The 72089-nt window shown below is 35.6% G+C and overlaps 3 protein-coding genes across 3 annotated transcripts; 2 read left to right on the forward strand and 1 right to left on the reverse strand.

The window, feature by feature from the left end:
• The first annotated feature begins 22373 nt into the window (after nt 1-22373).
• On the forward strand, nt 22374-24754 carry LOC111877353 (cycloeucalenol cycloisomerase). Its single transcript, XM_023873874.3, has 8 exons — nt 22374-22522; nt 22629-22780; nt 23250-23333; nt 23494-23535; nt 23618-23728; nt 23946-24137; nt 24210-24307; nt 24422-24754. Exons 1-8 carry the CDS (start codon nt 22477-22479, stop codon nt 24609-24611), a joined length of 915 nt encoding a protein of 304 aa, XP_023729642.1. The 5' UTR covers nt 22374-22476; the 3' UTR covers nt 24612-24754.
• A 1674-nt stretch (nt 24755-26428) lies between these two features.
• On the reverse strand, nt 26429-30372 carry LOC111877354 (conserved oligomeric Golgi complex subunit 2). Its single transcript, XM_023873875.3, has 11 exons — nt 29755-30372; nt 29342-29548; nt 28897-29233; nt 28658-28819; nt 28470-28569; nt 28016-28243; nt 27832-27928; nt 27351-27551; nt 27154-27258; nt 26828-27088; nt 26429-26724 (listed from the first exon to the last, which is right to left on the reverse strand). Exons 1-11 carry the CDS (start codon nt 30241-30243, stop codon nt 26611-26613), a joined length of 2301 nt encoding a protein of 766 aa, XP_023729643.1. The 5' UTR covers nt 30244-30372; the 3' UTR covers nt 26429-26610.
• Nucleotides 30373-68461: 38089 nt separating this feature from the next.
• On the forward strand, nt 68462-68920 carry LOC111877339 (uncharacterized). The gene has a single exon (XM_023873860.1). It carries the CDS (start codon nt 68462-68464, stop codon nt 68918-68920), a length of 459 nt encoding a protein of 152 aa, XP_023729628.1.
• The last annotated feature ends 3169 nt before the right edge of the window (nt 68921-72089 follow it).

Below are 72089 nucleotides of genomic sequence, written 5' to 3' on the forward strand. Positions count from 1 at the left end.
TTTGGAGGTGGATTCCCCCCATGGTTATCTCCTACAGTATGAGTAGTGTTTGGGATATTATAAGTAGGTGAAGATGGTGGAGTGGTATTTTTGGGTGAGGATGGTTGAGATGAGAGTGATAGGTTTTCTGTTTTGGATGCGAACACACTTGAGAGGGGTATGTCCTCCCAAATGTTGATTACTGGAGGGTTAGATGATGAAGAACTCTCAGAACGCGGTCGCCTCTTACGAAGCTTGGCTTGCTTCCTTAACTTCTTTGCAGTCTTCTCTATCTCCGAGTCAATTGGCAATGGTGTACATATACGGAAAGATCTAGGCATAAACAATTAGTAACATCGTGTCCTCGACAACGGCGCCAATTTGTTAGGCGTGTCAAACCCAACAAATAATAGGGGTACGATATACTCCAAAATAACACTACTATATTGCACTAAAAGGTAGTACAAGGTATGTAGGGTCGATCCACAAAGACACGAGACAATTAGTCCACTACCTCTTTGTGTAAGGTACTTGTTCACAAACAATCTGAAAGGGGGGGGGTGAATGTAGTAGTTAGAAAAAACAAATTAAAAACATAAATAATCAACTAAATAAGTGAATTATATTCAGATTTTGTAAGGACTGCAACTATATGCAAGACAAATTAGCAATGTGATTCCATGGATGACAAGATATTTGTTTAATTCTATCTAAGTTGGTACTTGAAAGTATTAACAAGCAACAATTGTCTTCCAAAAAGCTCCCAAAATCACCTCCTAGAACTCCCCAAAAAGGATCCCCCTTCTTCTGGAACCGGTTACATCATTTTAGAAAGGAGAAAACTGATTTAAACTGGAGACCACGTTTACACGGCCCGTGTAAACTATAACTAACCATTTACACGGCTGTGTAAATACAAAAAGTAGATGCTCAAATCATCCAGGTCTTCAAAGTTCGATGCTCAAGAGTATACGCTTACACGGCCCATGTAAACTCAAGGCTTACATTTACACGGCCGTGTAAATCTCTGAAAAGCTGAAATCTTCATTTCTTTGCTAACTTCCTCCTCGATGCTCCAATAGTCCCGAAACTTCATCTAAATCTTTTATTCATCACCTCAATTAAGATCCTACCTTCAAAAGTTCCTGAAATATTACAAAAGTGTGTGAATGGAATTGCATCATGAAAAATCCCGAAAAAATATGCAACATCCATGAGTTTAAACCTAAATGCAATGCATTTAATAGAGTAAAACTACAAAAATGGATGCATGAAATGCACCTAACACAACATAATACAACATTAGAAACAAGAGAATGCACATAATCATGGTGTGATTAAGACATATACATATAGAAGAATATAGCATATTCAAACGGTGAAACGCTCGGTTTTTGTATAAGTCAATTTTGTGCATAGGTTAAATTTATTTTGACTTTTGGGATTTTGCCTCTCCTCGGCATGGTGGTTGTGGCGCCACGACGTGGTGTTGCCTCATCACCACATCGTGATGGTCATTTAATGGTCACGACGCGGTGCCATAATGCACACAAACCCCTAGGTTTTGGGCCTTAAGCCCTATTTAAAGGATGTAAGGCTAGATTTTCGTCCACCTTTGACCTCCATCATTACAGAGAACCCCTACCTAAACCCTAATATTATTTCTTTTGCATTTTACGCCATTCTTGAGTTGTTTCACACCTTAAAGGAAAGAAGAAATCCTAAGGGTGAGTGAGGGGGCAAGGAAGCATCAAAGCAAGTTCATCACAACCTTTTGGACCTTTCTCTAGACTCTTATAAGTCTTCAAAGCAAGATCTTTGTTAGAGGTCTTAAATGAGGTCTTAACGGGAAGAATGAAGTGTTAGGAGTCACTCATGACATGCAAGGGCATAAAGTTGCCAACTTTATGCCCGGGGACATCTTAATGGACTCATATCTAAATTTTGACGTTGAAATCTCAAGTATTAAGCACTTAATGGTCGCCTGATGCATGTCCTGCTTGTACGCCGTGCGTAATATTATGTACGCAGTGTGTACAACTTTAGGGTCTAGTACATTGAGCATACTGGAGTGGTACGCAGGGCGTACACACTCCAGTTGGGTTTGGGCTTTGTGTGGGCTTGCAAGCTTATGAGCTTCATTCAGTTTTGGGCCTTGTCCCATTTAGATTTTTGGGTTGATACTCCGATTTGGGTCGTAGTTATTTTAGGTTGGGCCTTATCGGGCTATGTGGTCTATTAGTGGCTTTTATCTTGGATTTAAGGCCCATTAGCAAAGGGAAGAGTTTTGGGCCACTATGGAAGGACTTAGGCTTAGGTGTTTATACTCTTTGATTAGGTTGTGTTATAATCCTAATTTAGGGTTAATTGTATCATTGTTCAGTATGTGGTTTCGGACTGTTAGGCGAGCAGCTTTTGTGTTCAACAAATTGAGGTGAGTCTTCTCACTACACTCATGGGTCGAAGGCACCAAGGTCAGTCTATTAATTGATATGATATGATTAGTAATGGAGTATATAATTGTTTGCTATTTAATCTATATATGGACTTATGTGAAGACCATGGGAGGAGTCCATGGTACTAAACAAGACCATAGGAGGAGCCCATGGCTCGGGGATACAAGACCATGGGGGTAGCCCATGGCATTCCAAATGAAGACCATGGAGGGAGTCCATGGAAAACTTATATGTATGTGTGCATGGCATTATGTGATTATATGATTCGTGTGTTTTGGGAAACTCACTAAGCGTGTGCTTACAGTTTTGTTGAATGTTTCAGGTACCTCTGGTTCTTAGGGCAAGGGCTCGACTTGATGGTGCGGCGTGCATTCTCCAGTATTTCAACATTTAGTTTTGATACTCTGATCTTTTAAAACACTATGGTCATGTAATGGGATTTTTGGAAACAATTGTGGTTGGTATTTATAATTATAAAAGTTAAATTTTTTTATAATATTTGGGTTGTTACATTGAGTCTGGAATCACACGGGTGCTCGTCTAATTTGCTCAAACCAGGGCTCTAATACCAACTTGTGACATCCCCAAAATTCAAGGCAAAATTTTCATTTTTATTTATTTAAAATATATGTCTTACAAAAAACATTACATTAATACCAACTTGATGCTTCAATGCAGATACAGTAATGCATGAGCCTTTTCTACGGTCAGATGAGCAACCTGTAAAGCAGTTATTCAACAACTGTGAGTCGAGGCTTAGTGAATTCCCTCAAAATATTACATACCACAACATATATACAATGCATAAACATAATGGCCGTCAGCATAAAGCTGGTTCACCCCATTTTTCCTACAGCATATAGTTGGTCCGTATCTTGGCCTTTAGCATAAAGCTAGTCCGCCCGAGTCTATTGGTCTTCAGCACGAAGCTGGACCGCCCTCAACTCCCACATAATATATTAACACATATTCTAACAACAATATTCAACATTACAGACAACTATTCAGCCTAATTGTTTAAGTGTATACTACAAGAAACTATATCCTAAGATACAATGGATACATATTGGAGTATACAATATAATGAGATGAACTCACCTGGATAGTTACTCAAGGGATAAACAGTTAACCGGGCACTTCGACTAACGAGCAGTACTCCAACGAGGATCTACCTATATTACTATAGTTTATCAGTTTATATGGGAAACTGTAATGTTTGCTAGACCTATCACTAATCCCAATGAATACTGATAGCTTAATCAAATAAGGACCAACCAGGTCGGACAGTTGGGAGGCAGGACCATTTCGGCGTATAGCCTTTCTGAAATCCAACAACCAAGTCAACGTGACCATTCTAGACACCTCTCTCGTAAATAGATCAGTCGGTATTGTGATAGGGATTACTGATAAATCTTATTTACACATTTATAATAACAAATATGAATAGAAATATAAGTTACATTTAAGAGCCTAGTAAGCGTAGCTTAACTTACAAAGAGTTTCTAGCGAAAACTAGAATTTGCGCTGGCAGAACATTGATACCAGGGGATTTTATTAGCTAAGCCAAGATGCCCAGAGCCTCGCTAATGCTAAAATAGTTGGAAATCTCAAAGGAAATACTCAGAAATTGAATTTATAAGTTGAGAGAGAGATTAGGAGAAATGTATGGGAGAAATGAGGGCTGAAAGGCCTTTTATAGGAGGATTATTGGGGTGTACGACGTGCAAATGGGTGCACGTCGTGCATTTTAAGGCGATGTCTCCCCGATTTTTTTTGTGTCACGTGTCAGCCTCCCTGTGGTCCATGTTTTCACCTTCTACAAGCGTGTCACACATCTGGCATCGCGTGTAAAACGCAAATTTTGTAAATTCTGTAACTTCTCCATACAAGCTCTGTTTCCGACGTTCTTTGTATCTATAGAAAGCTATCAACGAGATCTACAACTTTCCTTTAGGCTCCTTCGGTTAATTCTAACTTTATTTTTCATCCTTGTCTTTATATGATTAAATGATTTTGTTAAAATCATAACTGTCTCGTATGGACTCCATTTTTTGCATTCTTTTTACTCAAAATTCCTATCTTAAAGAGTACTACGATTTTCCTTCTGGTGACTGTAACGTCCGCATTTCCAGGCTAGGCATTATCATTGATGTAATAGTCTAGGTTAACCCTTGTAACTCTTTTTGGAGTATTAATGATGAAATATTTGAGTATTATGTGAATTATGTGTTTATTTTCTTAATTATTATAATTTGATGAATTAAGAATAAAATAAGCGTCAAATTCGAAGAGTGGGATAAGCCCGATATCGTTGCATAAAGATGTAGTGGTCGAAACAAGGATTCCGAAGATATAAAGAATGCCGAAATCCGAGTTATAATGAAGAAGTTATGACCTGTCAAAGTTTCGCGACAGAACCGACAACGCTGAATGACGTAAAAAGTGAAATTTATGTTAGAGCGATATTTAGCCTTAGTGATCTAAACGAAAGTCGTAGAGTTCGTTAAACCGAGAGCGTGCATAAAAAGAACTCCCAAATCTGACTTCGTATGAAAAAGTTATGATTTTTCTAAGTTTCGACTTAGCAGTATGCAGCCCGAATACTCGATTTGAGACCAAGCGGTTTTTAGCCGAAACAATCTAAACGAGAATCGAATATCTCATTAATTGTAGTGAAACGATGAAAAGATAGGCGAAAACGGACGTCGGATAAAGAAATTATGAATTTATAACGGAGTTTTCCTGTCCCGGCCTACTAAAAATAAATAATAAAAATAAATTCAAAATTAGCCGACGGAGTCTAAACGAAAGTTGTAGAGCGTATTCTCACCTACGCGGGGATATAAAGAACGTCGAAAACGAAGTCCGTATGAGGAAGATATGAATTTTTGAAGTTTATTAAATATTTTCGGTATTTAATTTAAATAAAAAATACCGATATTATCCGCGGGGGGGGGGGGGGGGGGGGGGGGGGGAGAGTCCCCATTACGCCCAGCATAATGTGATTTACGTCCAGCGTAATTTGGGTTTCCAGCCCCTATAAAAGGATGTCGAGGGCAGCCGAGTTCTTTGCTCATTTCTTCCCTTTCTCTCGCGTTTTTGCATCGTTTTTCGTGCAAGAATTATCCCGAAGCCCTGATATCATTCCCGAGCCCCGAAGCAAGTCCCGAAGATCCCGATAAGTGCAATTCCCGAGCCGAAGCTCTGCCCGCTAGGAGTCCGGTTTTTGTGAAGATCTTCCAGATCTACCGAATAATACTACTTCTACAAGCCGTAGTGCTGTCCGATCGTCTTATGATCAAGTGAGTGTGTAGTTACTTTCTTCTAACGCATAATTATGAAGTATTTTATACAAAATACGTGTTATGTGTATATTTTGTTGTTATATGTGTGAATGTATATTCACTTTCTTTTAGCTCATATATATGATTTATTCTCTATGAAATACATGTTATGTGTATGTGTCTCATATGTTGTTTGGAATATATATTGAATGAGAATGCTATATAGGTTTAAACTATGTATAAAAATATATATTTTTATCTACTAATATGTTGGGTGGAACATGGGTAGATAGTTGATGTGTGATAAACAAATGAGATGCCTCGTTGTTGTTGCTGATTCAGTCATCTAGCGAAGTTTAGATGACGACCACAAACTTTTCTAGACAGTCCTGTGGAACGCTAGCAGGTTCGCCACCTGTAGGTATTAATGAACTTGGGTGTTCATTCACTGTACTCCATCCCCCTCATGGTTGCCTTATTTGACTTATATTGCTGAGGAACCCCCGAAGCATGTGTTGTCGCCCCGATGAAATATTCTTAGACTAGGTCCCTTGTGTTAGTTGTTTTAGGGACATAAAGTGAGAATAACGGGAATGGGTAATTGGGTTATTGTTGGTTAATGAAAATAAAGTTAATTACTTATTGTGGGTTGAAAACCCTATATGCTCACCAGGCTACCAAGCCTGACCCACTCAGTTTTATTTGTATTACAGGAAGTGGCGCAAGGGCATAAGATGGATGAATCATCAAGTTGTTTTGTTTACAAGTTTGTATATGTATATATTTGTTGAACGACTTGTAATGTTATCGTTTATGCTTTATGGTCTGTATCGGAACATGACATCCTGAGTTTTGATTATATAATGAAAATACATTTCTTGATGAAATGCTTTGGTAAATATTATCTTATCATACTTTGTTTTTTGGAACAAATTCTGCAACTCTTTCAAATCAAAAGGATTTACTCTGAAATTATTTTAAAAGCATAAATGAAAATCGGTCTTTTCTGGCCGAGATTTTGGGGATGTCACAGTTGGTATCAGAGCATTAATTTAAGCGAACTAGGAATTTGTAGGATTTCTAGACTTAAACTTAAAATGCTAAGTGAAATTTTGAGATGTGTGTCTGTTATGTTTTAGACACGAGCACTAGTTTATTTTAGGAAAGTTGCCTAAAATGCTTTTATGTGCTAAATGTTATGTGACATCCCCAAAATCACGGCCAGAAAAGACCGATTTTGTTTATGCTTTATAAAAATCCGAGTACTTTATTTCATAAAAAGGTTGCGGAATTTGTTCCCAGAAAAACATGGTAAATACGTTATCAAAACATTTTCGTAGAAACGTATTTATTTCATTTTAAAACGTTTGGGATGTCATCGTTAATACAGAAACTTAAGCATAAACAGGTCTTACAATTATTTACACTAGTGATCTACATCTCTTTAAATCTCTCAGTGTAATGTCACTTCATATCGTCACCTGTGATATAAATAAACTGAGTGGGTCAGGTTGGGAAACCTGGTGAGTACATAGGGTTTTCAACCCACAATAATATAATTATTACGTTCAATCATCAAACAATTAACCCAATTACCCATCCCCATTATCTTCTTTACTCTTAAGGATTTAACCTAAGAGTCACCTATCATGCATTCGTTTATTCCGAAGTCCCTCACTTCCAGGGCTATAGGACTGACACTAAATCCATAGCTGCCAATGTTCGTTCGTAGAGCACTAATTCCATAGTTGCTATATCTTACTCGTCGAGTATTAAATCCATAGCTACCAGTGTTCAATAGGTACTAAGTTCATAGCTACCAATTCCTAACAGGTACTAAATCCATAGCTACCAGCGTCCAACTAATTGGTACTAAGTCCATAGCTACCAATTCCTAACATGTACTAAATCCATAGCTACCAACGTCTAACAGGTACTAAGTCCATAGCTACCGGTGTTTGTCCCATAGTTACTAAGTCTATAGCTGCCAATGTATACTCACGTCATCTTCTATCTCTCATCATTCATCTACCCATCTCATACCCAACATATTCGTATATATAAAATACGTATACAGTTTAAATCCTTTAAAACATGTATAAAACGTTCATCCAACATAGACAGCAAGTATTCAGATAATATGCACACATAGCACGTAGTTTATATAAAATACTTCATATCTATGTGTAAGATGAAAGGGACCATGCACTCACCTGAGTAGGTGGTGACTCAGCACTCGGACATCGTTTCGATACTCTCAAAACGATATTCCTTCGATAAAACCTAGTACCAATACCACTAGGGTTTAGTCTAACGATAACCGCGACAAATTAATTAGTCTGACTATTATTAGGCGTTAATAACGCTCAATATAACTCATAATAATAGCCCAAATAATTATTTTAAGGACCTAATAACATTTCTATAATTATTTGAAAGCTATATTAAAAATTGCGTAAGCGTAGCACACTTACAGCGAATTTTATCGAAAACCGGAACTTAATTGGAGCAGCGTTTCGAAACCGAAAAACTCCTTTTTCTCGGGACTCCGAGAGCCTCGGGGCTTCCCTCGGGAGCTAGGGGGGTTTTCCTAGGGTTTAGGGGGGTTTGGGGGTTAGTGAGAGAAAGTAGAGAGAGAAACTTATGGTGGAAGGTGTGAGAAATCCGAGAGGCTTCACCTCCCTTTTATAGACCGCAGCCTCGGAGTACGTTGGGCGTACTGAGGACCTTACGTGGGGCGTAGCTTCGGATCAGCGATCATCATCGGACGGCTGGGAAAGCGCCACGTCAGCGAATTCGTATAAGATCTCGCAAAATCGAGTACAAACTTTAAAAATTCGTAACTTTCGCGTACGAGCTCCGTTTTCGACGTTCTTTATATCCACGCGAAGGTGGGAACGTACTCTACAACTTTTGTTTAGACTCCGTTGGCTAATTTTGGCTCGATTTTAAATTTTATATTATTAACGGGCCGGGACAGGATTGGTCTGTTAAATCCTCATAACTTCTTCATCCGACATCCGTTTTCGCCCATCTTTTTCTCGTTATGCTACTTTTAACGAGACCTTCGATTCTCGTTTAGGTCGTGTCGGCTAAAAATCACTCGATCTACTATTCGAATTTCGGGCTGTACACTGCTAATCCGAAACTTCGAAAAATCATAACTTCTTCATACGAAGTCAGATTTGGGCGTTCTTTTTATCGATGTTCTTAGTTTAATATATTCTACGACTTTCGTTTAGATCGCTAAGGCTAAATCTCGCTTTATCGTAAATTCACTATTTACGCTTCCCGGTGTCGTGCCGGTTCCGTCGCGAAACTTCGACGGGTCATAACTTCTTCGTTATAACTCGGATTTTGGCGTTCTTTATATGTACGGAAACCTTGTGACATACTCTACAACTTGGTTAAGATTATTTATTCTAAATAATCTTTTGTCGAAAAGTCATTTTCGACCCCTATTGCCTCTAATTTGACTAGCCCGGATTTGCGGGCGTTACAATTATCTCCCCCTTAGGATGATTACGTCCTGGAATCATCAACGAAACAGGGTCGTCTAATGACTCCATACGTCATTTCTTCATCCTAGGTAATAATTATAACTTCTACATTCCTTCAAGTCTATCTCTTAGACTCATTGACTGTAAGCAATGCTCGATCGTGCACCTGCTCTCTACCTCAGGCTAGACTCCCAATTATGACCTTCAAGTCACAATCTCAATCCTTACTGGACACGAACTTGAGATGATTTCTTTTATTACTACTATGGATCGATGTGTCATATTCTAATGACCTATCATCGTATGTTGCAACACTTAGACTTAGGTATCTTAGAATCAATTTCTAAAACAAGCTATGCCTTCCTTCATGTTCTAATGTGATATAATCACACTTTAACATTTGGTATTTCTAGCTACCAACTTCTTTAACAACGAGCACGATATTTCTATTGGTCGTTTTGATTTCAATCGTTTGGTTTAAGTCGGACGCTACATCGACCTTGATTTTCTAAACCACATAGCACACTTAGCATAGTCGGACTCAATTCGATATGACCACTAGGGTCGGAATATCAACAATCTTCTTAGTCATTACCGAAACGATGGTAACAACACACTTGAATAAAACGAAATCAATTACTAGTTTCTTGGTAACCTTGTGACTTTCCCTGATCCAAGTGTGAGTCCTGTGTTTCCGGTAGTATAGGCCTCTACTACCATTCACACCTACTCATACTCGTCCCAAGTATTGTCTCGCAGTTTCCCAAGTCACCATGCAACAAATCACACAATCATTCAACAAAACGAAGGTTTTATATTAATTCTTGAAATGATTACATAGGTGTTCAAGTTCACCCTAGACTATGCCTCTACTAGGCTACATCGTATGAAACTATGACTACTGCATAATCCGATCTTCGGGTAAGAAGTCCTCATTCTTGATTCCTCGCATGGTTCTCTGCTTCGTCAAGGATCATGTGAAATGCCCTTGGCCTTGGCGGCGTTTCTGGTCTTGCTGCTTTATTTTTCCTTGGGCAGTCTCTGGACATGTGCCCCTTGCCTCCACATCCATAGCATACTTTATCATCATGTGTGCAGTCTTTGGAATAGTGACCAGTCCTCCCACACTTGTAACAAGTCACTTCTTCGTTGCACTTTCCACCATGCTTCTTCTTGCATTTATCACACCATCTTGCTTCACCTCCATCTGCTCCTCCAAGCTTTGAGAACTTTCTTTCCTTATTCGACCTCGAAGATCCTTCAAACTTCCGCTTCTCTCCTGCCTTATCTTTTTCTAGACCCTTTTCTCTTATTTGGGCCTCTACGTTCTTAGCTGCTCTAACAGTTGCTTTCAAGGTAGTTGCCATTTTGACCATTGGGCCAAAGTCAGTGGGCAGTCCGTTAGCAAACCTATCAATCTTGGAGAGTTCAGTAGGCACCAAGTAGGGTAATAGCTTCATCCTCTCGGTGAATGCGGTGGCATACTCATCAACACTCATCTTCCCTTTCTTCAGGTTCTGAAACTCGTTGTTTAGGTCTATCAGATCTATCTCCGACCAATACTGCATTTTCAACTGTTCCAAAAACTCTTCCCACGACATCCTTAAGGCTTCTCCTCGTGGCATCGTATCTGCCAATAGCTTCCACCAGCTCAAGACTCCAGTTTTTAGTTGTCTTACTGCGAAGACAGTCTTCTGTTTCTCGTTACAGCTGCAGCTCTCAAACACCATCTCCATCTCAGAGATCCAATCCATAATCTCAACCGGCTTTGGGCTTCCTGAGAGGCTTGGCGGTTTCGCACCCAAGAAATTCTTGTACATCCGCCCATCCTTGTTGTTTCTCCCTTCTAGGCCATCCCTTTGCTCACCTTGAGTCCCTACTTGACTCACTTGGCGGTTGTAGTTCCCTTCCTCTGATTGCTCGGGAACTGGCTCCGTCGGTTCAACACGTACGGTAGGTTCGTCCCTATTTTCATGGAGCATCTGTCTCATTTCTTCCCTTTGTTCAACTAGCATAGCCCGAATCATGGCTTGAACTCCAGCCATGGTGACTGGCTCAGGCGCAACTTCTTCTGCAACAGGTATTTGCTGAACCACTGGGGGTTGATTCCTATTCCCATTTGCAATCCCAGCTCCACTACGGGTTCTTGCCATTTTGATCTATACACCGAATAAGGTGAATCTAGATCTTAATTTAGGATTGACGTCTTAAATCATCCTTATCACCCCGAAACGTTTACATGCTAGTTCTAATATCGTAGTCGTACGTTTAGAATCCTAAACACATAAGGTATCCAGATCCGGTCGGCAACAGACCATAGATCCGAACAATTAACAACATATCATGTATAAAGCATTTAGCACATAAAAACAATTTAGGCATTATTCCTAAAATAAGCTAGTGCTCACACCTCACAATCATCGCTTAGCATTCTAAGTTTAAGTCTAGAAATAAATCCATATTCCTAGTTCGCTTAAACTAATGCTCTGATACCAACTGTGACATCCCCAAAATCACGGCCAGAAAAGACCGATTTTGTTTATGCTTTATAAAAATCAGAGTACTTCATTTCATAAAAAGGTTGCGGAATTTGTTCCCAGAAAGACATGGTAAATACGTTATCAAAACATTTTCGTAGAAACGTATTTATTTCATTTTAAAACGTTTGGGATGTCATCGTTAATACAGAAACATAAGCATAAACAGAACTTACAATTATTTACACTAGTGATCTACATCTCTTTAAATCTCTCAGTGTAATGTCACTTCATATCGTCACCTGTGATATAAATAAACTGAGTGGGTCAGGTTGGGAAACCTGGTGAGTACATAGGGTTTTCAACCCACAATAATATAATTATTACGTTCAATCATCAAACAATTAACCCAATTACTCATCCCCATTATCTTCTTTACTCTTAAGGATTTAACCTAAGAGTCACCTATCATGCATTCGTTTATTCCGAAGTCCCTTACTTCCAGGGCTATTAGGACTGACACTAAATCCATAGCTGTCAATGTTCGTTCGTAGAGCACTAATTCCATAGCTGCTATATCTTACTCGTCGGGTACTAAATCCATAGCTACCAGTGTTCAATAGGTACTAAGTCCATAGCTACCAATTCCTAATAGGTACTAAATCCATAGCTACCAGCGTCCAACTAATAGGTACTAAGTCCATAGCTACCAATTCCTAACAGGTACTAAATCCATAGCTACCAACGTCTAACAGGTACTAAGTCCATAGCTACCGGTGTTTGTCCCATAGGTACTAAGTCTATAGTTGCCAATGTATACTCACGTCATCTTCTATCTCTCATCATTCATCTACCCATCTCATACCCAACATAATCGTATATATAAAATACGTATACAGTTTAAATCCTTTGAAACATGTATAAAACGTTCATCCAACATAGACAGCAAGTATTCAGATAATATGCACACATAGCATGTAGTTTATATAAAATACTTCATATCTATGTGTAAGATGAAAGGGACCATGCACTCACTTGAGTAGGTGGTGACTCAGCACTCGGACAGCGCTTCGATACTCTCAAAACGATATTCCTTCGATAAAACCTAGTACCAATACCACTAGGGTTTAGTCTAACGATAACCGCGACAAATTAATTAGTCTGACTATTATTAGGCGTTAATAACGCTCAATATAACTCATAATAATAGCCCAAATAATTATTTTAAGGACCTAATAACATTTCTATAATTATTTGAAAGCTATATTAAAAATTGCGTAAGCGTAGCACACTTACAACGAATTTTATCGAAAACCGGAACTTAATTGGAGCAGCGTTTCGAAACCGAAAAACTCCTTTTTCTCGGGACTCCGGGAGCCTCGGGGCTTCCCTCGGGAGCTAGGGGGTTTTCCTAGGGTTTAGGGGGGTTTGGGGGTTAGTGAGAGAAAGTAGAGAGAGAAACTTATGGTGGAAGGTGTGAGAAATCCGAGAGGATTCACCTCCCTTTTATAGACCGCAGCCTCAGAGTACGCTGGGCGTACCGAGGACCTTACGCGGGGCGTAGCTTCGGATCAGACCTCCAGGTGGCGAAGGCTCGGTGGTGCGGCGTGGCTTCGTTTAATCATAACTTCTTCATACGAAGTCAGATTTGGGCGTTCTTTTTATCGATGTTCTTAGTTTAACATATTCTACGACTTTCGTTTAGATCGCTAAGGCTAAATCTCGCTTTATTGTAAATTCACTATTTACGCTTTCCGGTGCCGTGCCGGTTCCATCGCGAAACTTCGACGGGTCATAACTTCTTCGTTATAACTCGGATTTCGGCGTTCTTTATATGTACGGAAACCTTGTGACATACTCTACAACTTGGTTAAGATTATTTATTCTAAATAATCTTTTGTCGAAAAGTCGTTTTCGACCCCTATTGCCTCTAATTTGACTAGCCCGGATTTGCGGGCGTTACATGTTATTAGTTGTCATATATGATATTATTTGTTCGGATCTATGGTCTGTTGCTGACCGGATCTGGAAACCTTATGTGTGTAGGATTCTAAGTGTACGTCTACGAATTTAGAACTAGCATGTAAACGTTTCGGAGTGAAAAGGATGATTTGAATGTCTATCGAAATAGAGATCTAAATTCACCTAATTTGGTGTATAGATCGAAAGGGAAAACACACAAAGTTGATTGGGAAACAACAACCCGCATTCTGAGCCACAAATGATTGGGAGTGCACTAGAACTAACAGCTGCACCTGAGCCAATCACGATGGCGGGAGTATATGCAATGGTGCGAATGATGTTGGATCATCAGATGGAAGAAACAAGGCGTTTACTTCAACAAAGTAAGGACGAACTTACTGTGCCAGTACGCCAGACACCTATTCTTGAGATAATTATCGGGGTTGCTAATTTAGTCGAAGAAGTGATCAACGGTAGTATCGCCAACAAGGTTGAAGTTGGCAAGAAGAGGAAATTTGAGGGGTCTTCAAAGTCTGACAATAACAACATGTTCTCAAGGTATGGAGGAGTATGTGAAGCGACACGATGCGATAAGTATGGAAGAAAGCACAACGGGAGATGCCCTAAGGAAGTAACCTGCTTTAAATGCGGGAAGATTGGTCACTATGCCCACGAATGCCCAACCGAGGAAGAAGTTTGCTTTAAGTGTAGTAATGAGGGACACTACAAGAAAGAATGCCCTATGAGAGTTACAAAGCCAAGTGTACCGCTAAAGAACTATGAGAGATGTGACGAAGATGTGACTTGTTACAAATGTGGAAAGACAGGGCATTACGCCAACAAGTGTGTATCCAAAAAGAGGGTGTGCTATGAATGTCGGGGAGAAGGGCATTTATCTAGGGACTGTCCGAAGAAGAATGAGGGAGCAAAACCAAATGCACTGCCACAGCCAAAGGCAGAAGCATTTTAAATGATCCTTGACGAAACAGATGACAAAGCGAGGAATCAAGAATAAAGACTTCGTATCAAGGTATAGCTAGTATCAGGAAGTGTAGCCTATTAAAGGCATAGTATAGGGTGAACTTGAACTTTTGTGTAATAGTTTCAAGAATTAATATAAACCCTGGTTTTGTTATCTGATGTGTTGAATGACACCTATCGAAGGATAACGTAAGAGTGGTATCTTGCCTTTAGAATATGTCTGATAAAATAACGGAAAGTTTAGATGAGTACGATACGTCTGAAGTACACCTGCGATTGGCAGGATGATGGAACGATGGGTGTAACTCTTGAAGTTGTCCCATCGTCTGGAATTTCCATCACCAACCGAGTTGAAGTAGAATTGATGATTGAAGATATGCATGGAAGAAATCCTAGTAGAGTCTGGGAAAATTTTTAAGATTAATTGGACACATTAGTATGTGTTAAATTGTTTTGTGATTTTAGGACTTGGGGACTGCGAGACAATACTTGGGACGAGTATGAGTAGGTGTGAATAGTAGTAGAGATCTATACTACTGGAAGCACAAGACTCACGCTTGGATCAGGGAAAGTCACAAGGTTACCAAGAAGCTAGTAATTGGTCTCGTTTTATTCAAGTATGTCGTTACCATTGTTTCGGTGATGACTAAGGAGATTATTGTTATTCCGACCCTAGTGGTCATGTCAAATTGAGTCCAACTACGATGAGTTTTTTAAGTAGTTCAGAGAACCAAGTTCGATGTAACATTTGACCTAAGTCAGAAGATTGAAATCAATGTGATCGATAGCATCACGCTTGTTGTTAAGGAAGTTTGTAGCTAGAAATGCTACATGCAAAAAAATGTGATTATTTCACATTAGAATATGCAGGAAGGTATATTCCATTCTGGAATTTGACTCTAAGAGACTTGAGTCTAAACGTTGCATCACACGATGATAGGTCATTAGAACATGACCCATCGATATGTTATAATAGATAAGCGAAAGTACTTATCCTAAGAAGAAGAAGAAGGAGTCCTCAATAAGGATTTATTTTGTAACTTGGAGGTTACGAATGAAAGTCCAATTCTTGGGTCACGTGGTCAACCAAGAAGGGATAATGGTTAATCCTGCGAAAATCAAAGTTGTGATGAAGTGGGAACAACCGAAAAGTCCCACGGAGATCCGAAGCTTTTTAGGATTTGTTGGATATTACCGAAGGTTTATCCAAGGCTTTTCTTCGATTGCTACTCCATTAATAGCTTTGACCCACAAAGGAGCTACTTATACTTGGAGTGAGAAGCATAAGGAAGCATTCGAGAAGCTAAAGAAGAAGCTATATGAAGCAACGATTCTTTCTTTACCCGACGGAGTCGAAGACTTCGCTGTTTATAGCGATGCGTCTGGTGTTGGATTGGGTTGTGTTTTGACCCAAAGAGAAAAGGTGATCGCATATGCATCTCGACAGTTGAAGGAGCATGAAAAGAACTACCCTACTCAAGATTTGGAGCTGGCAGCGGTAGTTTTCGCTCTAAAAATATGGAGGCATTACCTCTATGAAACTTTTCACTGATCATAAGAGTCTCCAATATCTCTTTGATCAGAAAGAGTTAAATATGAGGCAAAAACTATGGTTAGAGTTACTCAAGGACTACGACTGTGAGATACTTTACCATCCCGGTAAAGCTAATGTTGTCGTTGATGCTCTTAGTTGGAAATTCAATGTTGAGAGAAAAAGGCCAAGAGCGTTGAGAATTGAAGTTATCTCAACAATTGTGGAGAGTATAAAGAAAGCTCAAGAGGAAGCTTATGAGAAGAATGACCAAAAGGGAGAACGTTTAGGCAAGACGTGGTGTTTGGTACAAACGGTCATGGACTGAAGGTATTCCAAGATCGTATTTGGGTACCTAAGTCCAGAGGAATTAGAGATCTTCTGATGGAAGAAGCTCACAAAACCATGTACTCAATTCATCCTGGCAGCACTAAAATGTATAGGGACCTGAAACCCTACTACCGGTGGCCAACGATAAAGCTTGATGTTGCAAAGTATGTGGCCGAGTGTGTGACTTGTGTGTGAGTCAAGACACAACATCAGAAACCATATGGGAGTTTAGAACCTTTACCTGTACCTATGGGTAAATGGGAAGACATTGCCATGGATTTTGTCACTAAACTGCCCAGAACAAAGAACGGTCACGGCATGATATGGGTGGTCGTTGATCGCTTCACTAAGAGTGCGCATTTCATAGCAGCCAATGAGAAATGGTCTATGGATAAGCTCGTGAATTCTTATGTGAAGGAAATTGTGAGGCTTCACGGTGTTCCGTTAACGATTGTATCGGATCGTGATAGTCGTTTCACCTCGAGATTTTGGACAAGTCTACAAGAGGAAATGGGTACCAAGTTGTGTTTAAGTACAGCTTACCATCCACAGACTGATGGTCAGAATGAAAGAGCAATACAAACACTTGAAGATATGCTGAGAGCATGTACCCTATAATTCCTAGATAATTGGGATGAGCATTTACCTTTGGTAGAATTTTCCTACAATAATAGTTTCCACTCGAGCATAAAGATGGCACCTTATCAAGCTTTATACGGACAGAAGTGTCGTACGCCGTCTTGTTGGCTTGAGGCCGGAGAAAAGCAGTTTATGGGACCCGAGATGGTACATCAGACTGCTGAGAAGTTGAAAGTGATCAGGGAAAGAATGTTAGCAGCTCGAGATCGTCAAAAGAGTTATGCTGACAAGAAGCAAAGACCGATGACTTTTGAAGTTGTGGATTTGGTTTTACTTAAAGTCTCACCGTGGAAGGGACTTATAAGATTTGGTAAAAGGGGAAAGTTGAGTCCAAGGTTTATTGGACCGTTTAAATTTCTTCAGAGAATTGGGAACCAAGCTTACAAGCTAGAACTACCAGAAGAACTGAATGGAATTCATAACACTTTTCATGTGTGTTATTTGAGGAAGTTCACGGGAGAAGTTCCTGACATAATTCCAATTTCTGAATTGAGAATTGATGAAAACAAGAGGTTAATTGAAGAACCAGAGGCAATTGTTGACCGAAAGACTAAGAAGCTTCGACGCAAGATGGTCGAATTAGTTCTTGTCCGATGAAAACATTCGAATGGGCCAAATCTCACTTGGGAAACGGAGAGTGACATGTTGAGTCGCTATCCGCATTTGTTTGTTGATGTGTGATTCCGGGGACAGAATCATTCTAGGATGGAGAGAATTGTAACGTCCGCGTTTCCAGGCTAGGCATTATCGTTGATGTAATAGTCTAGGTTAACCCTTGTAACTCTTTTTGAAGTATTAATGATGAAATATTTGAGTATTATGTGAATTATGTGAATTATGTGTTTATTTTCTTAATTATTATAATTTGATGAATTAAGAATCAAATAAGCGTCAAATTTGAAGTGTGGGATAAGCCCGATATCTTTGCATAAAGATGTAGTGGTCGAAACAAGGATTCCGAAGATATAAAGAATGCCGAAATCCGAGTTATAATGAAGAAGTTATGACCTGTCGAAGTTTCGCGACAGAACCGGCAACGCTGAATGACGTAAAAAGTGAAATTTACGTTAGAGCGATATTTAGTCTTAGTGATCTAAACGAACGTCGTAGAGTTCGTTAAACCGAGAGCGTGCATAAAAAGAACGCCCAAATCTGACTTCGTATGAGGAAGTTATGATTTTTCTAAGTTTCGACTTAGCAGTATGCAGCCCGAATACTCGATTTGAGACCGAGCGGTTTTTAGCCGAAACAATCTAAACGAGAATAGAATATCTCCTTAATTGTAGTGAAACGATGAAAAGATAGGCGAAAACGGACGTCGGATAAAGAAATTATGAATTTATAACGGAGTTTTCCTGTCCCGGCCTACTAAAAATAAATAATAAAAATAAATTCAAAATTAGCCGACGGAGTCTAAACGAAAGTTGTAGAGCGTATTCTCACCTACGCGGGGATATAAAGAACGTCGAAAACGAAGTCCGTATGAGGAAGATATGAATTTTTGAAGTTTATTAAATATTTTCGGTATTTAATTTAAATAAAAAATACCGATATTATCCGCGGGGGGGGGGGGGGGGGGGGGGGGGGGGGGGGGGGAGTCAGCGGTCTTATCCCCATTACGCTGATTTACGCCCAGCGTAATTTGGGTTTCCAGCCCCCTATAAAAGGATGTCGAGGGCAGCCGAGTTCTTTGCTCATTTCTTCCCTTTCTCTCACGTTTTTGCATCGTTTTTCGTGCAAGAATTATCCCGAAGCCCCGGTATCATTCCCGAGCCCCGAAGCAAGTCCCGAAGCCCCGAAGATCCCGAGAAGTGTAATTCCCGAGCCGAAGCTCTGCCCGCTAGGAGTCCGGTTTTTGTGAAGATCTTCCAGATCTACCGAATAATACTACTTCTACAAGCCGTAGTGCTGTCCGATCGTCTTATGATCAAGTGAGTGTGTAGTTACTTTCTTCTAACGCATAATTATGAAGTATTTTATACAAAATACGTGTTATGTGTATATTTTGTTGTTATATGTGTGAATGTATATTCACTTTCTTTTATCTCATATATATGATTTATTCTCTATGAAATACATGTTATGTGTATGTGTCTCATATGTTGTTTGGAATATATATTGAATGAGAATGCTATATAGGTTTAAACTATGTATAAAAATATATATTTTTATCTACTAATATGTTGGGTGGAACATGGGTAGATAGTTGATGTGTGATAAACAGATGAGATGCCTCGTTGTTGTTGCTGATTCAGTCATCTAGCGAAGTTTAGATGACGACCACAAACTTTTCTAGACAGTCCTGTGGAACGCTAGCAGGTTCGCCACCTGTAGGTATTAATGAACTTGGGTGTTCATTCACTGTACTCCATCCCCCTCATGGTTGCCTTATTTGACTTATATTGCTGAGGAACCCCCGAAGCATGTGTTGTCGCCCTGATGAAATATTCTTAGACTAGGTCCCTTGTGTTAGTTGTTTTAGGGACATAAAGTGAGAATAACGGGAATGGGTAATTGGGTTATTGTTGGTTAATGAAAATAAAGTTAATTACTTATTGTGGGTTGAAAACCCTATATGCTCACCAGGCTACCAAGCCTGACCCACTCAGTTTTATTTGTATTACAGGAAGTGGCGCAATGGCATAAGATGGATGAATCATCAAGTTGTTTTGTTTACAAGTTTGTATATGTATATATTTGTTGAACGACTTGTAATGTTATCGTTTATGCTTTATGGTCTGTATCGGAACATGACATCCTGAGTTTTGATTATATAATGAAAATACATTTCTTGATGAAATGCTTTGGTAAATATTATCTTATCATACTTTGTTTTTTGGAACAAATTCTGCAACTCTTTCAAATCAAAAGGATTTACTCTGAAATTATTTTAAAAGCATAAATGAAAATCGGTCTTTTCTGGCCGAGATTTTGGGGATGTCACAGTGACTTTAGCTAAAAGTCAACAATTATCTTCGTAGCTTTTTACGTCACACATTCTTTGTGCGCAACTGATTTTTATATCTTATAAAAATCATATCTAATTCATATGGAGTCCAATTTCTACGAAATTTATATTTTCGGGTTCGAGATGACCTGTACTTTCTAAATATATAATAATATATTTGTTTTGGCACACTTATTTTTACGTTTTACGGATGATTCGACTGATTTTTTCTATTTTTCCTTAATACGAAACTCGTATCATGTAGTGCGCACGACTATAGATTATCTTATTCAATGATTCTAATTTTAATAATTACAATTTACAGTTATGATAAAAATGGGGTGTTACAAATTAGGGTTAACCGATCTTGAAGGAGAAAGAGAAAAAGGAGGAAATAGAGATATCACATGGAGAGATTTGAAGGATATGATCTTATAATAGTAAGTATATTTCCTTGATACAATGAACATGTAATGGGCATGTAACTATGTAATGAGCCGACTATAACTAAACTCACTTACTAAATTACTAATAGATCATTCATACAAATAGTATGACAAAGTTTTTTCCGACATTGGGTATTGTGAACGCATACAAATTAAAAATAAGAATTGAAAGGTGGTTGGTTAGTGGCAAGGATGATGTGCAAAGATGGAATGATAGAATACATATGAATAACAATATCAAAGTAATCGAAGTCATTGATAGAATAACGAATCAAATTGTAATTTTATAAAACTAAAAGAAGGTTATAAATTTATATTATAGTAGAAATACCAACAAAAGTGTCGTAGATCACATGACATTGATAAAATAACGAATCAAATTGTAATTTTATAAAACTAAAAGAAGATTATAAATTTGTAATTTAATAGAAAATACAAACAAAAGTGTGTAGATTTCCTTGTATTGGATAATTTGTCATTTTATTGAGAACAATAATTTTATATTATTATATAATAAAACAAGATCTAAACAAACGTCGTTACAACTTTAGTCCCTAAACTATACTTCATGATACATATTAAGTCGATAAAGATTTCTTTTACACCTTTTGTTCAAAATAATCGATTTAATCTCACTATGGGTGCTAAACATAACAACTATGTCGTAATACATGTACACAAGGCATAGACTTTTAAAGTCACTTTTGTCGATCTACATTAATTTTTTCAACTTCGGTCCATCTCGACTACATTATTTTTTTGTTAAATTTTATATGAAGGTTTAAAACATGCAATGTAGGAGTGAGCAAACCCCAACCAAAAAACCAAGAAACCGACTAAAACGACAAAACCGAAACCAAAGCAAAACCGACGGTTAGGGTTTGAATTTTTTAAAAACCAAAAAACCGGGTTCGGTTTCGGTTTTTACCCATAAACCGACCCATCCAACCCGAGAAACCGACCCATACTTAAAAACCGATAAACCGTCCCAAGAAACCGATCCATCCAACCCGTGAAATCGACCAATACTTGATTGTATTTTGGTTGTAATAGACTATTTCGGGATTTGGTTGTAACTTGTAATAGACTATTTATTGTAAGACTTATGTTTTTGAAGTATGTAATTTAAATTTGGTGTTTTTTGAAGTATTTAACCTGTTGCTTCATTTATGAAAAATGGGTTAAACCCCAAAATCCATGGGTTTATACCCAGAACTCGTGAATGTATGGGTTGAACCCAAGAAACTGAAAAACAGCCTAAACCGACCTCAGAACCCGAGAAATCGAACCGACTAGAAACCGATCCTATTGGATTCTGAAAACCAGAAACCGACCATTTATGGGTTAGGTTGGGTTTGGGTCCAAAATCAACCCAAACCGACCCATGCACAGTCCTAATGCAATGTCAATCATCAATTTGGATCGAAATTATATTCATATTATCAAATAAAAATTTGTATATAATTATAAAGCACATCATAAATCAAAAGCACGAATCCTAAACTAAATCTAAACAAATGTGTAACAAACTAATTTTTTTTTTCTTTACAATAAACCAATGATATCTTATGAGAAATTAGAAAATAACAAATTTTTTTAACCTGTTTATAGCATTTTTTATATAAAGATAACTGTATTTATAAAAAAGTTAATTTATTATTTATTAATGACATTAACATAAAATATCGATATTAAGATGGATAGAAAATGAAAATGATATACGAGAACATTACCTCTTTAGTCTTTACCCTTTAAATGTGATTATTTTAACGAACATATGCCAACACTTGTAGCCTTTTCGGACCCCAAATAAGACATAATAGGCAATTTTGAATACAAAATGGAAAAAGAAATCTTTATGGACTAAACATGTAAGGTTGTACATACTTCAGGGACATAATTTGAAGTTTACTCCACTATCAAGCTCCGACTGATACCACACCAATGGAGAATCAAACGTACCTTTTCGATCCGACTGCAAATATGGGCGGTAAGTTCAATTCAATCTCCCACAGTTGTCTTCAGGTGTCAATTTACAAAACTATAATGATTTATCCCAAATTTTCTTCATTGTTTGGATGAATTTGGCGATGTAGGGAGTGAAAAAGTAGTAGCAGGAGAATTTAGTTCGAGTTTATGGCTAGCACCAAATCCAAGCAAGAGATGGGGGGAACTGTTCTTCCTTCTTTACACACCCTTTTGGCTCACGCTTTGTCTCGGTATTGTCGTTCCTTACAAGCTCTACGAGGTAACCCTTTTTAACTTCATGATTTTCGTATTTTCGTACTTGTGTTCATCAATCGAATCCGCTGGTATGAAGCTGGATCAGTAGAATATCTGAATTATTGTTTCAGATTTCGAATTGGTCTGTGATAGATTCATGGATTATAACATTATGCAAAATGTGAAGAACTTGAAAATTGGAAACACGTATTCGCGGAAATGATTATAATCCGAAATTAAACTAGTTCGTTAGATTTGAATGATGGGGGGACATGGAAGTAGACTTCTACAGTTCATAACTCAAATTTAAAGCTACCTTTTGGTATATCTTATGATTATGGAAAATTGATGTCACTTTCCCACCAACGTTTTTAGATTCGAATGATTCTTATAGAACTTTGTTGTGGTCATCAAATGTTGTTGAAAAGGTCAAAACCACTATTGATTTTGACCTAATAAATATCTCATTCTACTTTGTATGATTCCATTAACAGGATTTCAAGGAGTTGGAGTATTTGCTTCTAGGGCTCATTTCTGTGCTTCCTGCTTTTCTTATACCAATATTTGTGGTTGGAAAGGTGAGAGTGCTTTTTTTACTTCAACTTCATCACCAATAAATTATTTATGCATTGTAATTTCATATCACCAAAAGGGTATATCGTATATGAATATCTCAACAATGGAATTTCTAACATATTTATTATTTACAGTCATTTTACTTCATGTTTTTTTTTCCAGGCAGATCGTAGTCTCAACTGGAAAGATAGGTATTGGGTGAAGGCAAGTTATTGTTTTTAAATATTATTATACATAATTTACAAAAAATTTCCTACTTAACATATAATTTATAATATTGATTCAGGCAAGTTTATGGATAATTATCTTTAGCTATGTTGGGAATTACTTTTGGACCCATTATTTTTTCACAGTCCTCGGTGCCTCCTACACCTTTCCATCATGGAAGATGAACAATGTAAGCCATTATGCACAAATTTCAGGAAATAGCAACATACTTCACTCTTTTTTTCCATTATTAGCAATGTACTTTATCTTTTACCCATAATAGCAACATACCTATAGTACATTGCTATTATCTGTTAAAAAAATGTAAGTACGTTGCTATTTACCTTTTCTGTTTGCTATATGATTATAAAGAAAAAGAAAAATGATTATTAAATATTTTTTTACAGGTACCCCACACGACCTTTCTCTTAACAAATGTTTGCTTTTTGTTTTATCACGTGACATCAAATTTAACACTCCGGAGACTACAACATGCTATTGCTCACTTGCCAATAAAAACACAGTGGATTATTAAATCTGCATGGATTCTAGCTCTTTCTTACTTTATTGCATACCTAGAGACTGTGGCTATTTCAAATGTAAGTAAAAAATTATATCAATTTATTATATATTTCCGTTATATTTATTGAAATAATGATCTTTTTGTGCAGTTCCCTTACTATACATTTGTGGACCGAACATTAATGTACAAAGTTGGTTCATTGTTTTATGCGATCTACTTTCTCGTAAGCTTTCCAATGTTTCTAAGGTAAGAAGTTGATATTTGAATGCGAGCAACGCAGTGGTGAATCTTAGTGGATTATGGTAGCAAGGCCACTCTGTTACTTACAATGTTTGATTGTGGTATTTTTGATGTTTATAGGATTGATGAGAAAGTGGGAGACCCATGGGACCTACCACGGGTGGCTGTTGATGCTTTAGGGGCAGCTATGCTTGTTACAATAATACTTGACTTGTGGCGACTTTTTTTGGGGCCGATTGTTCCTATTTTGGACACCAAACAATGTGCTCAGCCTGGCTTGCCTTGGTTCCCTGGACACACTGAACTCTAATTTGATGATTTTTTTTTTTTTGGTAATTTAGATGCTTTGTAATGCGGTTGGGAACAATGTTAACTGTTGTTTAGAAGTTGTCATTGTTAGAAATTTGGGGATGAAAACCGGGGTTCGGTAATCGAATATGGATATTTCGTGGATTGTGTTTGGTTACTTTCCGTTTTGATATTTCTCCCTTATATTGGGATAATCCGTGAGGAACATTTAAAGTTCTAGGCACAAAAACAAGGAGTTTGTGTTTGGAGAGCTGATATGGATTTTTAGATTTCGTCAAAGAGTTCTAAATAGGTGAATGAGTGTATATACTTGTTGTGTATCTGAAAATTGGATAAGGTTGATGAAAATTGTGGAATCTATAGTTGAAAAATGGTTTTCAACTACCACAAATAGTGTTGGGTTGCCATGACAAGGCTGCTGATCTCTAATCCTTGGACCCTAGGGGCACACCCCCTTAACCGCTACCTTTCGTCGTGTTTTAAATAAAACTCGTCTTGTACACAAGTGCGTACTTTGCACTTTCTAACTTGTTTTAGATTGTAGTTTAAATCCTTATTTGTCACTCCGCACTGGTGTCAATTTCAATTACAAAAAATGGTTAGTTACACTAAATATACTAGGCATTCATGAGAAATTTAGGTTTTTGGGTCTAAATTGACCAAATGTTTGTCGTCTTCTTTGTTTCTTTCAGGAATCGGGTTATCACTAGAATTGTTAGATTTTATTTTACGTTTTGAGCATCATAAAATTGTAAACTCTCAGGATGAGAAGATTGGAACTGGATTTCCAGAACCTTTTGAGAAAACTGCATAAATAGTTTATTACCCGGATTTTCCTCTGAAAAGTAAATGTGTTGTAGGATTGTTGCATCGGGAAATAATGTTGGGAATAGTTTTGGTTTTGTTGGTAGTTTGGTTATTGTTGATAGTTTGGGTTTTGAAATCCTAAAGAAGATGAAATATCTTGATTTGAACTATGTTTTTTGGATTTGCATCTTTGGTTAGAACTGGCTTGTTTAGTTTTGCCTTGAGAATCCATTGAAGGTAACCGAAGGAATTAAGTGAAGTAGAAAGTTTCTCAGAGAAAATTATATAGAATTGAGTGAAGTGTGGAGTGGAATATCTTCATAAATGTATACAAAAATGGCAGGTGGAAAATTATTTTGACAAAGATTCTCGAAACGCCACATGCGCATTGAACACAAAGTCACGGGTCTACCAACCCGCTGCAGTCAAATAAACTCTTGAGCCGGTTGGAACCGCCGTTCACGAAATCAAAGCCTGACGGTACCTCCCTAACCCGCCATTAACTCACTGGACGACTTCGTTCTCCCTAATGAAAGTTAAAGAACATCACAAAATTTGAAAGTGACTAGATCCTAACCAAAGGAATTAGCAACAACAGAGACCACATTTGCAATTCTCTATATTTATTTTTTCAGATTTTGAATCAAGTAAAGCATTTCTTTTAAAATATATATTGCAAAGTTGATAATAAAATCCATGGGAAAAAACATATTAGAAAGTTGCTAATAACCTAAACTACAATGTTCCCTACATATGCACATCATCAAACAACTTCCTGAAAGCATCTTTCATCCATTAACTGTAGATCCGGAAGGAAAGAAAAAAAATCCACCCATTGATAATATGATCTCACATCTTTCATAATCGCTTTAAACTTATGTGAACGTCAATAATGACATTAATTATCATGGAACGTTTCTTATTAAGTTCCTCTTGTTCAATGCGTTTATTTTGTTCAATATTTTCTCTAGATCGTCTCAATCCACCTTAGACCTTAGTATACCAGAAATATATATAAAATTGTCATTGATATAAATCACAACACTAGTTACAAAATCGTCTTGGATACATTATTAGTAAAAATGATCAACAAAAAAACTATATATATTGATAAAAAAAAATATAACAAGAAAAGCTAAAACAGCGAGAGAAATGCCTCAAAAACCTTGTCTTGTGTCAAAAACTCTAAAAAACTAAAACCTTATTTCACCTTGTCTATCTTGAGGAGCAACCAACTGCCACAAAGAGCCATATGCCGGAATTTTGGCTGCTTCCACTCCAAGTCCCGCAAGGTTACGCCCATATTCCTGTACATTAACACCAAATTTTCATTTTAGGTCCTTATTTGAGGTTTAGGTAACATTTTTAGTCCCTGTTGATATTTTTGGTTTGGGATGAACATGAAAATACCTGAATGTCAAGAAACAACTGCATGCAAATTCTATCGGTTTCAGAAACATTATGATCAGAGACATCTGAGGTGGCGCCAGCTCGTCTCTGGGCACCTTTACGTATTCTCTGAAGTGAAGTCTCTGTTTTTCTTGCTGTGTTGACAATATCAGCAGCCAGATCATTATAACGCCCAGTAATCTTCACTGCAGCACCTTCTATCAGTTTACCTCTTCTATCCTCTCTTAAATATGTCATAGCTCTTTCACCCTCCACAAAAACCTGTCCACTTTCTTATTAATCACTACCTTTCTCATTTCTTTCAAATAAGTATTTGATATCCATACCTTCAAGGGTCGCAACACCCCTGACACATAATGGGAATGTCTCACGGGAGGTGGTTTTTTGGTCATTCTGTAAGCAGCAACTATCCCGTGTAGTTGTTTCAGTTCCTGTGATTATGTATCAAAGAATGTTTTTTTTTATTAGCAATGGATGATGTTGCAAAAAAAAAAAGTTTGTTTTTTAAAAAAAATATATGTACCTCGTTTGACTTTTCAACTAATGTTTCAATGATTGAATCGATGACAGAAGGGACAAGATCTTTAAGAGATTGTCCCCCTTGTAAGATGCTGTTCTTAACAGTGTCAACAACTTGGGTAGAGCAGGAATTTAGAATCTTTAACACGTGTTCAATGTACTTCCCACAAACCTCTGTGGCTAGATGATCTAAATCATGAATTATCTGCAAAACACAACAAAACAATAAGTCCTTAACTGAATAAAGCTTAATTTTATAAAATAATAATTTTCTCTCTATCTGCCAATTTAACTTCATTTACTTTTCTAACTTTACATAACAAACAACACGTTTTGAATGTCTCATTCCATTCCTTCAAGCCAGCCAAACATGATGATGTAATGTAACAAACGATTCCATTCCTTTGTGATTCCATTCCATCATATCAAACAGAACCTAAAACTTATTTTTTTTTTTTAAAAATGAAGAAGAAAGGGAAACATACATAAACAAAATCATCTGGGGCAGCAGTAAGTGCCCATTCAAAGCCTGAGTTACGGGTTCTACGAGCAGAGAGTCCAGCTGACAACCAATTTGCATATCTGCACATCAAATTTTTGCAATGTCAGCAATACTATTATTAATTTTTATAAATTATAAATTGGTTGAAATTTGATTGGAAAAATGACCTAGATATTAGTTGCAGAGTTAAGCGAAGAAATTTATCAGAGATAGAAAGGACAAGAACGTCTTCTCGCCAACAGGAATTGAGGCATTCCAAAAGAGTAAGACTTTGCTTTAAAGTCACGTGCTGAGAACTTCCCTGGCTGGAATCGGAATCGGAATCCGACTTCGGAATTGGAGTTAGATTTGAACCAACAAATGCAGAGTCTAATGAACCTGCGATTTCCTGAAACCTACAAGTAAGATGCACTTGATTAAATTAGGTTGGATTTGGATGGAACTGAATCACAAAAGAATGGAATGGAATGAGTTATTACATTCCATGATCATGTTTGGTTGCCTTGTAGGAAGGGAACGGAATGAAATTTTATATTATATGTAAATCCAATACACTTAACTCTACTCGATAGAATATTTTAATTATATTAATTACTTTCCAATTTAGGGAATTGGAAGTACCTCAATGAGAAATACACTCCAATGTTCCATTGTTTAAGGAAATCTACATATACAGCTTCAGCTCTAAAGTTGGCAACAGCAGATCTTGAAGGACAGTATCCTTAAATAACAATGCAAAGTTAAATCCCAAACAACATAGCAACTCAAATACAAATCCAGATAAATGAAATAAGAATTTATTCTATTACCTTCTAAATCAGCCAGAAAACCAAGACTTGACTTGTAATTTTTCAAGAACTCTGTAGGTCTTCCAGGAGAAAAAGCCCCTGGCTTTCCCTGTTGAATTGCCCAAAGAACCTCCTTAAGAATTGAATTCGCAAGAAAGCTAAATACATGCAAACCCGAATTTTCTGCAATAATAAGGGACAATTATATAGTAAAGGTCTTTATATTGTTAATGGTATAGGAATAAAGAATGAGCATATACCTGTAGAAGAAATCTCCAACAAAAATGTACAATCTTGAGCAATGAGATTCTTGATTTGTTTGTAGTCTTCTTCAAGCTCATCACCAGTGGACCCACCAACCATTCCAGATGAAGTGTAGGGAATCACTTTCTGAACTAATGGTGCAACCACTGTTGATCTGAATATCTCTTCTGCATTATGGGTATTGTCCACAGAAGCATAAGCACGTAAGCAATTGTAAACTGCATTTTCATCTTTGTGTATCAATCCATCTACAAAACAGTGTCCCAAACTTGTGTCCAGCAATAAGCTGGCATTTTGTATCCTCTTTTCCATGTTCTCAATAAAAGGCAGGTTCTGTACTGCCGTTAAGACAGAAAGAATGTGTGTAAGTTACTAAGACAGAATTGATCAGGAAAGAGGTGTAAATTTTTGTGTATATTAACAGGGATGTAGTGGAAAGACCTTGGCATGAGCAAAGTAGAACTTTAGCCTGTTCATTTCACTAGCAATTCTTTCCAAAAGCATGCTTTGAGTTTCCCTGAGATTGATTCCAATTTCAGCATGCTGTAGAGAGACACCGTTGCTTAAATGACCCTTTTCTGCAGTGTGTAGATCTCCATTTGATGCATCAGCAGGTACATTATGTAGCTCCTTTATTAGTTTCTCGACCTGCAATCGCAACAACAAAACTTCGTAAATCCCTAAATTAAGATGCAGCTTCTAAAAGTGTAGCTTGGGGATCCAGCTGTTTTACTCGATGTAAACCATGGGAGAGCAGTTAAACACTATTACTCCAAGATCAACTAAATCCGCATGAAATAGAGTAATGATTCGAAATTCGTGAAGTTGATTAAGCTCCAAGAGGTTCACATTACCTTGGAGACGACATGAGAAGTATCAATCAAAAGTTCCAAGATCTCTCTAGCAGCAGATGCCTCCGCTCTTTGTCTAAGCCCGCCCTGTAATGATACAAGCGACCCTTCAACCGCCCCTCGGAACCCCAATATTTTCTCACGGATCTCAATGAGTGGTGCCCGCATACGCAAAACAGCAGCATCGACATCTACAAGTTTGGTGCTGAGATTCACAAAGTCAGCATAATCTCGGTTAATTAGCTCTACTAGTTCATGTTTAAGGGATGAAAGATGAGACTGCAGCTCCGATCTTAGGGTTTCAAAGGGGACAAAGGTTCGTAGATCGGAGATGTAGGATTCCGAGTCGAAATCAGGGCTGAGGAATGAGGATTGTTTAAACCATAAGGGATGGGAGTCGATTGGATCACCGAAGAGGTCAGCGGTGGCGGTACGCGGCTGAGTAGATAGTTGATGTGACGATACCGGTGGCTGTTCTTGCTGGATCCCCATCGGAGAAGGAGAGATTTAGCTGTCTGTACCCTTTGTGCAGATTGTGAAGTAAAACCGCAAAGGGGAGAAGAAACAGATCCAATGGGTGAGCCTTACTCCTCCCTTACAAAACATGTAACAAAATAACAATATGATTTTCATCTATATATTAATGGTCGTTCTGAAGCAAAAGGTTTGTGAAGTATTGCTTAGGAAACGACTAAAACAATAATAGTTTTTTTTTTTTTTTTTTTCATTTTATATATATTTAGGACATGTATCTAACCGAATCTAGTCGGATATTTTTTTGTTGGTTCGGTGAAGGTGTTTGATAAACAAAAATTAGGCGTATAACTTGGTCAGCAATATCTGATTGATATGTGTATGACTCGGTCGGTTGACGGTGTTTGATAAACAAAAATAAGTCATTTTAACATGTTATTTTATACACATTCAATTCTTACGACCGACTGCTATATATATAGTTCTCAGTTTTGTATACACTTAGTAATCTTTAGGTATTCTTTTGAGGGAAGTGATTTGTACAAAATAACTTTTTCCATGCACAACAATTTGTGTTTTATAGAGTTGTACAATTCAACTTTTTAAAACATAATTTGTTGTGTGCGGTGAAAAAATATTGTGTACGAATCAACTCCATTTTCTTTGTGATCATGTTTATTTATGTTTTGCTTACGTGACATCCTACGTGGAACAATCATTAACGAGATGTTTTCATAAGTGGTTCATCCATCTCCTATATCGGTAACCTAATTCACGAATCGGTCAAATAATGTTGGTGTCCTTGTTTTCTCATAAAAGAATATGTTTTCGGCTTCAGTTTCATCTATCATCATATCATACAACGCGATTCTTTATGACTGCTTTCTTTGAACTCAATTTTGTACTTTCAAGATAAAATAACACCCTAAAGATAGTTTAAAGTTTTTCCTAATTTCTTGGTATGTTGATTTTGACTATTTTTCAGCAAATGGGTTTTTGTATTTTTCAAATTGACCTCGGCCTTTTAAAAATGATCTATAGTTGTTAAAGAGGAGGTTTCATGTTTTAGCCACCTTGAATTGCAAAATACTAAAACCCTATAACGATTAGGGTTTGTTGTGAGGACTAAGTAGACGTGTTGCGAACTTCTATTAATTTATTATTCACTAATAATTTAACAAACCGGATCCTCAATAAAATCTCACGTCAATAATTACTTAAAATTTTCATGTGTGTAATCTAAAATGACAAGGTTACCAAGAAGCTAGTAATTGATTCCATTTTGTTCAAGTAAGTCGTTACCATCGTTTCGGTAATAACTAAGAAGATGACTATTATTCCGACATGAGTGGTCATATCATATCGAATCCGACTAAGATATGTATTCTACGTGGCTCAGAGATCCAAGTTAGATGTAGCATCTGACTTAAGCCGAAAGATTGAAATAAAAGATAATCAAAGCGATCAGTAGAGGTATCGTGATAGTTGCTTGTAGCTAGAAATACTACCTTTTAAAATGTGATTAAAACATGAAGGAAGGTATAGTTTGTTGTAACGCCCGCAGATTCGGGCTAGTCAATTTAGAGACAATAAGCGTCAAAAATGACATTTTTGATATAAGATATTTAGAATAAATAATCTTAACCAAGTTTTAGAATATGTCTCAAGGGTTCCATACATATAAATAACGCCGAAATCCGAGTTATAACGAAGAAGATATGGCACGTCGAAGTTTTACGGCAAAACCGACACGACACCGGGAATCATAAAAAGTGAATTTACAATAAAATACTTTTTGGCCTTAGTAATCTAAACGAAAGTTGTAGAATATGTTAAACCGAGAACGTACATAAAAAGAACGCCCAAATCTGACTTCGTGTGAGGAAGTTATGAATTTTCTAAGATATAGCATAACAATGCACAACCCAGAAATTCGAATTTTAGATCGGTCGATTTCCAGCCAAAATAATCTAAACGAGAAATGAAGATATTGTTAATAGGAGCTAAATGATAAAAAGGCAGTCGAAAACCGAGCTCGTATGCGAAAGATATGGACGAAGCTTAGTCCCTACTCTTCGAGCGTGGCGAATTCGATACAGTTTTGTAAATCCAAGATAGAAAGAGAATTAGCCAACAGGGTCTAAATGAAAGTTGTAATACTCGTAAATACCAACACGTGGATATAAATAACGTCGAAAACGGAGCTCGTATGCGAAAGATATGGACAAAGCTTAGTCTCTACTCTTCGAGCGCGATAAATACGATACAGTTTTTGTAAATTTGAGATAGAATGAGAATTAGCCGACGAGGTCTAAATGAAAGTTGTAGTACTCGTAAATACCAACGTATGGATATAAATAACATAGAAAATGAAGCTCGTATGCGGAAGATACGGACGAAACTTAGGGGTTACTTTACGATAAAATCCCTATAAATAAAGGATGAATCCTTCATAATTTCTTCACACCATAACCTTTCTTTCTCTCTATTCTCTCTAGACTCCCTAAACCCCTCCCAAGTCTAGGAAATCTCCCTAGCACGAGAAGGAAGCCCCGTAGCGCCCGATAGCTCCGAGAATAAAAGTTTTCAGCTCGGAAACGCTGTTCCAGCAAAGCCCGGTTTTTAATAAAACCCGCTGTAAGTGAGCTACGCCTATACTATATTTAATATAGCTTTTATTTAAATATAGTAATGTTATTAGGACCTTAAAATAATTATTTGGGCTATTATTATGAGTTATATAAGAGTGTTGTTTAACGCTTATATAATAGTAATAATAATCAGACTATTAATTAGTCGTGGTTAACGTTAGACTAAACCCTAGCGGTATTGATACTAGGTTATGTCGAAGGAGATTGTTTTAAGAGTAACGAAGCGCTGTCTGAATTCGGAATCACCACCTTACAAAGTAAGTGCATAGTTACTTTCATCTTACACATAGATATGAAGTATTTTATATAAATTACGTGCTATGTGTGTATATTGTTTGAATACTTGCTGTTTATGCTGGATGAAACGTTTTATACATGTTTTAAATGATCTAAACTGTATATGTATTTTATATCTACAAAATGTGTTAGGGTAAAACATAGGTAGATTAGAGGTGAGATAAATGATGATCGATGAAAGATGAGATAAATGATGAGCAATGAAATATGAGATAAACGATGAGCGATGAAAGATGAGATGAATGATGAGCGAGGATATATGAGTGATAAAATATGGTGCAAAGCGATGACCTAAGTAATGAGCCAAAGCGATGAGCCAAAACGATGAGCCAAAGTGATGAACCAAAAACGATGAGCCAAATGATGACCCAAGCGATGGCCCCGTCATCTAGCAGAGTATGGATAACAACCACGGACTATTCTAGACAGTCTAGTGGAACACTAGCACGATCGCAACCTGTAGGTGTTGTGAATGATGTGTTCACCCGGTGTACTCTAGAAACCCATTGACAGGTATTGCGAGCGGACTCTCAAAAACGATACTGTCAATAAATGAGATAAACCCCGACGACTATGCAGACTTAGAGTCGATTCCTTAGGATACTCCTTAGGAATGAACGAATGAGGAATAGTTGAATCTTAGGGTAGATCTTTAAGAGTAAAGAAGATAATGGTGATGGGTCATTGGGTTGATTGCTTGATGTTTAACATAATAATTATATTATTGTGGGTTGAAAACCCTATGTACTCACCAGGTTTCCTAACCTGATGTCACACCCCCGAACCAGACGGCGGAAACGTCCGAGGGCTGTCGTGACTCAATTGAATACCATAACATTGAATATATATGAAACATAACAACATTCGTCACCATGCATTAATATTGTACAACCGGTAGCGTTTACATGTCATACATTGTTTAAACATTACATTCCCAAAAAAATAAATTTTTCGATTCGTTCATAATCAAACTGCAAGCCATCACCGAATATGTTTTCCTTTGGTTCACTGGTTCCCTGAGAATACAAGTATTTTGAAAAACGTCAACATATGAAATGTTGGTGAGTTCATAAGTAGTGTTTGAAATCCAATGTTTGTATTGTTTGAAAACTACCAGAAAATCCGACATTTTCTGAAAAGAAAAGCTTTTGAAAATGTTGTGAAGATCCATAGGTATGCTTGTTTGTTTCTATGCTTGTAAAAAAAATTGTTCATTTAAAATTGTATGCATTTCAAATCTGTATGTATTGAAAACCCTAGGAAAACCCGATGTTTTCCTAATTCCTTGAATTCCATGAAGTCACATTGAAAACATTGCATAGCGTGTAGTGTCAGTCCCAGGCGACGTTGGATTATTTTTGAGCATGATTATTTGCTACAAACACGCGTTACACAAACGACTAGTCTATAGCTATACTAACGATCCCGTAGGCGTCGTCCGTACTAATCACGTTATCCAATCGCCCTGACTATATGTAGTCTCACATCCGAAGAGAAAGAGGTCACGAAGACCCCGATGACTCCATTAACCGGTTGGGGATAAAAATGTACGAGGGGTCCCCGACCCGCCTCGCATAAAATGTAGACTTTACTAGCTATACCAAAGGACCCTTGGGGACCAGTAGTATACAAGCCATTGAAAGTCCATTTACGTTGTGTCGGATCGGTAAAACCCAACACTCCGTAAAAAAAATGTCTTCGGGCCTTAAGATCAGGTCATTGGGCTAGCTAGGCTCAACGAACAAGATTTTACACTTTTGGGGCCCAAAGATGGTGCGTAGACGTTTGTGCACACTTGCATGTATAATGTATTACCAAACGTTACTTGTATGAATTGTAGTATCGTAGTGTCGTAGTGTTAGTAGTTGCAGATTTCTATTGGTTCGAGACCGAACCAATTCGTTTAACAACGACTTTTGGTATTGGAATGTATTGTATTTCGTCGATAGTCGTGGTACCATTGTTTGCATGTATTGAAATAGCCTTGAAAGTTTTCTGTTTCAGCCCCTCATTGATTGTAAAATTTACCTTTTCGACCCTTTTGTTAAATAATTTCCGGTTTGGTCCTTGAATCGATTTTCTTGACATTTTAACACCAAAAATTATTGAAATTAATATTTTTCTGCATATTTTTCAATGAAAACAGTTTAAGCCTCTGAAATTTCAGTTTTCTCGGTTATAACCCTTCTTTTTCGCAACTTTGACAATTTTGGCCCAAATTGTAATATTTTTGCAATTTTGGTCCTTTTTAAATTTAAAAAGCATTTTAAACCTTTGAATAGGATTTGGAACACTTATAGTCCACTGTTTTACAGAAAAATACAGTTTTGGCCCTCCAAAACAGAAAATCTCGCATAATGGGCCTCATTGGGCCAAAAATGTCATTTTTAGCCCATTAAGCTTGGAATTTATGTTTTTAATCCCCTAAATGAGTATATTTCCAGAAATTGTTTTATTGAAACTGTTTTGGCACACCTCATCCATCAGAATTCGTGATGTGCCAATTTGGACCCTTAATTTTGTATTTTTCACATTTTAGGCCCAAAATTTGTGTTTTTAACCCAAAGAAAATTGTTACTAAACCACTTAACCATTTTTCTTGAAACACTTTGTATGTAGAAATATATTTGAAGCTAAAATCATTTAACACAAGATATATCTCGGTTTTGAGGGGTTTTGTAACAGCCCAAAATCTCAAGTATTGTTAAATTGCATTTTGGGGTGTTTTAAAGGGGAGACTCGGCGAGTTGGAGCCAGACTCGCCGAGTAGGGTCGTAGAGTTGGTCGCGGGTTCGCGACTGGACTCGACGAGTCCAGGTAGGGACTCGGCGAGTCGACGCTGTTCAGCAGAAACCCTAGCCGTTTCGTATTGGGTCGTATTTAAGGGTTGTTATGTCGTCATTTCGCGTCTTTTGGCCGATTGTGGAGAACCCTAGACGACTGTGGCATCTGGAGCAAAACTTGAAGGCCATTATTGACTTTGAAGGAATTGTGGTGCAAGAAGAGGAAGGATTTTGGCCAAAGGAAGAGCAAGGGGGTCGAGTTCTGAGGTTTGGGGACACAGAGAGTATGTTTTCAGGTAAGGTTTCGGATCATTCCTGTTATTTTGATGTGTACACGAATTTAGGGTTTATGAAACCCATTTGGAGATTTGATGGATTATTATGTTGTTATACAAAGATTTCTACCCTAGTAATAGGATGATTAGAGGTCCAGAAGTCCCATGAGTGTGTATCTCGGGGAAAAACGTATCTCAGGAAGCAGTTGGATCGACTGCATGGCGTGGACTCGCCGAGTCGGATGATCAGACTCGGCGAGTAGCTTGAAGATTCACTGGGACTCGCCGAGTTGTTCTTCAGACTCGGCGAGTGGAGTCGGGGTGGCCCCGCGATTCTTCCAGGAGTGACTCGTCGAGTCAAAGAGGATACTCGACGAGTAGAAGGGGAATCTTAGAGGATTGAAAGACGACCAGACTCGCCGAGTCGCCAGGGAACTCGCCGAGTCCAGTCGAGCTGACAATGGACTGTTGACCAGAGTTGACTGGTGTGATTTCTTAGGGTCAGTAACGTGGAAGATAGAAGTATTAAATAAGGGATATGATGTTACAGGGAGCTTGCAGCTCGGAGGATCAAGTGCAAGGGATTTTAGAAGTTGCTATCTTCTAGTGACCGCGAGGTGAGTCTTCTCACTATACCTCACCCGGAAGGGTTTGATTGTGTGACCGGAAGGTCAAGTATGTTGTGTGTTATGTTTATATGCTATGAATGGAAAGTTAGTTGCTACGCGTGTTATACATGCTTATATATGGGCCGGAAGGCAAGGTATTATGTGACAGAAAGGTCAGGTATGATATATGATATATGTGCTTTATGTGTTAGAGTATTTGTATTATGTGTTATATATGTGTATGGGCCGGAAGGCAATTATCTTGTGGACCGAAAGGTCCGGGCCGGAAGGCAATGTTATGTGGATCGAAAGATCCGGGCCGGAAGGCAATGTTATGTGGATCGAAAGATCCGGGCCGGAAGGCAAATGTTATGTGGATCGAAAGGTCCGGGCCGGAAGGCGTATGTGCGTAAGGTATATTGGGGAACTCACTAAGCTTCGTGCTTACGTTGTTTATGTTATGTTGTTTCAGGTTCTTACAGTGACACGGGATGGCAACGGTTCGATTGTACACACCGAAGGAAGAGTTGTGTTTGGGAGGATCCTGGTCTTCTATTATAATGAAAATGAAACTATGTTTTGTAATTCGAATGTGAATAAAGTTTTAAACAAGTGTTTTTAATATTAAATTGATTATTTAAATGAAAATTTTGTTTTTGGAAATCTTGGTGTTACAGGTTTTATGGCTAGATCCAACATTATAACACACAAATGCATACATATAAGCATGGAAATCATACAAGGCATATAAAACACATATAGATCTACACTTTCACTTGTATTCCCCCCCCCCCCCCCCCCCCACAAAACTCATAAAAACAGAAAATAGGAGGTATGAAGCTCACCTTGGGTGTGGTTTCGGTTTTTGGAAGAAAAGATGGAAGGAAACTTGATGATTTTTGGCCTTAGCACCTTTCCTTGGTAGATCTCGAGTTTGAGATGGTTCTAGGATGCAAGATCACGATTTTTGCATGGATTAGGAAAGGATTTTGATAACAAAAAGAATCTAAACCATAGATCAAAGCATAATCTTACCTTAGATGATGATTAACTTGCAAGATCCTCTTGAAAGCCCCTAATTTTTGAGATTTTTGGAGAGGGGAGGAAGGAGTGTTCTTAAGTGATCTAGAGAGAGTTTGAGAGATTTTTGTGGTGTGTGTGTGTGTGCTTGTGGCCGAGAGTGAGAGAGAGGAAGAAGTGAGGTGATCTTTGAAGTGATACTTGCATGGAAGAATGGGATATCTTGCATGGAAATCCTATGGACAATAATGATATGGCACAACAAGTCAACTCTTCCATCTTCTTGGGCTTGTGCATTTGGGCCGAGAATTTGGAAATAAAAGGAAAAATTTGGGCCTTTGCCCCTTAGCCCAATATTAGTGTTAATCTTGAGTATGTTTTAAGCCTAAAAGAATGTGGTAGGATTTTCATATTTTTATTGGACTAGTTTAGGTTATTCATGTATCAAGGCTTTTAGTTCATTTCATTCTAGGTCCAACATGACCTAAAATGTTGAATTAAATAAATGTGGGTCCAATTAGGGTTCTAAGCCCTTGATAGTCAAATTGGAAGCTTATTGGTCCATTTGGATCCAATAAGGGAGTCCTAGCCCAAAATGGACTTAAACAAGGACTTCTAAGGTTTCCAATTGTTTGATGACTATTTGTAGTACTAGTATGATGTATTTGATTGAAGTTTTTGATTCACATTAGCTTGAATGTATAGATTACATGACACAAAATTTCCAGTTGTGACACCTGACCCACTCACTTTATTTATATCACAGATGTTGATATGAAGTCACATTATACTAAGAGATTAAAGAGATATAAATCACTAGTGATAATGAATGTAAGTTCTGTTTATGCTTATGTTTCTATATTGACGATGACATCCCAAATGTTTTAAAATGAAAAAAAATATATTTTTCTTTAGAAATGCTTTGATAACGTATTTATCATGTTTTACTGGGAACAAATTTCGTAACATTTTTATTAAAAGAGGTACTCTGATTTTTATAAAGCATAAACAAAATTGGTCTTTTCTGGCCGTGAAAATGGGGATGTCACATTTGTTCTGGAATTTGACTCTAAAAGACATGATTCTAAGCGTTGCATCATACGATGAGAGGTCACTAGAACGTGACCCATAGATCTATTGTGGTAATCAAAGAACTTATCCTAAGTTTGTAAGAAGAAGGAGTCTCTGATAATGATCGATATTGTGACATAAAGGTCATGATTAAGAGTCTAACATGAGACAGAGAGCGGATGCAAGATCGAGCATCGCTTGCAGTAAAGAGGACCAAGAGTTAGATACTCATTCGAAGAAACATAGAAGTTACGATTATTACCTACGATGAAGAGCTAACGTATGGAGTCATTATACAAGCCCTGTTTTGTTGATGATTTTGGGACGTAATCATCCTAAGGGGGAGATAATTGCAACGCCCGCAGATCCGAGCTAGTCAATTTATAGACGATGAGCATCAAAAATGAGTTTTTGATGGAAGATTATTTAGAAGGATTAATCTTAACCAAGTTGTAGTATATGTTACAAAGGTTTTGTACATATAAATAACTCCGAAATCCAAGTTATAAAGAAGAAGTTATGGCACGTCGAAGTTTTACAACAAAACCGGCACGACACCAGGAGACGTAAATAGTGAATTTACATTAGAAGACTTTTTAGCCTTAGTGATCTAAACAAAATTTGTAGTATATGTTAAACCGAGAACATACAAAGAAAGAACGCCCAAATCTGACTTCGTATGAGGAAGTTATGAATTTTATAAGATTTGAGATAACAGTGCACGACCCGAAACTTGAATTTTAGTTTGAGCGGTTTTTGGACTACATGACCTAAATGAGAGTTGAAGATCTCATTAATAGGAACTCAACGGTAAAAAGACAGACGAAAACGGAGTCTGTATGTAGAAGTTATGAATTTTACGCGGACATTTAACAGTATAATCTCCTCCTACTTATAAATTTAAGATTGGTCGAGAATTAGCCGACAGATGCTAAATGAAAGCTTTAGATCTTGTTTTTACCTATGCGTGGATATAAATAATGTCGAGAGTAGAGCTCGTATGTTAAAGATATGGACGAAACTTGGTCCCTACTCTTCGAGCGCGATAAATTCAATACAATTTTGTAGATCTGAGATAGAATGAGAATTAGCTGACGACGTCCAAATGAAAGTTGTAGTACTCGTAAATACGAACGCGTGGATATAAAAAACGTCAAAAATGGAGTTCGTATGAACGAGTTGCAAATTATAATAGCATATTTACGTATTAAAATAAAGTATAAATCATATATACGTACACATATATACAAATGTATACATCATTAGAAAGGTATTGACGATGCGGTTATTATAAGATTAGTGTTGAGTACTTTTGACATTAGTTTAGTACAAATACCGTTAAATCTATTTAAAATAATATTATGAAGGGGTGTTTAGTCGTTTATATAACTATAAGGTCATTAAGTAATTATGGATGATAGTTTTTGTAAATTTAATTATTATAATAAGAGGCTTGGGCTCTCATATTTCTTGCACCATTCTCTTGATTCAAGAGTCTTTCTCTTCTTATCTCCCGAGCATTTCGGTCCCTCGTGATTCAACTTCTCTTTTTGTAATTTTAGTATACTAAGGTGAGCGCTGAAACGCTGCACGAATCTTTCTTAGAAAGATTCAGCGACAAAGTTATGACCCTACAGAGTCCGAATCCTAGTTAAAACCCACTTGTAAGTAAGTTATGCTTACCTATTTTAATATAGCTTATATTTAAAATTAGTATTGTTATTATGAACTTATAATAAATATTTGAGCTATTATTATGACTTATATAAGTGTCGTTATAATATCTTTTTAACTACTCGCGGTACGTGGAATCTGGTTTAAAGGGTTGCATATGGTTGTTGGATTTCAGAAGTGCTATATGCCAAAATGGTCCTGCCCTTCGGTGTTTTATGTTTGCCCCCTGTCTGTACATAGTAGTTGGAAAGTATTGTTTAAACGCTTATATAATAATAATAAGACTAATAATTAGTCACGGTAAATATTAAACTAAAATCTAGTGGTAATAATGCTAGGTTTTGTCGAAGGAAATTATTTTAAAGCAAACGAAACGCTGTCCGAGTACCGAGTCACCAGCTTATCAAGTGAGTGCATAGTTACTTTCATCTTACACATAGATATGAAGTATTTTATATAAATTACGTGCTATGTGTGCATATTATCTGTATACTTGCTATCTATGTTGGATGAACGATTTTATACATGTTTTAAATGATTTAAACTGTATATGTATTTTATATCTACAAAATGTGTTGGGTAAAACATAGGTAGATGTAATAGTTGCTATGTGATAAAATAAAATAATGAGAGACCTCAATGTTATTGATGATCTAGTCGTCTAGCGGAGTATAGACGACGACCACTGTAACAATTGGTAAAAATTGGTCAGAGTTTGATGATCAAACCACCGCGAACCACTAAGTATTAATGACAGATTGTATGTAATTTTATATTTAATATGTATATTAAATATATTATATTTATAACTCCAAATTTCATACGACACATAGATAATCATGTAATCACTATATATAAACATATTTGTATATAAATGTCATATACAATATTAATATACAATATTAAAAGATCAAGTCTTGGCTTATCTTGCAATTTTGGCAAGTTCATAATCTTTTAAATCTCGATTCACATATATAAGTATTAAACTCACAATACATAAATGTATATGTATTGTGTGTGTATGAAATTGCTTCCAAATATCTTAAACCCACACATACATCAATCTTATAGGAATAGAAGTGCAAACTAAAGTCAATAGAAAATCAAGCAATTGCATTAGACTAATCAGCCATTTCATGTATTCTACCTTATACAAACAAATACACAATCAATACATCACACATGAATCAATGAATGTATTGTACTCTCAAAATCCTCCCAAAAATCTCCAAGTACCACAAATCTATCCAAAAGTCTTGCAAAATCTAAATTAAGATCACATACAACAGAATTCAATCATCCTCACCTTTTCACACAAAAACTTTCGATCCCTCCCTCTTTTTCTTCTTCCTGGATTGGCTGTCAAGTTCCTCCGCATGAGGAGCTGCTTCCAGTGAAATCAAGAGGGGAAGCAGCCCCCTGTTTGCTTTCTTCTTTTCCTATCGATCAACACCACCGGGGGTGGTTGCTATTTCCGGTGAGCAAAGGGGAAGCAACCCCGTTCCTCCATGGTACCTGTCAAACAAACCAAACAAACATCCCAAGTATAGACTGTTACTACTTACCTGAGGTCAAAGCAGTTCCGCCGGGGACATCCTCCATCGAAGGCAACTACTGGCGAGCCAAGGCGCCATCCCCGCCATATAATTTCAACCGTTTCCTCCTGGGTCTTCATGCGTTATTGTTACTGCCTCACTTTCCTCGATGTTTGACTGGAGACGATGAAATCACGAAGAAGAAATCTGAATGGCCATCGGAGCCTCTTCTCCCCTTCGGTCGATGAAGCACCACCCAAACCCACCATCCTCTTCCTTTCCTCCCGCCAATCGAAACTGCCGAATCCCTATTCACAACGACTGATGATGTTGTCGCTCTTCTGATGGATTGCTGTCGGTGACGAGCTGCTAGGAACGAGAAGGGTTCGCCGGAAAGCAAACTCGCCATCTCCTTCAATCGATCTTCGCAGCCCTTCCCTTCGATTCGTTGAGCACCATCACAGAAACCCCAATCATTCCCCTTTTCATGTTTGCTACCAATCGAACCAGAAGAGGAAGAAGACGTCGGCGATCGCCATCGGCCGGCGCCCCTACATGTGATTTACTCGATCGTCGCTTGGAGATCGGATCCTTCACCCAGCTGTTCGTTGACTCGACTGGATGAACGAATGAAGAGAATGACCGCGTTAATTCCTTTTGCCCAAAATTTGGTATCAGCTGGCAAAAATGGTCCCTCCAATATGACCTTAAATTTTAAATCAGCCATTTGACATGAATCATTACAAGCCAGGTCCCATTTGATTTAACAATTGCAAAATGGCCCCTTGTGGATATGATTTATGACAAAATCAGTCCTTGTGTTATTTAAATTACAAAACAACGTTTTTAAATATAAAGTACTTCAAAACAAGTCCTTTTGATTTAAAATATTATAAAAATAGTCCCGACCTTTGCTTTAACTCAAAGACGCAAAGATGCGGTTATTCACGAAAAGTTTCACAAAAAAGAACCGGGATCAAGATCACGCATCGAATGTGAGTTTTTACGACCCCTCTTTTACATTTTTAATATTTGGGAGAGAATATGTGTGTCTATTAAAGTTTGATGATTTTCAGGTTTTTATACGTTAAAATAGCATCGTACTTTATATTTGGTCGAAAGCTTATGAATTAGTAATTTAATTGTATAAATCACATAAATTAAAGTAGGATGCTATAATGGATATAAATACACCTTGTTGGAATATATTAATTAATATTAATAAAAATCACAAGATTATATGTAAACTATTATTATAATAACACAGATTGGTGTTGTAAATCACAACCATGACGATGTTATATGTATAAGTTAAAGTATCGACTAGAAGTATGAAGCGATATACAAATGACCAAAATCATTATTCGATTATAAAATGAAGGTACATTGCCATAGATTTGGAAAGACTAAGTTTATGAAATTATATGATTATTAGTTAAAATTATCAAATTTAACTTGTAATATATAAGGTTATGTAACAACGAATGGAAAGTGTATTACTATATTTTTATATAATTATAAAAATATAACTCAATTTACTAAGTTACGGATTTGATTATAATAAATAAAATAATTGACTACAGGATTTAAGAGTCGTTATTTATGAAATAAATACTTGTCGAGTATTGTATTTAAAATTTTTATCTTTATCCCAAATTAAATGTATTAAAAATATCCTCGCATTATTTGTATAAAATATGGGGAATGTAGATTTACGATCGATCCAAACTTGGATAAATTCAAAATTTGCTATTATGCTAACACAACATCAAAACCGTATCTAGTATGATAAATTCTTGAAGTTATAAGAATTTCAGTTATCGTTTCCTAAACGATGAATAATGTTACATATCCAATGAATTTAGAATGGAAGATATAGGTTCATCATACCTATTCCATGTAGGTTCATCATACCTACTCTGTATATTTGATATAGGTTCATCATACCTATTCCATGTAGGTTCATCATACCTACTCTGTATATTCGATATAGGTTCATCATACCTACTCCATGAAGGTTCATCATACCTACTCCGTATATTCGATATAGGTTCATCATACCTATTCTATAGGTTTATCATACCTATTTCGCATGCCATATCCAATACGTTTGAGTTTCCATTATAAACTATTATGGGTTTCGCGAAAGCTAAGATCTCAATACTTAGTAGAAAATCTCCAATATATAACCGTTAATCCTTGAGGGAACGACTAACGTCGGGTGTAAGTGTCATATTATTGATCTTATACGGTACGACCGTCCGCCTGGAGTTGCAAGCTACAACTACATCTGACGAGATGAATTTTGGCGCTGACGTTAGCATTATCGAAACATTACCACGTGTTACAACGGGGTGAATGAATTTAGCACGCGCGCCTTATTATGGTGTCGGTGCATTAATAAAGTACAGTGTCACGAGTTCGGTTATGATTTCATTATAAAATCCTAGTTTTGTTTCGTTACCGTATAGAATTGATATTGGATTTATACGAGGTTTATGTTCACTCATTCTAGTTGAAAGAAATTGTATTTAGTGGGATAGCTTGTGACTCAAAGCGATAAGTGTCAGTACCAAAAATTAAGTCAGATAACACTTAATTAATATCATGACACGACACGACAAGATTTATTAACTTACATAAAATAAGTTATTTATATAAACCATTTGTTTTTTTTATAAAAAAACACAATATTTATGTGGGAGGAGTTTGCCCCACCGGCTAAGTGTCGATTTTCAAATTAAGTCAGATAATACTTAATTATTGCCACGACACGATTTTACAAAAGTTCATAAATTCAATACTTATGAATTTTTCATATAAATGATACAAATTATTGTATAAGGGTTCAAGAGTAAAGTTGGTTATTTTATGTTCTCTCAAAGGGTAACATTTCCTATTTTTATATAATATGATAATCAAAATCTTTATATGAAAATGCATTTTGATATAAGTCAGAATTACATATATGTATTTTCCAACTTTTGTACATTTGAATTTGAACAAATGGTATTTATGAATGAGTCATAACACATTGTTATAACTCAATTATTTTATACTTTTAATAGAAAAGTAAACATTTATAAAAGCTTGTCAACCAGCTAAATTTTATCAAACACTGTATGGTATAAAAATGCTATGTGTCAAAATCTGTAGAATTCACCAACAATTTTGTTGACGTATTTTAATGCATGTATTCTCAGGTTATTTAGCAAGTCGGAAGTTTTCGCTTAGAAGACTCTCCGTTAGTTATATTATATCTTTGTAAACGCCGGATTGTCAGGCATGTGTCACGATTTAGCAATAATCATTTTCAATGTAATTTCTATTTCGGTAATAATAAAAGATTATATTTGTACTGTTCAATATATGTACCCTAGCGACTATGCGACTTAGTGCATGTTGAGTAAACCCTGACAACGATGGATTTCGTCTTGATTCCTTAGGATGATTCTTAGGAATGAATGAACAAGGAATAACTGATTCTTATGGTAGATCCTTAAGAGTAAGGAAGTTAATGGAGATGGGTAATTGGGTTGATTGTTTGATGTTTAAACATAATAATTATATTATTGTGGGTTGAAACCTCTATGTACTCACCAGGTTTCCCAACCCGACCCACTCAAGCTTATTTGTATCACATGTGTCGATACGAAGCTATTTTACACTGAGAGATTTAAAAGAGATGTAGATCACTAGTGTAAATAAATGTAAGTTCTGTTTATGCTTATGTTTCTGTATTGACGATGACATCCCAAATGTTTTAAAATGAATAAAATACATTTCTTAGGAAATGTTTTGATAACGTATTTATCATGTTTTTCTAGGAACAAATTCCACAACATTTTTATTAAAAGAGGTAATCTGATTTTTTATAAAGCATGAACAAAATCGGTCTTTTCTGGCCGTGAAAATGGGGATGTCACAGCCAACAACATCATTTATTCTCTAATTGGTTATTTATTAGGCACAGCTGCCAACAACATCATTTATTTTTCGTTTTCTAGCTTGATGTTTAACATAATAATTATATTATTGTGGGTTGAAAACCCTATGTATTCACCAGGTTTCCCAACCTGACCCACTCAGTTTATTTATATCACAGGTGTTGATATGAAGTCACATTACAGTGAGAGATTAAGGAGATATAAATCACTAGTGATAATGAATGTAAGTTCTGTTTATGTTTATGTTTCTGTATTGACGATGACATCCCAAATGTTTTAAAAAGAATAAAAATACTTTTCTTTGGAAATGCTTTGATCATGTATTTATCATGTTTTACTGGGAACAAATTCCGTAACATTTTTATTAAAAAAGGTACTCTGATTTTTATAAAGCATTAAACAAAATCGGTCTTTTCTGGCCGTGAAAATGGGGATGTCACATTTGTTATGGAATTTGACTCTAAAAGACCTGATTCTAAGCGTTGCATCATACGATGAGAGGTCATTAGAACGTGACCCATCTATCTATTGTGGTAATCAAAGAACTTATCCTAAGTTTGTAAGAAGAAGGAGTCTCTGATAATGATCGATATTGCGACATAAAGGTCATGATTAAGAGTCTAACGTGAGACAGAGAGCGGGTGCAAGAGCGAGCACGGTTTGCAGTAAAGAGGACCAAGAGTTAGATACTCATTCGAAGAAACATAGAAGTTACAATTATTACCTACGATGAAGAGATAACGTATGGAGCCATTATACAAGCCCTGTTTTGTTGATGATTCCGGGACGTAATCATCCTAAGGGGGAGATAATTGTAACACACGCAGATCCGAGCTAGTCAATTTATAGACGATGAGCATCAAAAATGAGTTTTTGATGGAAGATTATTTAGAAGGATTAATCTTAACCAAGTTGTAGTATATGTTACAAAGGTTTCGTACATATAAAGAACGCCTAAATCCAATTTATAACAAAGAAGTTATGGCTCGTTGAAGTTTTACGGCAAAACCGGCACGACACCGGGAGACGTAAATAGTGAATTTACAGGAGAAGACTTTTTAGCCTTAGTGATCTAAACAAAATTTGTAGTATATGTTAAACCGAGAAGATACAAAAAAAAGAACGCCAAATCTGACTTCGTATGAGGAAGTTATGAATTTTATAAGATTTGACATAACAGTGCACGACCCGAAACTTGAATTTTAGTTCGAGCGGTTTTTGGACTACGTGACCTAAATGAGAGTTGAAGATCTCATTAATAGGAACTCAACGGTAGAAAGAAAGACGAAAACGGAGTCCGTATGTAGAAGTTATGAATTTTACGCGGACATTTAACAGTATAATCTCCTCCTACTGTTAAATTTAAGATTGGTCAAGAATTAGCCGACAGAGTCTAAATGAAAGTTTTAGATCTTGTTTTTACCTATGCGTGGATATAAATAATGTCGAGAGTAGAGCTCGTATGTTAAAGATATGAAAGTTTTAAATATGAAGTATTTTATATAAATTACGTGCTATGTGTGCATATTATCTGTATACTTGCTATCTATGTTGGATGAACGATTTTATACATGTTTTAAATGATTTAAACTGTATATGTATTTTATATCTACAAAATGTGTTGGGTAAAACATGGATAGATGTAATAGTTGTTGTGTGATAAAATAAAATAATGAGAGGCCTCGATGTTATTGATGATCTAGTCATCTAGCGGAGTATAGACGACGACCACAGACTATTCTAGACAGTCTAGTGGAACACTAGCAGACTCGTAACTTGTAGGTGTTTTTAAACTACGTATTCACTAGGTATTTTAGAACTAAGTGTTCACCATATGTTTTGAACTAAGTGTTCGCCATACTTTTTGAACTACATGTTCACCAGATGTTTTGAACTACGTGTTCACCAGATGTTTTGAACTGTGTGTCCACCAGATGTACCCTGTTATATAAACCCTGGTGACTATGCGACTTAGTGCATGTTGAGTAAACCCTGACAACGATGGATTTCGTCTCGATTCCTTAGGATGATTCTTAGGAATGAATGAACAAGGAATAGTTGATTCTTAGGGTAGATCTTTAAGAGTAAGGAAGATAATGGAGATGGCTAATTGGGTTGATTGTTTGATGTTTAAACATAATAATTATATTATTGTGGGTTGAAACCTCTATGTACTCACCAGGTTTCCCAACCCGTCCTACTCAAGCTTATTTGTATCACATGTGTCGATACGAATCTACTTTACACTGAGAGATTTAAAAGAGATGTAGATCACTAGTGTAAATAAATGTAAGTTCTGTTTATGCTTATGTTTCTGTATTGACGATGGCATCCCAAATGTTTTAAAATGAATAAAATACATTTCTTAGGAAATGCTTTGATAACTTATTTATCATGTTTTTCTGGTAACAAATTCTACAACATTTTTATTAAAAGGGGTAATCTGATTTTTTTATAAAAACATAAACAAAATCGGTCTTTTCTGGCCGTGAAAATGGGGATGTCACAGCCAACAACATCATTTATTCTATAATTGGTTATTTATTAGGCGCATCTGCCAACAAAATCATTTATTTTTCGTTTTCTGGCTTGATGTTTAACATAATAATTATATTATTGCGGGTTAAAAACCCTATGTACTCACCAGCTGCCAACAACATCATTTATTCTTTATTAGGCACAATTGCCAATGTTATTTATTAGGCGCAGCTGGCAACAACATCTATATCATCTTTCATCCCTCATTCTTTATCTACCCACATTTTACCCAACATATTTGTAGATATAAAATACATATATAGTTTAAAATCTGTATAAAACAATCTTTCATCTACCCATGTTTTACCCAATATATTTGTGGATATAAAATACATATACAGTTTAGAATATGTATAAAACAATCTTTCATCTACCCATGTTTTACCCAACATATTTGTAGATATAAAATACATATACAATTTAAAACCTGTATAAAACATTCATTCAACGTCCATCTTAAATAAACAAACAATATATATACACATAACATGTATTTAATAGAAAATACTTCATATCTATGCGCAAGATGAAAGTGACTACACACTCATTTGATAAGACGATGATCGAACAACACTACAGCTCTTTAAAGTAATATTCTTCGATGAAACCGGGATGTTTTCTCAAAAACCGGGCTTCACGCGGGCAGAGTTTTGGCTCGAAAACTCTTTTTCTCAGGATCTTCGGGACTTCGGGACTTGCTTCGGGTGTCAGGATGATACCGGGACTTCGAGGGTATTTCTTGCAAGTAGAAAGAAAGAAAAGGGAGGAGAAATGAAAAATTTAGCAAACAACATCGGCTGGCCTCGCATCCTATTTATAGGGAGAGGTTGGCCTCGACTATGCAGGGCGTTCATCGGAGGGGCGCAGTGTTCCCTCGTACGCGGCACGTAGGAGCGGTGGGTGTGTGTCCGAAGTTGGCTGAGGCGACGTGGCCTTCTCCTGACCGAGCATACGAACGTAGGGTGTTCCTTCTACGCGAGGTGTTCCCCTCGGATAAGCTTCAAATTTTTATTTAAAAACTTCAAAATTTCATATCTTTTGCATATGAGCTCCGTTTTTAACATTCTTTATATCCACGCGTAGGTGAGACTATGCTCTACAACTTTCGTTTAGACTCCGTCGGTTAATTTTGACTTTATTTTTATTATATTATTTTTAGTAGGTCTAGACACGAAAAGTCCATTATAAATTCGTAACTTCTTCATCCGACGTCCGTTTTCGTCTGTCTTTTTACCGTTGCACTGCTATTAACGAGATCTTCGATTCTCGTTTAGATTGTCTTGGCTAGAAATCACTCGATCTCATACTCGAACTTTGGGCTGCATACTGCTAAGTCGAAACTTAGAAAAATCTTAATTTCCTCATATGAAGTCAGATTTAGACGTTCTTTTTACGCACGCTCTCGGTTTAACATCTTCTACAACTTTCATTTAGATCACTAAGGCTCAAAATCATTCTATCGTAAATTCACTATTTACGTCACGCAGTGTCGTACCGGTTCTGTCGCGAAACTTCGACAAGTCATAACTTTTTCGTTATAACTCGGATTTCGGCATTCTTTATATATCCGAAATCCTTGTCACGACCACTACAACTTCCTCCATAGATATCGGCTTTATCTAATATTAATTTTCGACGCTTATTTTTATTCTTAATCATAATAATTAAGTTTAAAGCACATAATTCATTCTTATTACTTCCAAACAAGTTCCAATGGTTGACTAGACTATTATATCATCATTAATATTAGCCAAGAAACACAGGCTTTACAGAACATCTCATTAATGATTGTCTCACGTAGGATGTCGAATGAGACAATCCTGAAGAAATTCATCATAAGGATTGAATGTGTATAAAAACAACAATGAATTATTTTGCAAAAAAAAAAATACGGGCTAAATGTGTTCAAACTAAGAGCTCAACATGGATTAGTCGGCCATAAGGGTTGAATGTGTACAAAAACAATAAGTTAAAATGCTTATTTTACAAGAAAAAAAACAAAAAAGATTAAACATGTACAAATGATAAGTAGTTACCCTTTTAGATCATTTTCGGTATTACTTATGTTTCTAAGTGATATTTTCTGAGAATTTTTATTGAATTTTCTGTTTAATTGTTTAATGTAAATTAGATTTTACTAACAAATGTTCACTTTTTTTTACATTAGCGAAATTATAGTAATTTGATTACATAAAGAGCAATTATATTGTTGGAAATAAAAACATTTAAAACTTCTTTGAAGTTGAAGGTCATTGTATGGAGTTATCAAGTTTTGGAACAAACTTCAATTATTATTTGTAAGTATTATTTGTTGATGTATTTTGAACATCGTAAATTGTTTCTCACTGTACTGACCAGTGGCGGAGCCTCTAAGGGGCTAGGGGGCTATGACCCCCTTGGTTTTTGACCTGGTAATGCTGGATACGGTATGTGTTAATGTAACAAACTCAAAAACAGATTATAAAACCAACCTTATGCCCCTCTAAGATTTTTAAGCTATTGTTTACACTTAACTAATTAAAAAAAAATACCAATCGTATATTATTTGGAGACAAACAAATCATTAAACAAAAATAACCAATTTACTAACACACACCAAAAAAAATCAAAGCTAATCCTATTTTGTTAGGATACCAATTATTTAGGAAACTATATAACAAAACCAAAACCTATTTTGATGTACACCTTCTTAACTCAATATTTGAGAAGATACGAAACCCTAAAAAATATTTTTCTTCCGCCGGAAAAAGAGCTATCGAGGCTCACCGGAAAATAAAGCTGCCACCGAAGTTCTCACATCTGCTGTTCACCAACTATTGTCAATCCTTGCTACTCACCTCATTGCGCCATATATATCTGCTCTCTGTCGTTTTCCGCACCCATGACCACTTCCGACTGGTACCTTCCGTGCAATCTTGCTCCTCAGCCGGAAAAAATAACTTGTACATTTTCTTTATATTTCTTTCTCTTTTTATCTCTCCTAATAGTTACTAGTTAAAACTTAAAAGCAACGAGGGTTAATGATTTTGAAGATACTAATGTGAAAAGCTTAAAGTAGCTGTCAACTTTTTTGCTAATTTATTATTTATTAATTTACTCATAACTACAGTATTATCTAATTAAAAATATGTTACTTTCTTTTTGAAAGTTGAGATCATTCGGCAAAGTTGAATCAGCATATTATAATGATTTTGCTCCATAGAAATGTGTTTATTAACTACTCCGGGTTAGTTGTTAGTTTATATATTGATATGTTAATTGTTCGTCTGAAAATTAAAATCTCTATAAAACAAGCTCACTATAGTAACATAATTAGTTGTTTGAAAAATACATTTGTTAATTATCATTTTATTTTACTGTTTGTTAATTACTAATTAACTTTGATATGTAATGAATATTTACATGGAAAAAAAATTAAGTATTGATTAAAAGGCAATATCAAGTTTCACTCAAGAGTGCACCATTGCTTTTTTAGATGTAGAAATACCAACTTATACATAGAAATAGGGACGAGCATTTGGACCGGGGAACCGGCCGGAACCGGAACCGGATAGAACCGATCGGGCCGGGACCGGGACGATATTCTTGTGGATTTTTGGAACCGGTGAAACAGGTAAAAACCGGTAGAACCGGCAAAAACCGGAACCATATTTTGCTATTTCTTGGGGACCGGTTCCAACATTGAAGACACAACAAGAACCGGTAGGAACCGTGAACCGGGAGAACCGGTGGTCCGGTTTCGGTTCTTAATTTCAGCCGACTTCGGTTCCCAGGTCGGGTCCGGTTCGGTTCCTATGCTCATCCCTACATAGAAACGATCACAAAATGCTCGTTTATATGACCTTTAAAAAACTTTGGTTCCGGCCCCCCTAGTTTCACTGTTCGTGTTCCGCCCCTGAGTTGAGACATAATCATTATAAAAATTCTGTAAAACATAAATTTTTTATTTTGCAATTTTTTTTCGAAGTTATACTTTGTTTTGATGTGTGTTATATTTTTATTTCCATACACAAAAAACCAGTGATTTTATATTTTATATTGTGTTTCTAAATATTATATTGAGAACCAATGATTTTACATGCCATTTCTAAGTCTTACATTGAGAACCAATGATTTTGCATAGTGTTTAGAAGTCTAAGGCTTCGGTACCAGTGGCGAGTCTAGAATAGAAAAACACATGGTTCACTAATTTTCCTATAGTAAGTTTTCTATATAAATTCAAAGATTTTATTGGTAAAGTAGGTTCTAAATTTTTCGTAAGATAGGTCAAAAAAAAATTTCAATAGAAGTTTTGCATAAATTAAAAAAATTAGGTGGGTCATTGGACCCACCTACCATGTGAATAGCCTCGCCACTGTTCGGTACATCATTCAAAATAAAAGATGAAGATAATCACGGCAGAGATGGTGAGAGATATAAATATGTATTATGCGTAATGTTTTGTACGTTGCAAAAGCCGCTTACTTTGCGATACGAATCATTTTTTTAAGGGATAATGATTTGAAAAGGTAACAAACTTTCGACTTTGTTCATATTTAGTCACTAAACTTTTTTTCGTTATCTATTTGTCACCGACTGTTCACATTTTACCCTTATGACCGGTTGTTACCGGTCATAAGGGTAAAATGTGAACAGTTTTAAAAGTTCAGTGATAAGTAGACAATGAAAAAAAGTTTAGTGACTAAATGTGAACAAAATCGAAAGTCCGTTTCCTTCTCAAAAAAGTTTAATGACTAAATATGAACAAACTTTCTTCTTGTATTATGGTTTAGCAAATTATATATTTTTGTTAAATTTTAACGACGTTTATTGATGAAGAAATCTATTAAAAAAAACATAACCCCGAAAAAGGTATAAAAAAATAAAAAACGAAACCAATACTATATGTATAAGCTTTATGTTATAAAACTATGCAATATTATATGTTTAAAGATTATCCTAATATTATATGTATGAATTTTGTGTTATAAAATTATGCAACATATAAATTGGCATACATTAAACCATATACGTTGTTTATAAAAGAATATATACATATATTTATATATTATATATGTTGTTATACTCATGTATTAACATACATTATATTAGTATATTTACTATTAAAAAGAATATCGAAAATGAAAGTCAAGTTGTTTAGAATTTAGACATTTTTAATTTACCCGGATAATTGATTTATATTTGAGAGTGTACTTGCTTAAAAAGTTTGAATAATTATTGAAATTTATGATTATTTAACTATGCATATAAAGTCAAGTAAAACTCTTAACATGTTTTATAAAGTGTTGCGCACAAACCACCCCATCCATATTACATTTACAAAAATATTTTTTTAGAAAAAACAACTATATACATTCAATAATTAAAACGGCGATATCTTTTTTAAAAAAGTCACTCATAATTTTAAAAGGTTTTGGAAAAAACAATTTATATTTAAATAACTGTTTAAAAAAAAGGTTTTTAATTTTTTTTTTCTTCAAAAGAAAACGTTGCTAGAATTTGTTTTTTTATTTCATAGATTTCTTCATCAACAAATGTTACTAGAATTTAACAAAAATAAATAATTTGCTAAAACATAATACAAGAGGAAATTTGTTTACATCTAGTCATTGAACTTTTTTAGAGGGAAACAAACTTTCGATTTTGTTAACATTTAGTCACTAAACTTTTTTTCGTTATCTATTTGTCACTAAACTATTGAAACTGTTCACAACCGGTCATAAGGGTAAAATGTGAACAATTTAAATAGTTTAGTAGCAAATAGATAATAAGAAAAAGTTTAGTGACTAAATGTGAACAAAGTCGAAAGTTCGTTATATATATATATATATATATATATATATATATATATATATATATATATATATATATATATATATATATATATATATATATATATATATATCATTCCTAATAAATAAAGAACCTATTGTCACATGTCATCTTCTCCTTGCATTGGACACATGGCATATTCTAAGCATTTTTGCTTTAATGTATTTTTCCACATGTATTTTTGTTATTTGTTCTAGCAGGTTTCATTTGACAACTCATTAAAATATTTATGCAAAATCAATATTAAAATCAATTATAGATTAATTGCCTTCAAAACTGTCGGCTACAAATTTGGTTAATGCAGAAAATCACACACCAATTTCAAATTCATTCATAATTGATTTCCAAAAATATGATATTTTGAAATATTATAAACTTTTCTCATATACTGTAATCAAATCCAAAGATATGTATAGGTTTTGCTATTTAGTATCGTGATTACTTTGCCGTTTTATTAAGATCAAGTAATTTCTCGTCTCCTACAACAGCAACTAAAGAAGGTTAGTTCTGTTAATTTTTTTATTTGTTCTTTGCATCAAATTGTATCTTTATTATGTTTCATTTTTTCACGTGTGTTGTGCAACGTCGATTTCTCTGTGTTAATTCATTTGCATTTGTACAATACAAATATATTCCTGTTTATATTCAACTAGCATATATCATTCTACTTTGTTGTATACATCATTCATGTATTCATGTCTATCGCTCTGTGTCAATATTTATGTATGAACAGGGGCAAAATCATCACATATCGCTCTGTTACAATCCTCTTTACTTTTACGAGATACCAAGATACTAATCAAACTTCAAAAATCAACCAGAATTTATCATTTATGCAATACTTATTGGATAATCCAAAGAAACTGGGACAATTTTAACCCAGGGGTATTTTAGGATATTTTCTGGAAACTTGCATTTTTATGTGTAGCATAATTACTTGTTTGCACCAACTAAATAACTTGAAAACAGAGAATTTTAGTACATTTCCTTTTGACAAAATCTATGAAGGATGTGTACCACAAGGACTATTTTTCCCCTGCAAAAAAAACTATACGAAGGGCGTGTTACTTTCATCTTTTCATTTTTTTAGTAAATTATACGAATGGTCCCTATGGTTTGGGGTAATTTGCGCATTTGGTCCCTAACTTACTTTTTAAACTCGGAAGGTCCCTATTGTTTGTTTTTGTTACGTGTCTGGTCTCTTCTATTTGTTTTTGTTACGCACTTGGTCCTGTCTTACCTAAAAAGACTATTATTTGAATATGGAAAAATGATGGGATATGTAGGGTAAGGTGAGGGGAGTGGGATTGGGAGTACGTTTATTTAAATAAATTAAAAAATAATAGTTTTTTAGGTAAGACAGGGACCAAGCGTATAACAAAAACAAACAGTAGGGACCTTCCGAGTTAAAAAAATAAGTTATTGACCAAACACGCAAATTACCCTAAACAATAGGGACCATTCGTGTAATTTACTCTTTTTTTTTTTTTTTTTTACTGTTAGGGAAGATTATTTTAGAGATTTTCTTTGACAGATAGTCTATATGCAAAAAAAACAACATTTGTACTTTTATTTTTCTAGCTAAAATAAGCATCACTTTCTAGGATTGCCTCTTTTTTTTTATGTATTTTCAGTTTTATGTTTAGTTATTGATTCAACTTGATGTTCTTAATTCATTGTCATTACTTTACATATTTCCTTTGACAGATAGTCTATATGGAAAAAACAACATTTATACTTTTATTTTTCTATCTAAAATAAGCATCATCTGTTCGTTTAATCAAAGCAGAATTATTCCATGGACATGGACATAATTCCATGGTTAAAAAATAAAGTTTCCAAGTGTTTGGAGCAAAAATCCTCCCTAATAACTAGCAATTTTTCTTATCATTCTCAATTCTTCTTTGCTTATCATTGTTAATTATGTCCATGTAATAATCAAAGTGATTATATTCTTTTACAGCTCATGGATCCAACCAAAATCACAATGATTAATGATCTAGGTCTCGCAAATGACAACTACACAATTAAGGTTCGAATTATCAGACGTTGGAAACAAACAACTTGGTCGAAACCGCATCAGACACAACAAATTGGAATATTTTAATGGATGAAGATATATTAAATTTGAATTGCTTTTAAACTATTTAATGATTTCATATTATCATATAATCAATTATACACTATTATGTTAATCATATAATCGTTTATTAATTATTATTATTTTTTTTTTGTTTTTTGAAGGGCAATAAAATTGAATGCACTGTGGAAAAATCATATGTGATACTGGGAAAAGCACTTGAAGAATATGTTGATGTTTACATTGATAAGCGAACACTTGGTTTATATGTTTGATGGTGTTATGAAGTTTGTGGACACTCAAAACAAATTGTTTTTTCAATATACCACTAGAGTAACAAAGTGCATTGATTTTAATGGGCCCAAGAATTCTTTCGCTTTTGCAAACTTCCAAGATCTTATCGATAAGGCAATCCCTTCCACTGTTTCTTTTGGTAAGTTGATTACCTTAACTTCACATTTTACATCTTATAATATTTTTATATAATTTAACAATCCTAACACTAATTGTATATTAACATTTTGTATTGTGTATATTATAGGTGTCATCGGTAATGTTTTCCAATGCTATCTACTGGAACCTGCAACCCAGAAACTGGATAAAAAAAATTACATTGAAATCGGAAGATGTAGAGTATTTTCTTTTATGACTTTTGCTATTATTAGATTTAAAATTTGTTTTAATTCATATAAATTTAGGGGATGACAAGTGTTTGCTACTTTGTGGGAAGATTGCGCTGAACAAATTGATTCCTATGTATCCAAACACCGGGGGAATTTTGTAATGATTATTCAATGTGCTAAGTTGAATAATCACCAAGGTCCTTTTATTAATACAATATTTTATCTTTACTGTTTTTAATGTTCATATAAGAAATAATTTAATCCAACATTTTTTCATTTTCTTTTTAGGGCGTGCATATGTGAATAACACATATTTAGCAACAAAGATATTCATTGATGAGCAAGCTGAAGAAATTATTGATTTCAAAAAAAAAAAGTGTGATTACATTTCAGTCAAGTCCTTTATATATTACTACTAGGTTATAACTCGTGGAAACCACGGTCGATATATTTAAATTTTTTATATATATAGATAAAAAAAATGTAAAAAAAAAACAAAGATATTGTCGGTTGTAAGTAATTATGAATTAATTTGTCAAACAAAATAAACATAATAATGTTATTAGGATATGATTTTGTATTTTCAAAATTTGAATTGAATTTAATTTGTTACCAAAAAAAGGAAATAATTAAAATCTTAGAAAAATGCCACGTGTCAAAAAGACATTCTAAAAAACTGACACGTGTCATTTTTAGGTTTGATTTATTAGAAGATGTAGTTTATAAGCTAAATATATTTTTATTGATACTATAGTTACACTTTATTTGTAAACAAGTTGAATGAAAAAGAAAGTGGATCGATTTCTTCATGTTATCGTGCTACAACATCTTCCATCATGTATACTGTATATGATGACTTTCTTAAAAATAATAATTTCTACCAAATTTCAGCAATCCAAGAATTAGATGAGGTATATTTACTTTATTAAATATGAATTAATAATACTTGATTTTCCTCATTCACTATCATTGCTTATTATTATAGGGAAGTTATGCCATCATTCTTGGTATAATTAAGATGTTTGAAGATAATCAGCAATGGTACTACCCGGCTTGCAATAAATGTAAGAGCAAGGTTAAAAAAATGACAATAAGAAATTTAATGTTCTTTCATTATTGTATTTATCTAATTTGTACTCTTTTATTTATTTGTTAAATATATTAGTTTTATGCTCAAAATTCGAGTACAAGGCTTGGTGGGAGTAGTGACACTTACTCAGTTTGACCGGGATGTTAGAAGTATTCTAAACATTTATGCATTAGAATTGATAGAAAAGTATGAAAATGTATATATTTGGATAACAAAAGATCTAATGATATAACCGCCACACCAAACGGTATATCTTTTTCTATCATGCATTTTAAAATAATTTGCTACCATTTTAGTGTTTTTACATATTACAATTAATTTTGTTGAGTAGTCTCATTGGCTAAACTTTTTTTGACATTAATCTATTACATTTCGTTTTTTATGATATAATTATGCATCTTTTTTCTTCATATATGTGTTACCTTACAAATATTTTGAGGTATATTATAACTTGTTTCTTATATATTTTTCTTAGTGCTTACTGATAACAGTAGCAAAATTCAAACACTATCATCAAACAAGTTTAATTACGTTGTTGATAACAATCAAAATGTCAACCCAAACATCTATAAAGACAAACAAAAACAAAGAAAAGAATATTTGGATAATAGAAGATCCATTCAGACTTGCACCACACCAAACGGTAATATGCTATATATGATATAATTTATCTTTCATCCATGTAATGTATAATTCATGGTTGTCAAAATCGCGATCCTGATCGTAGGATCGTACGATTCTACAATCCTAGGTATGAAAAACGATATGGATCGTAAAAAGATTGTATTTGGTGTAGGATCGCAGGTAGGATCGTAAGATCGTAGGTAGGATCGAGATCCGATCCGATCCTACATTCCCTTAATTTTTTTTTTTTTTTGCAAATGAATTTTTTTACCACTTTATGTCTTTTACCTTTTACCAATTTACCATTTATCATTTTGTATTGTGACTTATGACTAATATTTTGAAGTTTTTATAACTTTTGAACGAAAAATTGAATGTTTGAAATATTTTTTATGATTAAGAATTATAAATTAAAATTATATTTTATTTTCTGGGATCTTAGGATCCCGATCCCGATCTTACGATTCCGATCTTGCAAACCCAAAAACGATCCCAGGTAGGATCCCGATCTTGACAACCTTGGTATAATTTGTTGTGTTATAATATACTTCTTTGTTTATTATGTTTTTTTTGTAGTAACTAATATTTTTTTCATAGTGTATATGGATTCTGCTCAACAATGTTTCCGATCTAGTTCCAATTATAGGACAAGAACTCCGTTATCTAACATTTCTAATGGTATATCTAATTTCTTTTCACATTACTTTTCCTACTATATAAGATACATAAATTAATATGTATGTACTCTATATAATTTTAAGAATACTTTATTCCTTCTATTTCAAAATTCAATACTAACATTGATACTTTCTCAAGAAATATAGACAATATTCTATATTGTCTAATGACATGAAAGTCACGTCTTCATCAACAATCACTCGAGATTCTTCTATCAATTTAACTTTGACAAACAAAAAATCAAAAATAAAGATTCCAAATATATCTCATATCCCCAAATTTGACTTAACATCAAATGAAGACTTAAACAATCAACATAATCATCTCCAATTAATTTTGGGTGTCTCCAATGGTAACCCCAATTTTTTTTATATAAACTATGACTCATTTCAAGAATAACGTATTTGTATCTTTAATCAACTTTTTTTAAACAAATTATATGGACCATGGTGATCAGAGTTTTGCATGTGCGAGCTGTCATGCAAAATTATGGCAAAATGAAGCCCTTAAAGGCAATAAAGATGGAAACGAAACATCATTTTCAATGTGTCGTGGTTACGGAAAGGTCGATCTTCTGGAACTAAAAGAAGCGCTTGAAGATTATCAAAATATATATCGTTCTGTTCATCCCAAATGTAAATATTTTTTGAACAACATTCGTCTTTTCAATTCGATGTTTTCATTTACATTGATGGGCTGAAGAGTTGATTCTCCCATTAACAAAGACAAAGGTCCCTATATTTTCAGAATTAGCGGTCAAAATTACCATTGCATGGGCAGTCATCTAACTATAAATGGATCAAGACCAAAGTTCTCTCAACTATACATATATGATACAAAAAAAACGAAATTTCAAATAGACAACATGCTTTCATGTATTTATTCTTGTTTGTTTTTTATAATCCACTTTTTTTTCAATATACTTATTTGCTTACTAAATATTAAATATAATCATCATTTTTAACAGTATACAAAAAGACGGGTGCACATCAATTCCTCATTCACTTAAGATCGAAATCATAAGATTTTTGAAGGTTAGGTTGGATTCAACAAATGAGTTGGTTAAGTGTTATAGAATGGCAAGATATTGTTTTAATGCAAGTCCTAATATAGATCTAAAGTTACGTCTTATAGGAAGAAGGCAACAAGATGGAAGGACATATAACCTATCTACCGCTTCTAAGGTTGTTGTTTTAATTGTTGGTGACATTGGTAATTCAATTGATAATAGAGATATCATCGTAACAACTAAATCAAACAGTCTACAACGTATAAATGAATTGCATCCTGCTTACCTTACTCTTCAATACCCACTGCTCTTTCCTTATGGGGATGATGGATATCGAGTTGACATCCCTCATAGAGGTGTTACGTGTTCAACGAATAGCAAACGACGTAACTTTACAATGAGAGAATACTTTTCTTATAGAATTCAAGACAAAGTTAATATTTTTCTCATTAATTCTGAATTCAAGAAGGCTTTTTCAACAATATATGGTTGATGCTTATACGATGATTTAAACCGAGAGACTATATTACATACGCAACCAATAAAAAGTTCTTTGATGTGAATCCTATGAAACTTTACGCAGCGTGAAAAACAATGGAAATACGAATATTTCGAATATCGGACAACGTGTGATATTGCCTTCTTTTTTTACTAGTGGTGCACGCTACATGATGCAAAACTATTTAGATGTCATGTCACTTTGTAAGTGGTTTGGATACCAAGATTATTTCATAACTGTAACATGCAATCCAAAGTGCCCCGAGATTCAAAGGTTTATTGCTGACACAAACCTCAAACCCGAAGACAGACCGAATATCCTATCTAGGTTGTTCAAAATCAAGCTAGATTCATTGAATAAAGACTTAAAGAAAAATTCATTATTGCGTTTAGTCGGAGCAGGTAATTTATATTAATAATGCATTGTTAAAGTGTTTTTCTATATATTGTTAATATGTTTTTTTTTTATTTCAATATCTTATAATACGTCTCTATGTAAATAAATTTTCAGTTGTTTATACGGTGGAGTTTCAAAGTGCGGCCTACCTCATGCCCATATATGTCTATTCATGCACTCTGATTACAAGCTCCCAACCATTGAACATATTGATCGAGTTATTTCTACTGAAATTCCAAACAAAGACGACAATCCAGAATTGTATGCACCTGTCAGCGAGTTCATGATGCATGGTCCTTGTGGTAGTGATAATCCTAAATACCCATACATGATTAATAACAAGTGTTCAAAAAACTTCCCGAAGACATTCACGGAGCGTACTTCGGTTGATGAAAATGGTTATCCAGTATATAGGACACGTAATGATGAATCTTTTATTGAAATGTCTGGTGTTAAGTTAGACAATAGAAGTGTGGTTCCATATCACAAACTCCTTTTGAAAAGATACCAAGCTCACATGAATGGTGAGTGGTGCAATTCCATCAAATATTTGTTTAAATATATTAACAAGGGTCCTAATAGAGATACTGTTGCGGTAGTACCAAACAACAACGCATATGATAAATGATGATGTAGTTGATGAAATAAAAAACTACTATGATTGTAGATATTTGTCTGCATGTGAAGCTTCGTGGCGTATATTCAAATTTGACGTTTATTTCAGGACTTCTTGTGTTGTGAGGCTTCCTTTTCATCTTCCTGGACAACAAAATGTTGTATACGGTGCTGACGATGATATTGAAGATGTCCTCAATAAACAGTTTGTTTCTTCTTTGATGTTTTTAGCTTGGATGGAGTGTAATGAACATAATAAGGAAGCACACAAACTTTCTTATGTGGAATTTCCTACTAAATTTGTTTGGAAATTGAAGGATCGTTGTTGGAAGCTAAGAGAAAAAGGATTTTCCATTGGTCAAATTCACTATGTCTCTCCTAATCTTGGCGAAGCATATTTTTTGAGAATCCTTTTGAATAAAGTCAAAGGTGCGAAATGTTTTGCAGACATTCGGACGGTTAATGGACATGTGTGTGCTACTTTTAGAGAGGCATGTTATGCTCTTGGACGTTTGGAAGATGATAGAGAATATATTGATGCAATTGAGGAAGCAAGTCATTTAGGTTCTAGATACTATTTGTGTTATCTATTTGCAACTATGTTGAAGTCTTATAGTTTGTCTTGACCGTACTTTGTCGGGGAAAAACTTAGCAATACTTATCTTAAGGAATTCTCTACAATCAACAACTAAGATTAAAGACACTAGGTAATGTGTTATTTTTCATTATTTAAATTAATGTTTTACTTAATAATTCTTACATAATATATTATATTTATTCAATAAAAATTATTATATATTTTTATATATTTAACAAAATCTTATTAACCTTATTATTATCGGTAAGTTTTAATTTTATATAGTTATATATCTAGAAAAATTAACTTGCAAATTTCTACAAGTTTATCGCTTTCTGAGGATCAAGTTAAGAATTTGACACTTTACGAGATTTAGTTTTTTTTACTACAGAACAATTCAAGCCTCAGAGATTTTGATGGAATGCCTTACCCTGATCATGAGTCTGTATCTTCTTCAAATAATCGATTAATAACTGAGGAGCTAGATTTTGACAGGACGACTCTATTGCAAGAGTTTTATCAGCTACTTGGTTCACTAACATATGAACAAAGAGGTTTTTCGACGATATTATCACAAATGTTAAACAAAAGAAAGGAGGCGTCTCTTTTGTTTATGATTACGGAGGTACAGGGAAAACATTTATCTGGAAAACATTGTCCACCACTTTAAGATCGGAGGGTGAAATCGTGTTAAATGTTGCTTCAAGTGGTATTGCTTCCTTATTATTGACAGGAGGTAGCACAACACACTCTCAGTTTATAATCCCTTTAAATCTTACCGAGGATTTGTTTTGTTCTATAACCCCCGAAAGTGATGTTGCTGAATTGCCAAAAAAACATCATTGGTTATATGGGACGAGGCACCCGTGATTCACAAGAATGCCTTTGAAGCTTTAGATAGATATTTGAAGGATATATTGGGTTGTCATCTTCGTATCAACTCAAAATTGCCATTTGGAGGAAAAGCAATTGTTTTTGGAGGTGATTTCAGACAAATTCTACTTGTTGTTCCTAATGGAAGTAAACAAGACATCGTCAATGCTTCAATAAGTTCCTCCTATATTTGGTCAAATTGCAAGGTCTTAAGATTAACTTGTAACGACCGAAAAATTTCAACCAATTTAAACTTTTCAAAAACAATCCGATTTCATTAAATTATTACAAAAAGGTTTTCAATACAATTTATTTAGAGTATTCCTAGAATCACATCACAACATAAACATGAGGAGCGGTACGATCACGCCTTCGCCTTGCCACGGTCTCCTGAAGAACCTGAAAAACATTAAACCACAACTGTAAACCCGAAAGCTTAATGAGATATCCCCAAAATACCAACCACACATACGCCCTTCCAGGCTACGACCTTCCGGTCCAAATCATAATGCCTTCCGGCCCATAACATAGTGCCTTCCGGACCATAACATACATAGCATACATAACATAACAGAACACAGAACAACCATGCACTTCGGGTCTACTGTGAGACTGGTCCGCCGCACCGGCCAACAGTCCACCTGGTCCACCCTCCGAGTCTAGCCATATACATCGAGTCTACAGTGTGATTGGTCCGCCCGCATCGTGCCTACAACCCACCTGGTCCACTCTCTGAGTCTACAGTATGACTGGTCTGCCCGCACCGGGCCTTCAGTCGGCCTGGTCCACTCTCCGAGCCACGACATGTCTGGTCCGCCCTCTTGGGGCCTATAGCCTATCCGGACCGCTCGCTGGGCCTTCGGGACAACCGATATGCCCTGGGTATCTTGGCCTACAACACAAAGCAGGACCCGCCTCAACCCAACTCCAGTCCAAACAACCATGTGCACATAAACATACAATCATATAAGAATTCACAGTCAACAAGCCGATCAAACAGATCACATAACATATCATCATCCTAACCAGGATACCGACCTAACCGGTCACTAGCATAGCATCACCCTACATATCAGGGAACCGACCTTAACCAGGTCTCTAACATATACCATCCTAGCTACCAGGATGCAAACATATCAAAGCAATAACATAACAACAAATACCCGGATCTCAATTCGATAAAGGGTCGGCTTTGGTGCCTTAGACCCTGTCGATATAGTGAGGATAACTTACCTCGCACTGCCGAAACTCTGAACTGAAGAGCAGGTTCTTGAATCACCAACTCACCGCAAATCCCGAACTAGCCATCAACAAAATAAACATTAGGCCAAGCATACATCCACTTATCGGGCCAAGGCCAAAGTCCAAATCTTATACAAAGTCCAATATTGGCCCAATTTACCAAATTGGGCCCATCTCACCAAATGGGCCTAGATCCAAGGTCCATAACAATAATTGGGCCTAAAACACTCTATCCATAATTTCCAGATTTGGCCCATAAACCAACTACCCACAAATGGCCCAAACTCTAGGGCCCAATATTAAGGTCCAATCAGGGGGACTACGTTGGGCGTACCCTCCTTGGTACGCGGGGCGTACACACTAAATCGCAGCTGAGGATCGGGGCCCTGACCAGCTACGCGGGGCGTAACTTCGCTACTCATTAAGTCCTTATAACCTCTTAATGGCTTAAGCTCTTAAGCCCAAACTTCAGATCCCTAGGCTAAATACGCCTAAGACTCATAAAGTCTCAAACTTTATCACTTGGGACGTCCAAAAGCTCTTAATGTAAGGTCTTAATCCATTAAGACCTATATATCTCACACATGGAACAATTACAGCCCTTGGGACCTCATTTTTCTCACTCAAGACCTCTCCAAAGGTCTGAAAGGACAGATAATCTCGGCCAACACAAAACATGAATCAGGATGAGAACTTTGGGACAAGAAAGATGCTAAAACTTCACAACACTTAGATCTATGCAAAATAAATGGCAAACAAGAAGCTTTATACCTCAAATAATCTCCAAAGGAAGATATCTCTTCAGATCTACAAGCTCCAATCGTTCCTTTCCTTCCTTGACAACTTCTCCTTTCTTCTTCTAGCTTTTCTTTGCCAAAAAGAGCTTTCCAAGGCCAAACACACCCAACAATGGAGGGAATACGGGTTTCTAGGGTCTCTGAGGTTAAGGGAGAGCTTATGGAGGCTAGGGTATGCACCAACATGTTCCTTATATAGTGGCTGACCCTAAATTTAGGGTTTTAGAACTCTGAGAGTACGCTGGGCGTACCTCTAGTACGCTGGGTGTACTCAGCCTTGCACCCGCGTCCATATATGCCTTACGTTGGGCGTAATCCCAGCTTACGCTGGGCGTACTTGGCGAGTCCCCAAACTTCATACTTGGCCCTCATTAATCCACTTTTCCCATAAGATTATCAAAATACCACTTCTCTTAAATCCCGGGGACTCACAATTAGGTACTCTTAGGAACGGGGCGTTACATTAACAAAAAACATGAGGTTAAGTCTTCAAACATCTAATAATGAAGAAACAGCTACATTTGCAAACTAGATTTTGGATATAAGTGAAGGAAATGTTGGTGGTTTAAATGATGGGGAGGCAATTATTGATATACCAGATGTTATTCTTATTACAAATTCATCGGATCCTATTGGTTCATTAATTACATTTGTCTATCCTTCTATTATTAAAAATGCCAATAATCCGATGTTTTTTCAAGAAAGAGCAATCCTTGCACCGAAAAATGAAGTTGCTCAATAAATAAACAATCGTTTGTTATCATTATTTCCTGGAGATGAAAAAAATACTTAAGTTCAGATAGTCTTTGTCATTCGGATTTTGTACACGATGACTTCGACGAATCTTTATACTATAATGATGTTCTAAATGGCCTTAGACCTTGAGGTTCGCCAATTCATAAATTGATATTAAAAGTCTGTGTTTTGGTTATATTATTAAGGAATATTGACCAGAAATACGGGTTGTGTAATGGAACAAGGCTACGAGTTATAGCATTGGGTAAGCGTGTTATACAAACAGAGATAATTTATGGAAGTAATATAGGAAAACGTAAGTTTATTCCAAGAATGTCACTAACCCCTTCGGATAAAAGGATTCCTTTCACCTTTCAGAGAAGACATTTTCCACTTGTTGTATGTTTTGCGATGGCAATAAACAAAAGTCAAGGACAATCGCTATCAAAGGTTTGTTTGTTTTTTAGACAACCATTGAGTAAACATGAATAGTTGTATGTTGCATTATCTAGAGTTAAAAGCAGAAACGGATTAAAAATATTAATTTTAGACAAATAAGGTAATCTTACCAATTAGACGTCTAATGTTGTATTGAAAGAAGTATTTAGAAATCTATGATTTTTAACAATTATTTAGAATATTTCATTAATCATTTTTTTTGTGTAATTTAGGTTCAATTACATATGATTTTTTTTTGTAATTTGGGTTCAATTATATGCTTACACAATAAAGTCTTTACTTATAAGTGTTGTATTACTTTAATAATTGGTTGGTGTTCAAAATTTTATATTAATTTTTGTAACAAACCCGTCTAATACACGGGTCTTACACCTAGTGTATATATATATATATATATATATATATATATATATATATATATATATATATATATTGAAACGACAAATCTAATCTACTCCTAAACTACTCCTTAAATCCATATATATCTACAACGAGACTTGAACCCTCAACCTTAAGGAGAAAGAACAACACTGGATACCGTGGGGCTAACTTCCCTTTTATCATTTACACATTTTGAAAGTAGTGCATTTTTTATTATTATACTTTTATAAAATTGCTAATTAGTCTTTATCTTTGGGAAATTTACAAAAATGGTCCCTATAAAAACTATCTAATGGTCCTTATGTTTGAGAAAACTACAAAATGGTCACTTTGAGAAAATTAGAAAAATTATTTAATGGTCCATATATTTGAACAAATCATAGAAGTAATGCCTACAAACTTATCTAGTGGTCTTTATGATAGAAAAAAACTACATAAATAATCTGTGTGTATAATTTATGTTTTATTCAATGGTCCATATGTTTAGGAAGCAGTGAATTTTTCGTCTTATTACTATTTTTTTATAAAATTATCAATTAGTCCTTATCTTTTAGAAGTTTACAAAAATGGTTTTTATAATAGTCTGTAATGATCCATCTGTTTGAGAAAACTTCAAAATGATCCTTATTTTGAGAAAATTACAGAAATATAGACACCTGATCCAACATTAACCACTTGACATGCAATACCAGTCTAGCCATATCCTACTGTTATTTAGTCGTTGTTAATGTATTTGGGTGATCTGACTTAATATGGAATGTTCGACGTCGATGATTTTATTACTATATTTTTTATGTTATCGTATGACTTTTGATTTTGTAATAGTATTGTAGTGCATAATTATCGAACATTTCCTAGTTTTGAAAAGAACAGTTTAGACAATCAATTTATTATTATTATTATTATGTTTCTATTTTATATGTTAAGAGATGCTCTTTTATATACTTTTACATGTTTTAAAAGCTTCCAGCTACTTTTGTCAAACATTTATATAACAAATAAAAGCAACAGCTACTTGCTACCCGCTATCAACTACCATCTACCACCTATCTGTTAGCCAGCCAACATCTCATCTATTTATGGTTATTATATATGTTCCTTTATTAGTTCAATTGTATAATCCTTTTTGTATTTCCTTTGTATATGTTAGCCCATGGCCTTGTATGATTTCTTGTATTTAAACATTTGCTAATGTATGAATGAGATACAGGGAAATCATTACCAAAACATGGTATCATAGCTATCCTAGTATTCCTAGCCGATCTCTCTCCTTTCTTTCTGCCTGTCATCTTCTTCTTCAACTTATTCCATCCCCTTCTTTTTCTCAATGTCTAAACCTGTAGAAAAACCTTACGGGATAACCAATATCAAATCTGTCGTGCCTTTGCCGCTTGATCTTGAGCGGTTAAACTATGATGCTTGGAGGGAGTTATTCCAAACTCACTGCATCAGTTATGGGGTCTCTGATCATCTCGTTATTGCCAAAGACAAACCGGATGATGAGGAATGGAATAGAATCAATTACGTTGTTAAGTCTTGGTTATATGCCACCTTATTCGAATCGCTACTTCAAATGATTTTGAAGAGAAACGCAACTGCTAGTCAAATATGGAAGAATCTTGAAGACCTTTTTCGTGACAACAAAGACGCCAAAGTGATTCAACTCGACAATGAGCTTCGAAACATTGTCATGGGAGATTCTTCTGTTACTGATTACTGTGCCCGCATAAATTCCATTGCATATCTCCTTGATAACATTGAAAGCACCTGTACCATAAAAGAATAGTGTCACATATTTAATCTATGGTCTTTCACAGAAATTTGATCATGTGGCTATTATGATACGTCACCGAAATCCACTACCCACCTTCTTGGAAGCAAGATCGATCCTGCTGCTTGAAGAACAATGCATGTTGCAGTTCAATCGTCGAATGACTCAAGCTTCTCGAAAAGTGCGTACATCTAGATCTCCTTAACCTAAAATTATGGTACGTGGCGAGCCAAGCCGATAAAACAATGTTGCATACTCATCGGGAGTATGCAAGATCCTTAAACAAGGCTTAACGGGGTTTACGGACCTTGCATTGCGAAGCCAGACACTCAAAAAGGTCACAAATGAAACCTCTCTCAATCGTTTTCACTCTATCCCTCTCAATGTGAAATCTCTCCCAAATCTCTCTTTGTATGTGAAATCTCTCCAAGAATGTCAAATCTCTCCCAAATCTCTCTTTGTATGTGAAATCTCTCCAAGAATGTCAAATCTCTCCCAAATCTCTCCAAGAATGTGAAATCTCTCCCAAATCTCTCTTTGTATGTGAAATCTCTCCAAGAATGTCAAATCTCTCCCAAATCTCTCTTTATATGTGAAATCTCTCCAAGAATGTCAAATCTCTCCCAAATCTCTCCAAGAATGTGAAATCTCTCCCAAATCTCTCTTTGTATGTGAAATCTCTCCAAGAATGTCAAATCTCTCCCAAATCTCTCCATGAATGTGAAATCTCTCCCAAATATCTCTTTATATGAGAAATCTCTCCAAGCATGTCAAATATCTCCTAAATCTCTCCAAGTATGTGAAATCTTTCCCAAATCTCTCTCAACTTTCTATAGTCACTCGGGGCATCCCGACCCTCGAATTTGGCGAAAACAGCCCAAAAACGGAAGTCTACGCGAAAAACGGACTTAAGGAGCCGAAACCCCTCTTAGGACCCGAAAGTCCTCTTAGGACCCGAACCCTTCTGAGCCGAAGGCTGCTGAACCGGAGCTCACTCAAAGAACCGAACCCGAAGGCTCCTGCAACCAAACCTCGCACATCACCCAAACCCGAACCTTCGGTACATTTCGGGCCTGATCACCTTCGCTTCTGAGACCGAGCCTTCGCTTCTAAGACTACCGAGCCTTCGCTTCGCGCCTAGCTGCATTAGGGACCGAACCTCGGCCTAGGACCGAGAGGTCTCGCTGGAATGGCCTTTTTCTCCCGGTTTTCGACTAATTTCGCGTTTTAGGCCCGTTTTTAATTGTTTTAACATGGGTTTTTCACCCAAAACTTTATTTTAACATATAAGGACCCATAATTATTAAATTATCATTTTTTTAAGGATAAAACCTTATCCAAAAGAGTGGGTGAAGTACAAAGGTGGAGTGTTGACTTTCCTTTATTCTATGACACAAGCAACCACTCCCATACCCACTCCATGTCACTATTCACCACCAGCCTATCCCTAGTCACTTCATAAGTCCTTTCTCATTATTTTCAGCCATTCCCACGTTCTTAGAGCTGGAACATCCACCCTCTCTCCTCACACTTCATTCATTCTCTCATTCTTCCACCAAGAACCACACTCCAAACTCTCATCTTTCTCTCTCAAATTCGAGAACTTCAAGGCATACTCCAAAGACTTTTCTCCTTCATTTAGTAAGTATCATCATCCTTCTTATGATTATTACACATCCTCCTACTCAAAATCATAGATTGCTTACACAAACATCATCACCTTCTTGTTAGATCTTCGAATCTTCAAGTGATTCATCAAGTGTTATTGAGTTGAACACTTCTCTTCTTCAACACTTATCTACTGAAATCACTCAAGGTGAGTTCATACCCCTAAATTTTCATATTTTCTCAAGTTTTTAGGGGGCGAATACAAGTTAAAACACCAAGAACATAACTAAAATTTTCTAACAGCTTTCATCAGAAAAGTTGGACTCCATTCACAGACTATTTTGGACAACTTAAACATTTTTGTTTGAAAAACTGTTTGAGGTGTAAGTAGTTCCAGTTATTATCTTTAAAATGACTACTTGCACATCTCCATACGATTTTTCTACAATTTATGGTGATTTTTACAAAACTGCCTATCATTTCAAATACCAATCCGGACCAGTCTGTGATTATGGACTAGTTCACCCAAGTTGGAGGTTATTAAAAATCATGATAAAATTATGAGTAAACTAGACACATTTTGGGAACTCTCAGAATTTACGGATTTAGTTTTCGACTTCATATGATTTTTCTATGACTTTTCTAAAACAGCGCAGGAAGGTTAAATTTAGTTAATAGCATATAAATTTTGATAACACTTTGTATTATGTTGAGCAAAGTGTATAACAATAAGTTCTAAATATTAAATGTGTTTCCTTGATAGTTTATCATCATAAACTGAAACTTAGTCATTCGTAATAAGATTATTCATTCATTTAGAACACGTATGTTAAGCTATAACAAGCATAGTTTATGGATTCATAACACAAATGCGTTTTCATAAAAGAGTTCTTATACATTACAAACGTTTTGGGATAAACTATAATATGTATGGTTTATGTTTCCATTAACACAACAAACACATTTCGGAAGGTTTTATTCCCACAGAAAAAGGTTTTACACTCATGCACACCACACGTAAACTTGTTAACCTAAATTGTGAGACAATCTCTTCTGTACGTTCGAGTGCGGAATCTAAATTCCTGATAGTTATAATCAGAGTCTCCTGGAGGGAGAACGTGATAATTGTGTATAGATCTATATTGGGTTAGACACCCCACACCAGAGCTGCTTGCAACAGCTAGACCGACATGTCTGAGGTGACAAGTGTCATTTCAGTTTCGCGACGCCTGAGAAACGCCGTGGCAGGTTTATTCAGTCATTAGTATGATTATAGCGGCTCACATAGGGATTTAACAACATAAAGTTTACAGGGATTTTCATGAATCAAGAGGGGGTTTTATGTCGATTTAAAATCACTTTTTATATCAATAATTACAGATATTATGGTATATTTTCAGTTTTGGTATTTAAGACCACACATCATTCATTTCGGGATTTTTCTCAAATCAGAAAGGGTTTTACGCCAATTTAAAACCACATTTATATCCTTAAGTACGACAAATACTTGTTCATTTTCGGACCTAGCATTTAGGACCACATAACTTTTATAAGGAAAATATTAGATTTTTCTTGG

Source organism: Lactuca sativa, chromosome 4, assembly GCF_002870075.4.
Source record: "Lactuca sativa cultivar Salinas chromosome 4, Lsat_Salinas_v11, whole genome shotgun sequence".
NCBI classification, from domain to species: domain Eukaryota; kingdom Viridiplantae; phylum Streptophyta; class Magnoliopsida; order Asterales; family Asteraceae; genus Lactuca; species Lactuca sativa.

Coding starts and splice junctions, on each gene's coding strand:
- LOC111877353 (XM_023873874.3), top strand. CDS start 22,477: ATGGAGAATCAAACGTACCTTTTCGATCCGACTGCAAATATGGGCG. Junction 23,729..23,945: donor CATCATGGAAGATGAACAAT/GTAAGCCATTAT, acceptor ATTTTTTTACAG/GTACCCCACACGACCTTTCT. Junction 24,308..24,421: donor AGCTTTCCAATGTTTCTAAG/GTAAGAAGTTGA, acceptor TGATGTTTATAG/GATTGATGAGAAAGTGGGAG.
- LOC111877354 (XM_023873875.3), bottom strand. CDS start 30,243: ATGGGGATCCAGCAAGAACAGCCACCGGTATCGTCACATCAACTATCT. Junction 28,570..28,657: donor TTTTCTGGCTGATTTAGAAG/GTAATAGAATAA, acceptor TTGTTATTTAAG/GATACTGTCCTTCAAGATCT. Junction 27,552..27,831: donor CCCCAGATGATTTTGTTTAT/GTATGTTTCCCT, acceptor TGTGTTTTGCAG/ATAATTCATGATTTAGATCA.
- LOC111877339 (XM_023873860.1), top strand. CDS start 68,462: ATGTCTAAACCTGTAGAAAAACCTTACGGGATAACCAATATCAAATCT.